The 71733-nt window shown below is 29.7% G+C and overlaps 1 protein-coding gene across 8 annotated transcripts; it reads left to right on the top strand.

Annotated features, from left to right (window-relative positions):
• The first annotated feature begins 11197 nt into the window (after positions 1-11197).
• Positions 11198-47027, top strand: LOC147803232 (uncharacterized). Of its 8 annotated transcripts, none has more exons than XM_087150605.1 (9): positions 11198-11929; positions 13015-13219; positions 15450-15668; positions 16915-17126; positions 20708-20946; positions 26552-26630; positions 33922-34101; positions 38702-38764; positions 46458-47027. In XM_087150605.1, the coding sequence occupies exons 2-4, from the start codon at positions 13118-13120 to the stop codon at positions 16918-16920; spliced, it is 327 nt and encodes a 108-aa protein (XP_087006731.1). In that variant the 5' UTR covers positions 11198-11929; positions 13015-13117; the 3' UTR covers positions 16921-17126; positions 20708-20946; positions 26552-26630; positions 33922-34101; positions 38702-38764; positions 46458-47027. The 8 variants fall into 8 exon arrangements, with proteins under 8 accessions (XP_087006731.1, XP_087006732.1, XP_087006729.1 ...); XM_087150606.1 differs by lacking the exon at positions 38702-38764 and adding an exon at positions 27154-27270 and having other exon boundaries at positions 46458-46859; XM_087150607.1 differs by lacking the exons at positions 15450-15668; positions 16915-17126; positions 20708-20946 and having other exon boundaries at positions 11788-11929.
• Positions 47028-71733: the final 24706 nt, after the last annotated feature.

Raw genomic sequence — 71733 nt, 5'->3', positions numbered from 1 at the left:
CATCACAATTTTGATCCTCTGCGGAAGGGATGGCACCCCCGCTTCGGTAGCCCGACGACTACGTGCGAAGTCGAGCACTTTACGGTAGCACAGTTTAACGAGGACCAATACCGCACACCCTCGGTCCTTACGCAGACTGATCCAAGTGGCCACCCACTCGCACACTGACCGCAGCCAGTGATGCTTGACTTCGGTGATCTGCTGGGAACCGTGTATTAACGATCAGTCCACTGCGGGACACACACACGCACACACACACACACACATATATATATATATATATATATATATATATATATATATATATACACACACACACGCTGTCTTTAAACGCACATTTCTTTCAAGGCATAAAGAAATACAATTATGAAGTTTTTTTTTTTATTTCTTTGCGAATTTAAAAAAAACCATTTGTGAATAGAGTGCAAAAGTTATAAAATTTAGTCTACCCACTTGAACTCAAAGAAGAACGAAGAAAACTTTTTAGAAAGCTTTATTTCTATTTTTTTTTAATTTTTAAAAAAAAATTTTTTTAAATTTTTAAGCAAAAAAAAATCTTGCCACTATCTTTTTATTTATCTTGATAATTTGGGGTAGATTTACTTAGTAGAGTGGTATGACACGTTTTAGCAATAAATAAATTTAAAAAAAAATATTATTTATTTTTGAAATTTGAGGTCAGGTTTACTTCTCTGTACGTAATCGCAAGTTAACGCACGAAATTAAAGGCAGTACGACTGCCAAATGTTTCTACCAACGCAAACATTGGCAACATTCCATTTTTTATGCATATCTTCATTTATCTCTGTGGACCCCACTTTAATAATCAGAATTTTATGAAATTTTATTTGAGGGGTAGTTTTTGCGCACTAAAATCGAATGCAAATGATATTTTTATCAGAAAATGCGCATTTTTTCATCAAAATAAGCAACGATGATTACAGTTAACTGTTGTATACAATTTAAAAGATTTTTTTGAGTTATCGTCATAATACTTTGCAGAATGACAATACAGCCACCCTTCAAAAATTTTCAAAATCATTTTTTTTATTGCTGATTTTGAATAAAAATATGTACGCACACATTTACTGTATTTGCATAAGGTATAGAATCGTAATTTTTTGTAGTCGTATACTTTGATTTCAATAATCAAAATTACTTGTTACGATTACCTGGAATCACATATTTTGATCCTTTATAATGTTAATTACACGCAATCATTCTTTTATTGTTATTCTTTGGACGCACAATAACTGTTGTAACTAAAATTATGGGGAATTGTAATCTAGATTTCAAGTAATTTATTGCTGTAATCTACCATTGTAATCACGATTACATCTGTAATCAAAAATATGATAAGGTGATTACGAGTAATTGATTGGTAAAATTCTAATAATGAAATCAATATATTTACATTTCGTAGATACATTTTATCTCTACCCTGGCTACTGGGACAGAAGTGTAGTTTGACAGCTATATTTTATGTTGTACTTTGGGTGATTATTCTTATTCTGACAACCCCTAAATGTTTAGATTCGTCACGTGACTTAGATATCGTCAATAAAGCTACTTTAAAATTCCATCTTTTTTGATAAATTATAACTATTATTATTGAAATTAAACTTCAAAATTAATTATATCTGCATAGTTATTATTGTTATAACTATTTAAGTCCCGCAGTGGACTGATCGTTAAGACACGGTTCCCAGCAGATCACCGAAGTCAAGCATCACTGACTACGGTCAGTGTGTGGGTGGGTGACCACTTGGATCAGTCTTCGTAGAGACCGAGGGTGAGCGGTATTGGTCCTCGTTAAACTGTGCTACCGTAAAGTGCTCGATTTCGCGCGCAGGTCTATCTTACCTTTATAAAATTTGGGATCGTCGGGCTACCGAAGCGGGGGTGCCATCCCCTCCGCAGAGGATCAAAATTGTGATGGCATGTCTTCGGATCATCCTCCGGGATGTTTCCCAGACCGTCGCCAATAGCCCATTGTGCAGCTCTAGTGCGACGTAAATTAACAACAACAACAATATAACTATTTAAATTGATTATTTTCTAAAATTTTCGAATCTTTAAATTATTTTTTAAAGTGAGTAAGTACATTTAACATTTTACTAGAGTTGAATTTTTTTTAATCCAATATGCATTAAATCTTAAATGAAATGCTCTGTTAGCAAATGCTTTTTCTGTTCAAATGATAACTTTATTTGATCCTTATTTTGATCTTTTTTGAAGTTTATAATTTAAAACTTTTGTGAAAATTGTAGTTAAAATTTGTAGTTATCGTTAAAAACTAAGCAGAAATTTGAGTTCAAAAATTGATCTTTCATGTAATTTCCGGCAAGTCAATAGTTACTGTGTATCTGTTTAGAATTTTTGCAAAATTAATGCAAATTTATATAAACTGATCTTCTAATCTAAGCAAATCTGTAAGAATATTCCTCAATAATTTAGTTTCATAAAAAAAGATATCTACGCATGCCAACTATTACGCTTTTTGCAAAATATTTTCTAGAGCGGTGAACATCTAAAAACCAAAATTTTCAACATTTAATCAACATAAAATCAGCATTTTAAGCGCTGCATATGAATTTCTCATTTACATGTATTTTTGCGGAAAATAAGATTAAAAAAATAAATAAAAAATAATGCATTCAAACATAAATAAAACTACCACTAGAATAAATTTTTACAAAAAACGTAGGAACATAGTAGCCCTGTTCATATAATGACCTTTCATAGTTTTCTTGTCCGGTAATTAGAAGGCATCCGAAAATCATATTTCTATCTGTTTAATTAATAAATAATTAAATTTTAGTTTAAGCTTTTTTTCTATCAGTGTAGTATCAAAACTTAACATATCTTTCTTACAGTTTCCTAAATTTAGTTTTTTTTAAGCCCCACTTATTTTCTGTTTGGAATTTTCGCAATCTTTATAAAATCCGAAATTTAGATATTAATGTATTTAGACGTTGAAGAGTCGAAAAGAAATAACATATGAATTTTAGTTGAATCAAATTTATATTAGAAGCTATGAAATATTTGAGGTCTACTTTTTTCTTAGTACTCTGAGATCCACTTTTCTTCGAAGAAGAAAAAGATCTCGAAGTAAGTATCTAATTTTTTACGTTAAAAAAGTGAAGGTAAATTTCGCCTTTTCATAAGCTTCTTACAGACGCGATTCAGTAGATCAGCTTGCGAAGGTACAGAGGGCGCACTGTTCTACCCTAAAGTGCTCGACTTCAAATATAGGCTATCAAAAAGAGAGTCGTCTTTTCTGCATAGGATCAAAATTGTGGTTATTTTTCCTAGAATGTTGGCCATTGTGAAGCAACTAAATAAAGTTTTTTTTTTAACATTTAAACTAGGATAGTTGGTATGCGTTTCTACAAAAAATTTTCATAAAAGTCTTAAATGAGATTGCATTTAAATCGTGAATTTTCACTTCAATTGTGAAATTCCAGAATTGAAAACAGTTGAAATAATGGGACAGCTTAAAAGAGACTACAATGAATACGTTTCTGAAAGGAGTGGGAAAATGGAATTGCGGAAGGCAAACTTTTAAACTGACCTCGCATTTTTATCACTTCTTACAGGAAAAAAGCTTGTAGAACTGTTTCATCGTAATGTTTGATTTCAGTGGTTTGTTTCAGCGCAACCAAATTTATTCCCCTAAGTTAATTAAAAAAAGATAATGAAAATGAATAAAAAGTTTCATTTGTAATAATTTTCTTAATTCCAATATATTCACCAATGAATTCCTTTGAATATTTAGGTATATAATATGTTTAGGTAAACTCATACAAGAAGTTTAAATTTACTCTTTTCTGCAACGGTTTTTCGTAATTTAAATAGAATAATCTCTAAAGCACCTTGCTTGGAAATTTCGATTAAAGTATAAAAATCCAATCAGGACTATAAATATAATTTCTATAAATTTGATTTTAGTTTTTATTTCTATGAAATCCTCATATAAATGAAGTGAACAACATGAGACGAGCCTTTTTAAATCCAGTAGCCCATAGTCAAGCACACGTGATTTCAATTTGGAAAGTTTTATTTAAATTTTCATAATGGCTGTTGAAGTTTCGTTTAATGTCTCACAGACGTTGACATTCAATGTTCTGATTTATTACTATTCTATCCGGTTTAATTAAGCATGAAAATATCTGCACGTTTTTGGCTTTTTTGACAGAATATCGCTGATGAATAACTGAGCTCTGGGGCTTTGTTTATGTATGTTGATGGAATGGAAAAGAATGGGATGCTTATTGCTTTTTTGGGGTGTAGATTTGGGATTTGCTAAGTAGTATTTTGGGTTCGAATCCCAATCGATACGAATTCCGCATCCGGATTGCACCGACCACAGTGCTTACGTAAAATATCCTCAGTGGTAGACGGATCATGGGTTAGAGTCCCCTTTCCGTCAGGCAAACCTTGGGAAGTTCTCATGGTCTTCCTCTCCATGTACCGCAAATGAGGGTTAGCTCCACCATGCATGTTTTGGGTCAGTATGGCAGTTTCTTTTTCTTTCTTTTGTGAACATTTTAATTCAGTAGTTGATTTTAGATGAATTTTTAAATGAAATTAGGTTTAACGTTTAAAAAAAAACGAATTATAGATTTGTCAAGTATATTTTTCGAGTTTAGGCAAAGTGCTTCTTCTTTCTTCGTTCGCTAAGGAAAAATAGGAAATAAAATTTCAATTATTTCACAGAGTTCAATATTCATATCTTTTTACTTAATTTTTCAACTCTAGAAAAAAAAATTAAAATAACATGTTTTTGATATTTTTTTAAAGAAACTTTATTATTTTTCAGACAAATTTACTTTTTCATGATAAATTTTTCTCTCAAATCGATGAAGATAGTTTTGTTTTAATTTGATCAAACAAAGAGTTCTGAATTTTCTGGAATTGAGAATTTTATAAATTTCTGAAGATATTTAACCTCTATATAATAAACGTCGTAGAGTTGTACAAAACTAATGCTTTATGGAGAATTCATTATAAGTCTAACTCTTTAATATTTATAATCATCACTAATAAATACCATTGTTAAAGCTGTTAGCTAAATAAACTAAATAACGAATAAGTTAATTAAGTTATATCTAGTAACTAAAAACATACAATAAAAATGCAGTGAATCAAATTCCTATTTAAGTTAGTACTATTTGTAATCTGAAATTGTTTTTACAAAAGAAATTTTAAAAAAAATCGGGTAATTCAAGCAATAAGTAATATTAAAAAATAATGATAAATAAGAATTCATAATATTGTAGACAGAAAAAATAATTATTGAATGGATAAACCAGAAAAAAAAGAATTATAGTGAAAATCTTCTTGAATTAAATTCAGTGTTTCGTTGATAAGTAAGTAATATACCTCTAGGAAGTAGAATCATTAACGATGATTTTACTACTATTCAAATTGTGCCTTCAATTCACAAAATTAGCTTTTATTATTTTAAGGGAAAAACATTCTTAAGGTGTACTTCTAATATATAAGTAGCCTTGTACTTTTGAACCCAATCCAGAAAGAAAGGAAACTCCTGGATCCTTCGTGGGGGACGTTTTGTTGAAATTAACTCACATTTGAGTTACAGAGTGGAAAACCACGAAAACCTCTCACGATTAGCCTGACTGCTAGGGGACTCTAACCCATGATCCGTCTACCACTGAGGGTATTTCACTTCAGCGCTGTGGTTCGTGTGAGCCGGATGCGTATCGACTAGCCCTCGCTGGTATTCGAATCACCTCATTTTGAGTCGAGCACTCTATCCTCTCAGCCCTCACGGCTTATGTGCGACAATTTTGTTTTATAATCATCGTTGAACAGCTGACCCAATTTTGATTTACGACTACTAATTTTCTACTCCATAGAGTTGTAATTTTATCCCTCGTCTCGAAGACACGGGAACTGCGGGATAAAATATTGGGAGGAATTCGCTTTAATGTAGGACTCATTGATGGAACTAATCCCAAATTTACTTTAGAAAAACTACCACGGTTAGCCCGATGGCAAAGGGACTCTAACCCACGAATCGTCTATCACTGAAGATACTCTAAGTTAGTACTGTGGTCGGTGCCAGCTGGGTGAAGAATTCCGATATCGCTTGGATTCAAACTCGTTTTACTTCATTGGAAAGCGACGACGCATCGGGTTCATGAGGCAGCAATTGATGATTTCTCATATTCCTGATAATGTCTGTCGAGTACTTTCAATCAAGTTTTAAAGCGTTTGTACAGCAAGGAATGTAGTCAAGGTTGTACTGCAAGGAATGTGCCTTCAACTATAATCAAAACTGATGGAATGTTTTAGAGACCTATCAAACCTCAAAATGAACCAAAACTGGAGAGGATCGAAGCAATTTTATAACAAACTGTAAAAAAAAACGGCGAAGTAAATTCTGTAAAGTAACAAATTTCGTAGGGTTAAGTAACAAGCCTTGAAAATAGAAGCCTATTTCTGAAACATGTCGACTTTTATTTTCAGTCTGTATATTTTCTGAAGAGAATGAAGTTTTTTTAATCAAATATCTTTCCATTTTAGTTTATTTAATCATAATAAAGTTGTATTTATAGTTATTATAATGCATTATCTATAATATTTGTAGAAATGAATTTTATGAAGAAGATGACTGCTTTCTGTCTGTCAGGATTCAGGTAAATGTTCGATTATAAATTTATTTATTTATTATTCATTAAATTCTTCAATAAATGTATTTATACAAATGGAATGCAGTAAAAGAAAGTAGCTCTACGAAGGAGGATTTAGAAGGGAAGAAATTTAATTTCTAAAAACCTTTATAAAGTATTAAAGAAGCTAGTATATTATTTTTCAGATAAGAATATATATTTTTCATAGATGATAACAAAGGACAATTCTTTCTGTGTGTTATACATAAAATAATATGAAGAGTATTTAAAGATAAGGCAATTTGCGGCATCACGATGAGGATAAAGTAAAAGTTCTTGTAAAAAGAGTTGTAAAAATGTATTAAAATTATTTTTTTTAATGTGATGACGTTTTACTGAATATTTTTTAAAATCATTTTCCTTTCAATGTTGGTTTATGTTCTTGGTTATGTTATGTATATAAGGGACATTCAAATGAAACCCGGTCATTAGTGTAAAGTAACGGGAACGATTTTATTAACTCACAAATGTACTTATACATAGTACACATACTCAAAAATAGTCGCCAAAACTGTTAGCACACATTCATCCCATTGCGACACTAGCTGGTCTATTACATCTTTGAAGAAGCTAGTAGGCTGCTGTCGGATCCAGGCCTGAACCCAGTCACACACGTCGCCGTCCATTGTTAATCGATATCCTTGAATAGCTTGTTTTAGAGGTCCAAAAACATGAAAGACGCACGGTGAAAGGTTTGGACAGTATTGTGAATGTTCCAGCGTTTCCCACCGAAACTCGTTGCTCCTGCTTACTCGCCTGCATGTTCCGTAGTGGACGATAACTTGCATGACCACCTTCTCTTCGACGTGCAACCACACTCTCACTATGCAACCTCAAACGTTGCTCATACGTCAGTCTCTCTACCAATAGATGGTGCAGCCATACACGCAGTTACGTGGCTCCCCATGACGTCTAATGCAAAGTTAGACGCATTGACCAGGTTTCATTTGAAAGACTCTCATATATGGTGGAAAATACAATTATATTGTGGAATTTTAGTGTTGGATTGGCTTAAATTAGTTATTATTTTTTTTCTTTCATTGATTTACTTCTGTACTTATTAGAAACGAAGAGAAATCAAGCTTAGAAACGGTTTACTTATTTTAGTAAGAGTCAGAAATATTTTCTGAGTGTAATATGAAAATACAGAATTTCAGTTAAACAAGCTTACTAACCAGAGTTTCCTTTTTTTTAAAAAAAAATTTGATTATCTATCTTTGCCATAAACATCTGAAATTTATTTATATACTCGTAGTTACTTATTAGATTGTAATAGTTATCCGCAATTACACATAACAGTAAAAAATGAAATAAGTATAATAAAATGTCCAAATATGTATAGAATAAGGCTAAGAATGAAATTCAAGAATCTTCAAATCCATGAATGAGCAAATTAATAAATGAACGAGTCAGTGGATAATAAATCATTAAATTGAAGAAAAAAAACAGTGAATCGATGTATCAAAAATAAATTACCATATTAAAAAACGGATCAAGTGAAATAAAAAAAAATTGAATGCATCTAATTATCAGTCAGGGGATGAAAGCAAGAAAAGATGAATTAAATTATTAGTAGGAAAATGAAACCGTCGAATTACTGAATTAGAGTATTAAAGAAAAAATGAATCAATGAGAAGCGAATCAGTAATCAGTGATTCTTTGAACTTTTAGTCGATTGAACTCTTAGTCGCACTATTTTATTGATTCAGTAATGTGTTGATTCTCTTTCATTTTCGTTTACATATTTATCGATTCAATAATTCACTCACCTGTTAAATCACGCATTCGATGATTAAGTCTCTGATTAATCGATTGTTGATACATGCATTCTCTTATTTATCAATTCATTAAGTCAAATATTTGCTAATTTATTGAATAGCTGATAATCATTGGTTGACGACTTTATTAATTCTCTGTTTCATAAATTTGCTCATTCATTGCGTCTATGATTGATTCACAAATTTATTGCTTCAGAGATACGAATTAGTGTTTCGTTTATTTTTCTACGCTAAAATTATTAATAAATTTTTATCAACAATTATGAATATAAATTCACAAAATGCGATAGTTCTTAAGTATGAGTTTTATTTTTCAAAAAAAAATTTATTTTATTTTTTTCAAAAAATAATATTTAAATAAAAACATAATGAGAAGCAATCTAGCAAGCTGGAGATTATATTTAAAAAGAAAAAATGAAGAATTGCTATTATCTAAATCAGCGTTCGTGAATTCAATAATATCATGAACCACCAAGTTGAGAATACAGTCAAACCTCGCTATAGTGAACACGGTTTATAGTGAATTCCCGGATAAAGTGAACGAAATGTTCGCTCCCCTGCCTTGCTGCACACGTATAATGTTATTTTTTGTAGATATAGTGAACCAAAGACAGAAGAGAATTTGGATAGTATGCACTTTTTTTCATCTTATTTTCTTCATTTTTTCGCAATAATTTTGAAATGTCTACCTCAAAACAAATACATATACCGATTTTTAAAAACCATCTATAGCATGGAATGTAGCAATATGCATTTTTTCTTGTGTGCTTCATTATTGAATGGGTTCAGCATTCAAAGAAGCCGCCCTCTTCCAATGTCTGGCCCAGTGGCCCCCATCCCCCCCCCAAGCTTTTGGGTGCATTATTGGGCAAATTCTGAATTCCCCCCCCCCAAAAAAAACTATTCGTTTTATTTAGAGTAAAAATTCCTCCCCCCCCCCAAGCTTTAAGTGGGCGCATCGTGCGCAAACCTTCCCCCCTGATGGGGGCCCCTGGTCTGGCCACAAGTGATTCAAGTCAAAGCCGATGAATTTGCTAAGCGTTTGGGTGAGATTACTTTTAAGTGCTCGAATGGCTGGTTTGACAGGTTTAATAAAAAGCGGAATAACATAAATTCTAGAAAAATTATCGGAGAGTCGGGAAGTGTTTCAATATTCGCGATATTGAGAATTGCTCATCAACTAAAGATAACTAAAAAAATTTTTGTACGCAAGACGTATTATTTTTCAGTCATTTTTGTATTTCGTTCTATGTGTCAATAATTTAAATAATGCGTAATAAAAGGGGGGGGGTTTGGAACCATTAGTTAAAATCGTTTGCGGAATGGTTATAGAGAAGTCCCGGTTATAGTGAACCGAAATTTCTGTCCTTTGAACGCTCACTATAGCGAGGTTCGTCTGTACAAACTTTAATTATTTCATTTTTTTTAATGTAGTGACAGTTATGCAGTTCATCCAGATAAGAGTTTTCGCTCACATCCCAAATGATAACATTGGTTTTCATAAATGAAATATCGTATTTTCGATACTCTGCCCGAACAACATAATGCGGTGATTGTACACTTCATCCCACTGTGTCCGCATATTTCACTTTCCTCCACCCCCGTAATTATAATAATATACAGTTATGAGTTATAGATATTCATTAATTGCGGCTTGAAAAAAAATAGTGGCATTGTTGGCAGTCACATTGTTACCATAGCGACGAAGAAAGTGACAGTGACCTTGAATCGCCAATTTTAACTACAAGAGAGGACCCAAAATCGGATATAAAAAAAATTACAAGAGAGGGCTAGGATAGCCTAGTTCGTAGGATACTGGGCCCATGTCGAAGAGATCGCCGGCCGATGACTCCCCGTGTAGTAAATAGTGACTGATGCCCGTTAAATCTGTCAGGTCACAAAGTCCTCCATGTTCCCATTACAAATCAAAAACTCTGGGGGTACTGATCCAGGAGCTCCCTTGTTTTCTAGAATGTGATCAAAATTACAAGGATACAGAATTGAACATTGGTAATCGAAACCCAGAATTAGGTCAGCTGTTCAACGACGATCATAAAATAAAAATGATAGTATTGAGCCGTGGTGGCTCAGGGGATAGAGAGCTCGCCTCCCGATCAGGTAAACCTGGTAGGATACAATTGCTGGTCGATACGAATTCCGCACCCGGCTCTCACCATCCACAGTGCTGATGTGAAATATCCTCAGTGGTAGACGAATCATGGGTTAAAGTCCCCTTGCCGTCAGGCTAACCGAAATAAGTTTTCGTGGTTTTCCTCTCCATGTTACGCAAATGTGGGATAGTTGCACCAAAGAGTTCTCTACGAAAGCAAATTTCTCTCAATACTTGATCCAGGAAGATAATCAAAGGTAATTTTTTAGCAACTAATATTTTTCTGGAAATCGGCGATAATTTTATTTCAGTCAAAATTGTCTACGAGTTGTTTAGGAAAATTGGTGTTATATTCGAACATTTGACTTCAGTGATCTGCCTGGGAACCACTGCGGGACATATATATACCAGGAAATAGGAATATTTGGAATAAAATCCAGGGTAAAAGGATTCGACCAGCAACCTCTACACTAAAGCTATTTATTCTTATTTCTGCTCCCTTTCAAGATGTTTACTTAATAGGTTGCTGCGCGCTTTTATCTTACCCCTTATAAAATTTGAATTCCAAGGAAAACTAAAAACGTCATAGAAAACAAGTAAGCTAAAAGCGTAAATATTTTCGCACAAACTTTGGAAATTGGTTCTAAACCAATACTTTATTTTTACCATTTAAATTTGCTATTAGTTTGGATTTTTAAATTAAAGAATTCAATTAAAATAGAAATGCATTTTTTTTAAAAATAGTATCTACCTATTTCAGGGTACACAATCTTTTTTAAATTCACGGCTACGTGTATTGTTGGTTGACTAATGAAAGGTCGCATACTCGAGTATTTAGGCATGTTGGCGACATTTATTGTAATTTTTATATAAATAATATTGTTTTTGGCGCTAAATTCTTTACATGCGTTGACATAGTTACATATTTGCATATCATTTGACTGTTTCTTTTGCTTGATCTGTTGAATGTGCCTTCTGAATGAATCAATTTAACTTAATTGTAATCGCCCTGTTAATGTTAATTTGTGTGGAAGTTCTGTTATTTGTTCTGTTGAATACGCCTTTTGAATGAATCGTAACTGGTGTGATAGCCCTTGTGTCTGTTCTGCTAGATGTTCCTTGTGGATGAATTGTTAAAGTTGAATTATTATTGCCCCAATGAATTTAATTAATTTGCATGTTTATGCAATTATGTAACCACGTCAATTAAGTCCAACGAAATTAGTTTTAAGCGTTTTCAATTTATTATTAAATTTAATATATTATTATTTCGAGTAGCCGTTTTAATTTAAAACGTCATACTTACTGTTTGATTACTTTTAAGGAAGAGTCTGTAGTAAAAGGTATGTGTACAAAAATTGTATATGGATATCATCAGATCGAAAAAATTATGGATTTTTGTTTTTTTTTTAGGTGGATTCTGCACTTTTTATTTTTGAGCTAGTTTTAGTTTCAAATTTATTATAAATGTTCTCCTTTCTTTTGAAGTGATAAATAAGTAATTTGTTATTCTGTAACAAAGTAAACAAGAAATTTACTAAGGTAGAAATTATTAATATAAGAGATAAAAATTTAAATAATTCATTAAGTAGCTTAAGACAGTGGTTAATATTCAAGGACCTTGATCTTTTATTTATTTATTTTCTTAATAAATTTGCGTTTATTGTGTAATACTTAAATTTTGTTCATCTGAAATGTTCTGAGCATTGTTATTTCTCAGAATTCCGATTGCTATTTTTAATAGAAATTTTATCTTTAATTCTTTGTTTTGTAACTTTCATGCTAAGATATTAAGTTTGCAATGTTCATTCTAAACCAGTGTTTCTTAACCTTTTTGGTATAATGGACCCTTTTTCAATGGACCCCTGTGAAAAAAATTATTGCAAAAACCATCAATTATTTTTACTTTACTTTATTTTCAATTGAAATAAAATTCGAAGGCTACTTTGTGTTTTTAAAAATGTTAAACTTTTATATGGTTTGCGATTGTGGCTCCTCATATTGTGGAGGATATCTGGCATATCTAAGAGAAAAGAGCGAAGGGACGGCTCATAAAAAATGAGGGGTTGATAGAGGATTATTAAAATAGCAAATCGGATGTAATCAAGGGATTGCCCCGGATGGTTCACATGCAATTTCATATGCGCTATCACACATGCAATTCTAGGTTGTTTTTTTGTTGGTTTTTTTTTTTTAAATCACAATTTTTGGTTTAAAACTTGTGTTTTCAATCAAAATTATTTCCTGCTTGAATTATGGAACACACTGTAGTAAAACAGTATTACTCTTGTAATAGCAACAAAATCTGCATAAACGTGTAGCTGACTAGAAGCATATCTGCTATACTTTAAATTCCAGAGATTTTAAATTTTCTCTCCTTTTTAATTGTGTTTAGTTCTGAAAACTAAAGCTCTTTTGTTATTTGCAGTGATAGGGAGCGAACGGATTGGAGTTCATCAAGCGGTGGCTGTGATTGAGGTCCTGGACTCAAAGCTCTCCTGGTAATATAGGGATGACCGCTAGCACGTTCTATGGGTGTTGTACCTGACCTCTTGCAGCAGCATGCTTCGAACACGTCTGATCATCAGTCTTCACCACAGCATAGGCTTCAAGACTCAACAATATCAGATGAGGTATTACTTGTGATTTTTATAACTGTTGTGTTACTAAAATTGTAGTAAGACTTAATTATTGTGAACAAGTTTTTTTTTTTTTTTTTACACTTTTAGCTTTTTAAGATAACTGTGTGTGAAACCATCACAGTGAAAGCTATCAAAAACCTTAAGAATTGCTTTTATGTATTGGTATAACATTAATATTGATATTTTAAATAGCTAAACTTATGAAAAAAAGTGTATTGAAAAATTCCTCTTTTGTTACAGTTAAGAATTCAAATTATATAAAACAAAATTTTCACCATTATTATGCACTATTATCTAAAATAACCAGTGTATATAAATAAACTTTAAGTATTGGTTATAGTATAATAAACAAAAGTTCTTCTGAAAACTCTTTTTATAAAATTACTGACTAAAATTTATATTTTAACACAGATTTTTTAAATTAAAGTAAGAGTTAATTTTGAACTATAATCTCAATTTAAACATAATTGTTAACTATATTACTATATTTAAGTGTGTATATATTTTAAACTTTAAAATGCATGCATGAGTTAATATTTAATATAATATATATATGGTAACTAATAAAGCTCTTGCTGTCTTTGCTTTGCTATTGAGTGAAAAGTAAATTGGTGTGTAAAGTGGACAAAAATCCTGTCGGTTCAGAGTAGGAATATTGGTTGTTATAAAAGCAGGTACACCATACACTGCTTATCACTAGCTGCATGAAAACTCCGAATATGTCAAGTGTCAGGGGGTAGTGCTGTGAATAAGCACACTGTATGGCATTGGTTTCAAAAATTAAGGTCTATTTAGAAGAAATTTGGGTCCATTAACAAACCCTTAACAAAATATTTTAACTTAAAAGTGGACCCTTCGCAGATTTGTTTATCTTCATTATTGTTTTGCTAATCGAATGAACCTTTCCCAGGAAGCGGGGAGGGGGGGAGAAAGACAAATGCAAAGGAACTAAGTATAGACTAAATACCAAATATTTGTGTGTTGCATTTCTAATTTAGTAGCAGCAATAGCTGTTTATTTTTGAAAATTTAATTTGTTTTTATTATTATTTTACAGTGTTGAGCATAATCTTGTATCCATTTACAATTTAAAAACTCACTGTAAAGGATTTTTGCAATAACAGGACCCTATTTGCACAAATTCATAAAAGCAGGACCCTGGTTGAAAGAATGTGACTTAACGTTTATTTTTTATTCACAAATTACGATTAATTTTTTCACAATTTTACAAAAACGAACCTTTTACAAAATGTCTGGACAGACCCCTGGAAACATCTAGTTGATTTGTTACTTGATACATTTATTGCACTTAAAATATTCTTATTTGTTTTTAAAGCATAATATTTTTTTTTCCTTCTGTTTCCCCATTTCTTTAATGTCACCCCTGCAAAATATTAGTTAGAATTAAGAAATTCGTTTTTCCTATTGTGACTTGTATAACTGGTTCATTCAATATATATTTTAAGTAAGATATTCTAGTGACTGAAACATTAATAATTTTTAAAGTTAATTATCAGAAAATATACCCACATGTGCTATTAATATGTGGTTTTTTTTTTTTTAAATAAAATATTCGCTTAAATTTTATGTGTTTCTAGAGAGAGTTTGAGAGAGTTATGCTTTTTAAGTAGGAATTATGATAATTTTGTTTGTTTGCTTTTAGAATTTATAAATAACATATTTTAAATGGAACAACATAATATAATATTCTAGTTTTAAGTCTCATTAAAATTTTTGTGTATGGTTATCTTTTTTAATAGTAATTAGTTATGTTATTGGAAAGAGAAATTACCAAGTTTTTAGCATTCACTATAACATATGTAACTACATATACATTCATTACATAACTTTTGTTGAAAATATTTAGTTTTTATTTTAACTGAAATGAAAAGTAATATTACTTATGTATAAATTTGACTTTCGCTTTAAATATTCTAAAGAAATCAGTATAATAAAAGTATCTTAATTTTCATTGCAGATATATCAGGAAATAAGTGTTAAAAATTTTTTTTATATGTTATTGCAATTGCACTAAATGTTAAAATAAAATCACCACTTTTTTTAAAATAAGTATTGGCTTTGTTTGTTGTGCTAATTTTAAATAATACAGCATGAATTAATATTTATAGTTTCTTGATGCTTGCTTTTTATATTGCTTTATTGTCTGTTGACCTCTTAGTTTTATTTTTTTAATTGAATAACTTTATTCTTTTATGTAACAGTATAGGCAAGCTGTTGAAAAGGCCCCTCCTCAACTACAACTCAAACAGCGCTCTTTTCTCACATTTGGGTTTGGTGATGGTACTGGTCCCTTTCCATCTCCAAGGAGAGAGAGCCATGTTAGTGACAATGTTACACCAACATCGCGCGAGTCATCTGATGACACTCCAGAAATAAGAAAGCACGATTCAACTCTGATATTCTATGTGCTGCCTTATGGAGTGAGAATCGAGCACTTTTTTAAAAATATTTTCTCTGTCTCTTTTTTGATACGCGATTATTTAGCAAAGTAAATTATGTAAATATTATTCCTGAAACCTAAATTCTGTTACAGGGTTCCTATAAAGTGCTTATTAGTTCTTATTTCACTCCTCATAATGTGTTCATTTCCTTTTGAAAACAAAATCCTTTTTCTCAAACATCAAAAGTTTATATCCAAATTACCTGATTTAGTTTTAGTGCTAGATTAGTGATAAAATTAGGTGTGAGTTTTTTTAAAAAAAACGTGATACATTTAGAACAAGCCTGAATACATTATAGCCCTTTATATTGACTTACGTTTGTATGTACTTGCATATTTTAACTGCTGGCTTTTTTACAAAGAAAAAGACTATAATTGTTTTAAAAATTTTTGGATGGCATTGTTTTGTATATTTTAAAAACTAGGCTTTTAACCATTGATATTTTTCATATAGATTTTATGAGTTTATCTTCGTTAATAATTTCATTATTATTTTCATTAATAGTTATCAAATTAAATTGTTATTTTAAAATATGATTGTTTTTTCAACCTTCTTAAATAAATGAGTTCACTTACAACTAAATAATTTCACTTCAAACAGCGGATCTTGCCTTTTCAAGGTAATTCACCAGGCGATGATCGTTTCTGCTACTCGCAAAAGAAATCAAAATAAATAAATAAAAAACTGTAAAAACATGCCATTTGTTTGAAAGTCAAGCATTCAATAGTGAAATATTTTTTTTAATAATGGTGTTTATTTTTAGTGTGAAAAGTAAACAGTAAACCTTACATTATTAATAAATTATCACTCATTATTATTGCAACACGATGTTTAAATGTTTTATTGTGTATCCTTCTAAGTTTTCTCGGGGGGTAACGAGCAAGGACATTAAATTTTTAATATGGCATAATAAAATTATAAATTATTTTGTAGAAAAAAATTAATTTGTAATTTGCTGATATTAATTGGAATTAAAGCAGGTTAACATTTATTAAAATAGATTAAAAGCTGGTTTAAACTCATTGCATTGTGTAATTTACTTATTTATTTGTTTGTGCTACTAACTGTGACTTAAGCATTAGGTGTAATTTTTACATTGCTGATAGCAATATTTTATCACACTGTTGCTTGGAATTATAATTTTTTATATTAATTTCTTTTTGAACTTAATTTTGTAGCTAAAATTTATTTTATTGTTTTTTTAATATAAACTGTTGTTACTTAGGAGTAAATCTACTGATTGGTACAGAGAATAGACTCATGCTTCTTGACCGTAGTGGTCAAGGTAAGGTGTACCAGTTAATATTGAGGAGAAAATTTCGGCAAATGGAAGTCCTAGATGGCCAAAATATTTTTGTCACAGTGTCTGGCGAAAAATGTTGAGTACGCGTATATTACCTCTCATAGCTGAGGAGCAAAATATTAAGAACTGATGGAGTGAGTATTAGCTAGTGTATTATCAGTTTAACCCATATTCAAGTTCAGGATTCTTTTTTATATATTCCTTAAAGTTATATTTTAGTTATTAATGAATTATTTTTTATTAGCTTATAGGGAAACTGAAATAGCTTTTAATGCATGTTTTTTGATTCAGCTTTTGATTTTAATCAATGTAATTAATTTTTATTTGATTTCATTTATTTTTTATTATTAACGGTCACCAAATATACTTTTAAGCTTATTATGTGTAAATCATTAACAATGATCAATTAATCATTAACAAATTAAACAATGACCTAGTTTGGATGGGTGATCTAGTTTTTCCACTGATGTAGTTTCTGACGCATCAGCTAGGTTAACTGTGACTGTATTGTAACGTGCTGTTTTAGTTTATGTTTGAGCTTGTGTTTGTTTATCTTTGGTATAACGCTTCTTTGCTATGCTTTCGTTATGTTTTAAATAATAAACGTTGTTAAGTTTAATAACGTTGTGTTTCTTTTTAAAATAGAGTTGTTATAGTTCTAGTTTTTTGTTTTTTAACACCCTTCATGGATAAATGTAAATGAAAAAGAACATATTATTTTAACGATGAATGGGAATATCTATATTGTTTCGTTGATTACAAAGGGAAGTGTATTCGTTTGTTGTGTAATAATAGTGTTGCGATTCTCAAGAAAAGTAATGTTGAATGACATTCTAAGACTGTTCATACCAATTTTGATACTGACTATCCAATGAACTCTGAAATTAGAAGAAAAAAAATTATTTCTTTAAAATCTTCAATAACTAACCAGCAAAGTTTTTTTACTAAACCACTGCAACAACATAAAGCAGCAATGATCGCGTCATATAAAATATCGCATTTGCTAGCTAAGAATAAAGAACCATTTACAGATGGAGAATTAGTGAAAGAAGCCATGGTAGAAGCTGCTGATTCACTTTTTGAAGAATTTAGAAATAAAAAGGAAATAGTTTCAGCTATAAACACGTTGCAATTATCAGCACGAACTGTTACTAGAAGAATTGAAGTAATTGCGGAGAATTTGGAGGCAGAATTAGCAAATTATATGGAAAATTGTATTTTCTTTTCGCTACAGATGGATGAATCGACAGACGTGACAAATATATCACAATTAGCAATTTGCGTGAAGATGGTATTTTCTGATTTTACAAAAGAAGAATTCCTTAAAGTTCTGCCATAAAAGGGAAGCACCAGAGGAGAAGATATCTTTTCTACTTTTAAAAAGTATATAACACACGTTAAATTACCTGTACAAAAGTTATTGTCAATTACAACAGACAGGACACCAGCGATGACTGGTAAGAAAAAAGGATTTATTGCCTATGTAGACAGGATTCCTTATTCCCGAAATTTATTTCTTATCATTGCCTCATACATCAGGAAATGTTATGCGCAAAAACAATCGGTTTTCAACCCGTATTTAGGATAGTAACAAAAATTATTAATTCCATAAGATCGGGAGCTATGCAACACAGATTGTTTAAATTACTTTTAGAAGATGAGGACGTTCAGTTCACAGATCTTCTTTTACATACTGAAGTGAGGTGGCTGAGCAGAGGTAAAATACTTGAGCGGTTTATCATGCTTTTGCCACAAATAAAGGAATTTATTGAATCAAGAGGCGAATTTTACGAGCAATTGGAAAATAAGGATTGGCTAATCGACCTCGGATTTCTGACTGATATAACGGCAAAGTTGAATGAATTAAATTTAAAAATGCAAGAGAAAAATCAGCATATCGCTGACATGATTAGTGCAGTAAATGCATTCTAATGCAAGTTAGTGTTGTTGAAATCCCATCTATTGAAAAAATCATTATCACATTTCCCAAATATAAAATATACTGTTGAGAGTTTAAATTTGAATAATGAAAATTTTACTGCTACATCATATTTAGAAATTATAGATAAGCTAATAGAAGAGTTTTCTTCTAGATTTGAAGATTTTGCAGCATTAGAACCCGTTCTAAAATTTTTCATAAATCCATTCAATGTTACTGAAGATGATGTCCTTGAAATAGTCTCAGTGTATTTCGAGCTTCATAATATCGAAGACCTAGAATTAGAAATAATAAACTTGCAAAGTGATATTATTTTAAAAGCGCATAGTAATGATAAAATGTTTTGGAACTCAGTCGATGAAAATAGGTATCCTATTTTAAGGAAATGTGCGCTAAAAATGTATTCATATTGTGCAACAACATACAATTGCGAGTCTTTGTTCTCAAATATGAAATATTTTAAATCAAAATACCGAACAAAGCTTAATGACTGACATTTAGATAATTGTTTAAGGACCGGGAACTCTAAATATATCCCCAATTATGAGAAATTAGCTGAAAATATGGACACCCAAGTTTCACACTGAATTATATGTATCATTATGTATGACACCAACAAAATAAAGTTATAAAAATCTGTTTTTTTAATGCCTATTTATACCTGTTGATTATCTGTAAAATATGCGCCCTCGGTGATTTTAAAATTTAGTATTGCGCCCTTAAGGACAAACAGGTTGCCGACCCCTGCCTTAAAAGATATTTCATGTTAAAAGTACTTTAAAGTATTATGTACGTATTCAATTAAGCAGGAAATAAAAAATTAGTTCATGTTAAACAGGGTGCGTAGCATTTTTAAAAAATGCTTAAAGTTGCTTATTTTTTTGTTTGCGTTTTTTAAACACCCTTAAAGGTGGGTTTTTTTTTACTTCGGGTTTGTAAAAAGTGCATAATTTTCTATATTTTAAAATGAGGGTTTTCTTATGCCTTGTCGATTCTCGTTCTAAATTACAAAAAAAAGCACGATTTTCAAATTTTTCTCTGCAATATTTATCAGAAACTAGTTACTTTATCTTGATTGCGTAATTTTTTCAAAAATTTTCTTGAATTTTATTGTTTGTGAATTTTATTATGATGATTTTGAATTTTTTAAATTAATTTTGATTCTTTTGAATTTTATTATGTTTATAAAGTAAGAACCTTAAACAATAGAAAAAAAATATTTTTATTACTGCACAGATCCTAATTAGAATGCTTAAAAAGTATATAAAAGGTACTTATTTTTTGTTAAAAAATCTGGCTAAGCACCCTGTCAAAAAATTATGTTAAGCATGTTCACATTAACGAGGTACCACTGTGTTTTTTGCTTTAAAAAAACAGCTTGCAGTGTTTATATTTAGACTATTCATTTTAATGACTCACACAGTTATAAATTCTTGAAAAGTGTCTTCTTTAAACAGAAGTATGATTTCTTTGTTTAGTGATGTTAATATTTAAAACTTTATTTTGAATTTTATATTTACATCAATTCTAATATGTGTAATCTTAAACGATTAATCTTAATCTTAAACCATTTCAAAGCATAACAAATATTATTTATAAACCTGTTAGTAGGTTTTTCCTTAGACTACTTATCACAGCATTGTAATGATGATTAATTCTAATTAAGAGTCCAGTTCTTACCAGTATTTGATTTCTTTATTTTATAATTTTAAGAACTTTATGAGTAATATATCACTACTATACCAAAGAGTGACTGTTTTTATAATTTTTTTCCAGTCGAATTTGAAAGAATAAAGTTCCTTGTGATCGCCTTGAAAGAAAGCATGGAAGCACCAATACCGTATCACAAATTTATGGCCTTCAAGTCTTTTGTAGACTTAGCTCACCGGCCTGCTCTAATAGATATGACGATTGAAGAGGGTGTTTGGCTCAAATAAGTGTGCGGTTCTACTGAAGATTTTCATGCTGTAGATTTGGATTCTGGTGCTGTCTATGATATTTATATACCCGCTCATGTGAGTAAATTATTTTGATATCCTTCTGAGTTTTAATGAATTTTTTTGTAACTATTGTTTGAGTTTTCTGTGGGTCTCTAAACTATGATCTGGTGATAGATCTTCATATCTATTATTTAGTTCTCAAGCATGTGGTTATCAAGATGTCATTGAATTGTGTTTTTGTTTTTTTTGTCTTTGTTTTCTTAGTAGTTTACCTTATTCTTTTTCTGATGTAACTAGAGTAAAAGAATAGTTAAGTGAGTAAAGTTTGTATTCTTTTTGTTAGAGTACTAGACTACATGCTATTTTTACTAGACTAATAGTTTTAATATAATATTTAGCCACAGGAATCTGTTTCTGTGTTCTTGAAGATCACTTTAGTTCATATCTTGACATTTTGTGGCTGATTGTCATGATGTACATAATAACGTGGAAGATATTTATTATAAATTATACGAAATTAGTCTTAAAAACTTACAATAAGTGGCATACTGCAACACAAATATCCCTCACTCCATGGTTTGTTTGAAAATTTGTGCATAGTTTAAAATTACAGAGTTATAAGAGATAAGCTGACACGCATGCTCTACAACTTTAAAGCTTAGAAAAATATCAGTACCAGAGTTTCAAATGAGTTTGAAAACTTTATTGCCTGTAATATAATAACAAATTTTCAAAGTGAAGACCTTTGCATTTAATGCAGAGTTGTATGCAGGTCACTGAATTTTATATGTATGCATGGTGCAGTTTACCTAATATTTTGCCCCATTCCTTATACAAGTATCTTTTTAGACGTGCCAAAATTTTGAGGTGTCACACAAATTCTTATCACCAAGATAAATCATAGAAAAAATTCATTGGAGTTAATTTCCTCGGATTTGATGACAATTTTCAATCTGTAAGAGATTCAAGGAAATGTAAATTTTATGCATAAAGTTTTGTATTTTATTTTTGCTGATAGTTTACACTTGAATAAATAAATTTTTATTTTACATAAAATTAACTTTTTTTAAATCTTTTATTTAGTTTACTTCAAAGCTCTTTTCTTTAAATTAAATGATAGTTTTACATTTTAGAAGCCTTATAGTCACTGTTAAACATTTTCTGCATCTATTTCCACTTCATTAAGCACCTTGATGATTTCTTAATTGAATAATAATATTTCCGTTGATCTTTTTCTTGCGCTCCTTTTGGATAGTTTCGCAATCGGGTATGTTTTAAATATGAATACATTATTTAGCTTTTAGTTTATGCTTCATGCGCTCTAATCCTAATTTTTGATGCAGATGAAAATATCATTGCTGCTTGCTTTTTATATATTTCTTCTCACGTTCCTGAACTGGCCACCGCATTCTCCACATTTGACATGCTTGTATTTCTTCATGTGGGGTCAAATATAAAACAAGTAACCTGTACAATCAATAGTCTTGAAGCATCTAAAGATCTGGTTGCCAGTGAAAATGTGCTGACTGTTTTTGCTAATGAACACCAATTCATGCGCCACTTCTTTGAATCTTGTTGATACTCGCTCTATTAAGTAATTCTATAATTTGATTGTAGACTGGTTGCAAGCTATTAGGAACTGTTAATAAATCTGTTAATATTAGGAACTGTTAATAAATCTGTTAATATTAGGAACTGTTAATAAATCTTTTATCTAACTTGTTTTTCAATTACTTGGGAGTAATACTGCATTACATGCTAGCACTTTTAACACTGCATTTGAGCATATATTGTACATTCCTATACAAAATCAGTTTATTTAGGTCACCTCTAGCTGCCTTCACATTTTTGACGTATAGTTTTGAACCACCCTGTAATCTTATGACTTCCCCTAAATAAACTGATAATTTTCTGATCAAATACTAGTTTTATTATCAAAAAGTTATTCTTGATAGAGAACTTTGCGAATTAGCTAAAAATAAGCTTTAGTACTTATATTTAAAGAGCTGACTCAGTTATTCAATAATTTAATCAACTTGGGGTGTAAATATGTATCCTTTGACTAAAAAGTAATGAAATGTGGATTTTGAAGTAGAATAAGAATGGAAACTTCATTAAGTGTTGCAATTTATTTTGCCACATTTTTCTACTACAACCCTAATCTATACAATTGTAAAGCTATTTGTTGTAAAACTCTTTAAGTATAAACCTCTAATATAGATAGTTCAGCTTTGACCTTTTTCTGGGAGAAGGGGTGGCTGTGGGATGTGTTTTATTGTTTTATGCAACACTTTCTCATAAGGGTAGAAAATGTTTTCTACATTTCCCACTTACTTTCAAATATCAATTATAAATTTGGGTTTACATCTACTGTTTTCTTTCCTGCTTTTTTTGTAGTTAATTTAAATTTTGTAAATTTTTTTGTTTAAAAAAATATTTTAAAGTTATTTTTCAAAGATAATTTCTTTATTGCTATTTTAATTTAACGAATAGCAATTTTGATTATGCATAAAAATATAAAGTAATCATAACCGTCAAAGTAAATTATCTCAAATTGAAATAAATATCGATGTAAAATATTTTAAATAAACTCAAATAAATAATATTTTTTGAGTTTCTATTCTATTTTTGGTATAAATATGGTGCTTATTGGATTTTTAAAATTTTGAATATAATTGTTGCAGACAAGAAGAAATTATTTTTCTATGAATTTTAATAAAGATATTTATTTTGTAGGAAAAATTCATGTATATATTTATAGTTTTTAGCTATAACTTCATTCATGATTTCAAAGATTGCGGATTTTGAAATTGTAATTTATAATTCTGTATTTTTTATGCTTTTTTTGTAATGAAATCATAAATGGTATTTTTTTTTCTTCCTAATCTTTTTTCTTTTGTGACAATTTTCGTGTTCCTCCCCTCTCATTATGCTAGATTCAATTTAATTTTAAGTTAGTTTTTATGAAGTCTAATAATATCTCGTTGGTTTATCTTCATTAGATCGAACTAAATTTTAAAATACATTAAAATTTCATAAGTTAAATTTCATTCATAAAATACATTAAAGGTTACTAACATTAAAATTTCATAAATATTTTACCTGAATTTAAAAAAAAAAATTCTATTATAGTTTCTACATAGTTTCTGTAAGATGCATTCATTTATGAAATTTGGTACAAAAAGAAAATGACATGATGTTTTGAATATGAATATTTTATATGTATCATTTGCAACTGAAGCACAATAATTGAAATATTCATGTATTACTTGTTGGGGAGCTATTTTAAAAGAAAATTCTTTGGAAATCAAAGCACATATTTGATTCGAACTAAGAGATTGGAGGAATAAGGTTCTGAGTGATATGTTATAAATAAATTTAGAAACTGGCTAAAGCATTTTTTGAGTTAGTAATTTAAATTATGATATATGCTATTTAGAAAATAAAATTAAATTAAAAATGTTGTATTAATTTTTGTCAATGATTAACCAAGTTATTGTAGTTAATAGTTTTTTTATGTATCACACAATTTATTTAATATAATATTGTAAATAAGATTAAGGGAATTTATTTGATTAAATAATTTTCAATAGTAACGACCATTCTTACAGAAAAGAACAGATCAATCGAATTAGCCAGGAATTATAGTAGAATTATCTTCGTTTCCCCCTCTTGTTTTTATTGTTATTATCATTAATAGTGAAAACATAAAACTGGCAAATAAAGTGGTAAAAACTATTTATCATTGATTGAAGTGACGTATTTTCATAAGTTGAAAAGATTTAACAATTCTAAAGATAAAAAATACATTCAAATAGTTATATTTGTAGTTAAATTGTCTTTTCGTGCATCAAAAATTATTTAAATTTCTTCTATTTTTACTCAGACTTATTGTAGAACAGAGACAAATTGTTTAAAATTTGTTTTAATATAAATATGTTAAAAAACAGCTTGTAAAATTTTTTTGATAGAAATTAAAGGTGAAATGCTTAATAAACGTACTAAAATTGCAAATATTAATTGTAATGTATTAAATAGTTATTATTATAGGTACTGATAATTATAGCTATTAAAACTTTTGTATGTTATTGTAAACTAAGACTTGATTCTTTAAATTTTGCTTTTGCAGAAATTGTTGTGAATGAGGGATTGATATAACAGCAAAAAAGAAAAAGCTGTTTCTATTATTTTTTCCATTCATTAATTTTTTTAAACATAAATGTACCTGTAGACATTGAAATATTATTTATTGAGATTCTGCATTGATAAACTTCAAAACAAAAAGATTGACAAAGTGTTACATGGTGCAAATGAATGAATGCTTGAAGGTGCATAAGTTATAATAACATAGGATAGGCTGATAATTTATTATAGAAAACGATATGTGAAATGTTATTTGTTTAATTTTTTATGCTGAATCTAATAAAACCACTGAAAAAGGATTTCTGCACTTATAAAGTGATACAAAAGCACAAGAGTCCCTCTCTGGTTGCCCTTGTATTATCCCTAAATACGATAGTCAAAGAAGTAGTGAACGGTGTTTAAGAAAAACAGTGAGAGTATAAAATTGTTTCATTCTCGTCACCATTTTTTTACGAACAGAGACTACCTTTTCAAATTTCCACCCCCAGTCGCAGAAAGATACCCCTACAGACCTAGATGTCTTGTCGATCCCTCTTGAAAAGGTTAGTAAATAAGTATGATATAATAAGCAGTTAATGTTGTAGTAAACAATACACAAAAATCGTAAGGAAGTTTGGAATTGAAGTAGCTCCCTGATTAAGTGTTTTCATGATTTGTATTTCATTGCAATTATGTTAAATAATCTGAAATGTTTGCTAGTGTGCATGTATGCATAGAGAATAATAAATGTCAGTTAATATATACTTTTTAAAATTCTGGTTTTAATATACGAAGTTCCTATGTTTAATCCCTGTATTCTTGGGTTATTTAAGGTTTTATCAAACTTCATAAAATATAATTAAAATCTGTTTTATAATCAAAAATTGCATTCATAATGTTTTTTCTTCAAAAATTGTCTTTAAAAGCCTTAAAATACTAACATTAAGCACTAAATTTTGAAGCATTCTGCTGCAGTGGTAACAAAGAACTTTTTTTAATAGGAAATTGAAACTAATTTGGAATACATGTGATTTTTCATATGAAATATATATTAAAATGAACTAATTTGGTTTTTTAAATGTGTGTGACAATTAAAAAGAATTGTTAGTATCATTGAAACATTTATTGGGTCCTGAATTAGAAAGGCATTTATACAAGTATTTTTTTTTATTATTATTATTCTATTTTTATATACTTGCTGCATCTTACACATTGGTATTGTATTATTGTTTTATTTTATATTATTTATTTATTTTTTGCTGATGGGCCTTTTTTTACACAATATATTTTCTGCTAGATTGTGCAGAATCTTTTTTTTTCTGTGTATGATTTTTTATAGATATAATTAATTGTTTTGTAATTTTATGTCAGAATTTCTCTTGTTTTAAGTACCTTTATTTATTTATTTATTTATTTATTTATTTATATATATATATATATATATATATATATATATATATATATATATATATATAGTCTGCTCCTTTGTTTAGTTTATTTTAATCATTGTCCAAAGCATTTCAAAAGTTTTTAATGTTCTTGTTTATATTTCTTTTAGTCTCAGGGCTCCATTACACCTCACACTATAGTCACTCTTCCCAATTCCAAAGGCTTGCAACTTCTTCTTTGTTATGATAGTGAGTATAATTTCAATGCTTAAAATTTGTAACTGAACATAAATTGTTTTACATTTGATTCCAGCTATTTACTGCTCATTTTAAGAATTTATTAAATTTTTTTAAGAAAAAAGTATCTTCTAACTGTATAAATTGTTATTGTTAGAGATTTAAAATTACTGATTATAGTTTTATTGTAATTATTGCTAATCATATGTTGCATTATCAGTTTAAAAATGTACCCGAACAACTAGTTCTCCATTATTTCGAAGACTTCCTGTTTTCTATAATTTTTGTGTAGGTTAATTTGGTTAAAAATGATGGTTTTCTTAATTTTGATAATTTTTCACACAATGCGACAAAATGTGCTATGTCGAGCAGATACTAAAAAGTAACTGAATATTTAATATGTGTTTGAGTTTAATCTGTGCATTTTACATCACACATATTAAAGTTTAGTATTTCTTTCAAATATTTCATTGTACATTAAATTGTTCTGCAGAGTCTTCATTATTATAAAATCAGAACTTTTTGAAATTTGCAGTTTCATTTCTTTGAATGTATTGAACCTGCTGTCAGCACAGTTTCAGCTGAAACTGAAGAAATGCAAGGCACTGCATTCCTTTAGGAAAACTTTGGAAAGATCCCACCACTAAATTCTGTATGCATGCCACATTTGTTGTATTTCGGACAACCTGTATAGAATAAGTTGTTTGGGATGAATTATGAAAGTTTTTACTTTTTTTAACAATTTTGTATATATCTATACGTATATTGAACCATTAATATTAACATTAAATGTACTTATACAAATATACTTATTACAAATATATGTAAATGTTCTTATTCTTGTTTTTTATAAAGAGACAATTTTTATGTTCAGACTATTTTTTAAAAAAGGTCAATTTTTATTAAAACATATTTATTAACATACTCTTTCTTAAATATTTAATTAAAATAATGAATTTCATGAAAAATTAAATAAACTGATAAAATTAAAATAAAACTTTTTTAATCTGCAATTTATTAAAAAGATTAAATTGTTGAGCTGTTTGTTTTGGATACAGCTAAAAAACATATATAAGAAAATAAACATAATTTGATAGACATATTTTACAAAATTGGATATTGCTCAAAATCAGTGTTAAACATTTTACAAAATAGGTGTTTAAGCACAATGATTCTTTTCAATATTAAGGATGGAACCGAAAATTCTGACATAAAACTAAACCAATTTGGATTACACTCAATTAATTTTAAACATTAACAGTGATGGAACATGTGCCAAGAAATGTAAAAAGTGGTGTTCAGTAAGAAAGAAAAAAAGTAACTTAAAGGGAATAAAAATTATTTTTATTTATTTCTTTTAATTTATTATTTACTTTTAATGTTTATTAGTTTTTTATTTTAAATATATATCATTGATAATGTTAATATATTGTAGTAGTTATAAATGAAAAGTTAAATTGAGAATTTGTTTAATGCTTTAAGTTTCCATCATATTTTGGTATTATAGGCACATGTCTTATCACTGCACTAGGAATAATCCTTATGTATTAAGATTTTGGACTGCTAGGTTAGGTTGACTAGGATCGTTTGAAAAGTTGCAAATGTAACTTTTCAGATGATCTCAGTGAGTTAAAAAATAAAATCAAATATATTTTTTGAAAACCTTTTAATTTCTCAAAGCTTGAAGTCTGAGGTTCGGAAAATCACTCAACTATTTTGAGAATTTGTAAAAGTCTGTTGAATAATTACTTACAATTAAAATTACATATGTAGAGATTTATGCATTATGAAATTATTTTAGTTCCAGGTAATTCTTTTGAAAAATAATTATAACAGTAGTATAAAAATCGGAATTAAATGCTTGTCTTCTTTGACACTCACATTAAGTTGTTTAAATGCCTATTTTCTTTGAAATATGTTGTCCATTTTTTTTTGTTGAAAATATCCATTTCGAGCTTTTTCTTCTTTGTTAGCAAAATTCCACCTGACTGTTTATCAGAAAAATTTAGATTTCTCAAGATCCTTCTCTTTATTTCTATTTAAGAATTACAACTTTTTTAAGAGTTGAACAGAAAAAAAGCTTTCTGTTCCAAACATCCTTAAAAATGTTAGTAGTTTGTAATTAAACATCTTCTTTGCTTTCTAGCAATAAAAACATACAAATACAAAGTATTACATAAATTAGTTTGATTCTTAAATGTTTTAAGATGTTTAAAAAATTGTTGGAATGGAAAATTTACTCAGAACATTCAAGAAGGTGTTGATAGTTTTTATTGTTTTACAAAATTTTTTAAATAATTATATTTTAAATTGGTATTAACTATATTTAGTAATTGTAACGAGATCAGTGCTTGTTTTCACTTTAACTTTTTTGTTATATTTAAAGAACTCAACATACTTATCTTTCAAAACTTAAGGCATCTCCATTTTTTTTAAAAAATTGCTATGTATTTTTCTTTTTCTTATCTTTTACTGTATTTTGAAATATTTTTTAAGATAATGATTTTTAGCAGAATTTTTTCCATCCTATTTTTTGAGTAGTTTAGGTACTGAAATTATTTATTATGAGTAAAAATAATTTGTTTATTTTTATTTCTAGATGGAGGAGTTTATGTAAATTCTTGTGAGAAAGTTAATATGCTAATTATTAAGTGCTAACCATTAATTAAGTTATGAATCAAACACAAAAATGTATTTTCTCTGCATTAACACATATGTGTTTTTTTGCATCTTTGGATTCTTAACCTTTCAAATATAGGAGGTAACTGGAATCTGGCAGGGTTGCCACTCCACAGGAAGAACAGGGAAAACCTGGAAAATACAGGAAATTTAAAAATCACCTAAAATAGCAGGGAATTTTTATTTTTTCTTTATAAACTGGGAAAATGCAGGGAATTTTTTTTCTTATTTTTGGGTCATTCCATGTCAGTTCATCCAGCCATGGCACCCACCATCTCAGATTTTGATGAAAATTTGTACACTTATAGAATTTTTGATGCTGATTTCAAAAATATCAATTATATTTAAATCAGTTAAGGGGTTTAAAAGTTATAAGCATTTATATTTTTGCCAAAATGGCACATTTGCCGCCATTTTGATTCATACATCAAAGGCTATTAATGATTGTAACTCACCTTATATTTGTCATAGAGCAATAATTTTTTTAAACACATTTGTTTGCAAATAATTATCTTACTTATTTAGTAAATGGATCTGTTTTGCAGTTTTTTGATCAACAGAGTTGAGTAACTTCAGGAGCTGATTTCTGGCAACTCGCCCCCTTCAATTTCAAAAATATTTTAGGCAAAGATAGTTGAAAGTGCAAACTAGCATCTGATATAAAAATTTTGATGGGTGGTTCACTCACTTTTTTTAAAAAATTATTTTTCTTATGAATTATATGCATTAAAAGTACTGGTAGTTTGAAGATTTATAGTCCTTAATTGTAATTGTAACTTGAGTATAATAAAATTATGTAAAAAAATTTGAATGGTAGATTATGATGTAAAACAAAGTGATCATTTATTAAATTATATTTTTTCTTCTTTCTTTGAGCCCCCCCCCCTTCAGAAAAGAAAAGAAGAAAGGAAAAAATTTGAGAATGAACAAGACAAACGCAATTTCTGCATCACAAACACAATTTCTGGCCAGGGATTGCTGAAATTTTCAATTTAGCTTTATATGTTTTAGCTTGATCTGCACTTATGACATGAAGGGAGACTTTCTTGGTCTTATTGGAAGGAGAATTAAATAAGTCGCAAGGTTTTTTGTTTTTTTTTTATGTATATATATAAATATTTCATTCTGATACTAGATGTGCTCCTCATGTATGAGGCATATAGTTGAACTTTCCTTAAAATTTAAAATGCTCTTTAATAAAATAAGTTCTATGTTCTCAAAAGAAAGTTTCAAAATCTTCTGTGAGTTTAAACTGCATTTAAAATCTTTCAAAGATAATCCAGTACTACATAATACTTGGGTTTCCATAATAAAACTCTTCTTTAAATACCAAATTGAGACAAATAAAATTTTTGAAAACTTATTTCTATTCTGTTCTAAATTAATGGAAATACCATTTTATTGGTTTGAAAGAAAATAAATTTTACATGAGACTCAATTCTGATTGGAACAAACAGAAATGTTCTGGCAAATGATACATTCTGATTAGTCAAATTTCTTTTTTGGGAAGGTAGGGATGGAGTGTGTCAATAGTTTTTAGTATTTTTTTTTCTATTCAGACGTTTTTTTTTTTTTTTTTTTTAAATTTGGTTGTATCTAATTATAATAAAAGTCTTACAGAATAAAAAAGGCCTGCAAGTGTTAGTGATGAAATAAGAGCATACAAATTATCAGATAGTTGGTGATTTAAAATCATTTCAATATAATTAAAATAAATAGAAAATAAATATTTTGAGCTTTATCAACGTTTTAACTGAAATGTTTTAGGAGTATCTCATTACCATAACAATCATTGTGAGCAGGGTTGGGGTTTTGGACGTCCTAAACTGGTTTTGGACAGGACACGTGGGTTTTACTGTCTTAAACTGTCCTAAACTGGATAAAACTGTCTTAAAGTGTTCTAACCCTTGAACTTTGGTAGAAAGTAAAAAATCTATAGGTGTAACCATTGTACACATTATAATTACATGAATCAATAAATATTTGATATTTTTTATACAATTTATTTTAACTTATTAAAGGAAAATAATATATAATAGGAAAAGGTTTATAATTTTTGAAGCTCCACAATTCATTGAACAACAAAAATCAATACCTAACCCTTTAAATATAAATATGCTTTTAATGCTGATAAATAATGTTTTTGCATAAGGATAAATAATGCAATATTAAATAATAATTTTTTAAAAAAATACTAAATTTGTTTAAAAATTAACCTTTTATTTTTTACAATATTTTTTTAAAAATTTTTTATAATTTCTGCATTACAGGATGATAAAAAAGACATCTATTTAAAAAAAATTGTTTTTAAGTATGAAGATATTAGTTTAAATTGGAAGTACAAAATAACTGCAAAATGTATTAACAGTTTTGAAGGGCATAACATCAGTTTCAGTTACTGACATTGGTGATGTATCACCACTATGCTAAAAGAATCGAGCATGAATGAAATAAAAGTATTCTTGAATAGTACTTATAGATAAATGAACCTGTTTATGAGGAACCAAGCACTTAGTCCCTAATAGCTTACCCTGTATGGCAAAGGTCAAACTTCAGTTATGTACTATTGAAGGAGAGGACCAATTGAACTTGATTACTGATTAATCTTCCTTTGTTTATTGTTTAAATTGAAGAGTCAAACAATATTAATAAAACATTATATTTTTAAAGACAAATATTCTCTAGTAGATTTATTATCAATATGTTATTAGTTCTATGTTTATTTTACCTTCTAAATATTGTACAGATAAAATTGTGACATAATTTGAGTAAAAGGGTTTTGGACAAAGGGGTTTTGGACAGGATGGTTTAAACCGTGAATTAATCCATTCTGTTCTAAACCTTGCCAACCCTGGTTGTGACAAATAAAAGGATAAAATTAACTATAAATATTCAGAATTTGGTCTTGAATTACATTTTAGAATCAAACAAAATGTTTGAATTAAAATAAAGTGTACAATGATTTTCTCACTGATATTATTCAACATCATAAATTCTGATTTTCTCCTTCCATAAAGATCAAAGTTAGTTCAAGTTTTTATTATTGGTATTACCCTCTACTCTTTTAGAGAAACTTTTATTTATCTTTTTTTAGATTCTGATCACTCATTTATCAAAGCTATATGATTCTGGATAATTTTATTTACAAAAAAGGTGAAATTATGTTCATTCTCAAATTTTTTCGTTTTCTTTTTTGAAGGGGAGGGGGCTCAAATAAAGAAGAAAAAAATTATTTAATAAATTATTACTTTATTTTACATATTTTTCTACCATTCTCATTTATTATACTCTAGTTACAATTACAATTAAGGACTACGAATCATCAAACTACCAATACTTTTAACGCATAATAATTCATAAGAAAAATATTTTTTTTTTAAAAGTAAGTGAACCGCCCATCAAACTTTTTATATCAGATGTTAGTTTGCACTTTCAACTATCTTTGCCTGAAATATTTTTTAAATTGAAGGGGGCGAGTTGTCAGAAATCAGCTCCTGAAGTTACTCAACTCCGTTGATCAAAAAACTGCAAAACAGACCCATTTACTAAATAATTAAGATAATTATTTGCAAACAAATGTGTTTAAATGACAGATTATTTTATTCTGAACAAAATAAAAAAAATTTATTGCTCTATGACAGTTATAAGGTGAGTTACAATCATTAATACCCTTTGATGTATGAATCAAAATGGCGGCAAATGTGCCATTTTGGCAGAAATATAAATGCTTATAACTTTTAAACCCCTTAACTGATTTAAATGTAATTGATATTTTTGAAATCAGAATCAAAAATTCTATAAGTGCACAAATTTTCATCAAAATCTGAGACGATGGGTGCCATTTTTGTAAAATCCTATATGATTTGACGTGGAATGACCCTTTTATCTTTTAAAAAATGGTGACCACTCAAAGTGTAATCTATGGGATATTTAACCATGATATTTCAGCTGTACTAAACTATTTCATATACTATAGCATTATTTAGGTATGCTCAGCTGTTTTGCCAGCAATTAAAACTAATAAATATAGTTTACCTAATATAGCTCACACAAGAGTGCAGTAATTGTTGTTTCCTTTTAATATATTGCATATATGTACAGGGAAAATACGGGGAATTTTTTTTCCTTCCAGATTTGAGTGGCAACCTTGTCCGGAAAATAGGGTCCCCATAATTTGGCCAGGAGAGCGTTCCAAAGTTTGGACCCCTTAATGTTAATTTCACTTTTTGTGTTTTTAATCAATTTTCAAAAATACTAAGGAAATTTTTAAAAAAATTGCACCCACTCATAAAACCTGTTTACTCAAACATAATTTCATGCAAAAAAAAAAAATTTAATAGTTTAATATTTTTCTTATTTAATTGTAGATGAAAATTTTTTATACCATATATTAATCTATTTTTTTCAAGAAAAATAAAATAGAGATCAAATTATTAAAGTAAAAATTTTGATATCAATATTTTTAAGTAGTAGTTCTATTAAGCAATTTTCATAGAATCTTAAAAACAATTACAATTTACTAATGTTCTAAATTCAGAAAAAACATTCTGAAAATACTTATTTTGATATTCTCTGTAAGTTTTTATGATTCTGTTACAAATTAATGTTGTACCTAAATTTTCAGGCATGAGTTTGAATCATTCAAAAGCAATGAAAATGAATTATCTGCATCTTCAGAGGTAGTTGGTGTGATAGTGACTAGCAAGAGGCAAATTCGATTGCAAAGATGATGCTGGAAATCAGTATGACTTTATATCCCGTTACTTTGCACCCTGGTTGGGAGTAACTGAGGACCCAGTTACTGGTATTTATCTTATCTTAATTATTTGACGTTAAATTTACAGTTATGCAAAATGAAATAAAAAGTTGAGATTTTGAAATTTTTGCTTTTTTGATGATATATAGCCAGGCTTCAGTTGATCTATTTTTCTTTTAAAATAAATAATCTCAAGAAACAGAAGCTAGAAAATATATTTCATATTGAAAAACAAAAAACTTCATTACCTTTAAATATGAAATAAGAAAAGTTGAAATTATTTTAGTACTCTTGTTACCAGCCTTTAGATAAATCAGATAAAGTCCCATATCTATCTGTTTTGTCTCTTGTCGACCGTAAATTTTTTTAGTCTTTCACTATTATTTATGAATTTCTTTTTTGGACACTTAGCATTTATTCCTTTTATGAGTTAGTCACAACACACTAAATTAAATGTTTGAGAAAGTAAGAGAGTAGATGACAGGGCGACATATAAGGTTGGTTTTTTCTGTAATAGTGCAAATTATTCAATTTTTCACTAATTTTGGCTGCTGAGGGCCATTGTTTTCATTTCCGGTCATTGTTATTTTTAGTTGTATAACATATATTATTGCTTCTATTACTACTTGGATTTATTATAAAATGTGTAATCACAGAAGCTATTAAAGTTTTTTCATTTCATTTTTTATGTCTTTTGTTTGTTTGTTCCGTTTTTGTATGAGTATGCAATGCTATTTAACTTTAACCCAGTGTAATTGATTTTTCCAAATTCCTTTTTTGAAATAATACAACTGTAAATGTTACAAATATGCCGATGACAAGTATTGGTTGCATTTACTGTATTTTGTATTTACTATCTGTATAATGATTTGCAACCACAAACCAACAAAGGGGAAGGTTTTGTTAAATGTTGGTTGTCATAAAGATGGAAGCATAGGAATTTTATCTAGAGAAACATATTATGGGTAATTTTTTAAACAGTTTGGGTGCTGAAGGATTAAAAAGAATTCTTTTTGAAGTGAAGGATCTGAGGTCTGGTTATTTAAAGATAATAATTTTTAATATTTTATTTATTTGCTTGATCTTTTTATAAGAGAATTTATCTTTTCATCATAAATTTAAGAGTCCTATTTTTTTCCTGAATTTTTTTTTTAACCCTTGTTGAACAGCCTACTCAATTTTGGGTTTAGGACTACTAATGTTCAACTCCGTAGCCTTGTAATTTTGAACCCAACCCAGAAGACAAGGGAACTCCTGGATCAAATATTGGGAAAAATTTGCTTTTCTGGAGGACTTTTTGATGGAGCTAACCCATATTTGCGTTACATGGAGAGTAAAACCTCCCACGTTTAACCTGATGGAAAGGGGACTATATCCCATGATTCATCTGCCACTCAGTATATTTCGCGTCAGCATTGTGGTCGGTGCAAGCCGAATGCGGAATTTGAATCGACCAGCCATTGCCAGGATTCGATCCTGGTGTACCTCATTGGAAGGCCAATGCTCTATCCCCTCCCTGAGCCATCATAGCTTGCATAAAAAATTTTGAGATATTTTTTGTGAAATATGAATATAAACTTCTATTTTGCATCTTTGGTATGTTTTATTACTAAAGAATTAAAATGATGTTGCTAGAAAAATAATATTAACTGAAAGGCAAATAATTAGTTTTCTTTTCAAAAAGATGCATGATTTTAGTTTCGTTAATTCTTTTTTTTTTAACCCTGAAGTTTTACTTTCTTTTAGAATAAGAATCATTTTTACTTTTATTCACTTTATCAATTGTTCTAGAGTTGGCTCCAGTTCCAACTTGTTCTGATTGATACTTTATTGCAATCATGGTTAGAAAGTAAGGAAATATAATCACTGGTACAATGAACAAGTAACTTCAGGGATGAGATTCTTCCGCGGAAATTTTTTTGAACAAGTTAAAATATTTTATGAGGAATTTAATTTTCCTAAGAGCGAAAGCATTGAAGTCCTCATTCCTTACTCTGAAGTTTCTCAAAAAATCATTTTCTTGGGATAAAACTGGTTGACCTTTATACAGAGATGAGAATTTTTCGCTTTTGCCTTTCGAATTTCAGCCTTTTTATCAAAAACTCGGATTCTTTAAAAGTTTCGTTTTTTTTTTAAAAATAAATATCCCGCTTTTTTTTTTTTTTTTTTTAAATTCAATCGTTAAAATAAAATAATCATATTTATTTACGATTTTCAAAGATAAACAAAAAATTCAAACTACATCCTAGCTGCTAACCCACCCTTCCGTATTTTTACTTATTTTAGCTATTTTCTCTTCACAGAAAATAAGATTTTCCGTATTTTTATTCGTCCGCCGGATAGCTCGTATTTTTACAATTCAGACGTCATGACCCTGTTGTCTGGCGTGAAAGCAAACAAAAACAAAAAAAAATGGAATAATAGAGGTGGATTTGGGGTGAAAATATTTAATTGCTCATTCACTTAATCTTGTAAATTTTTATTTATTATGTCTAAACAAAAACAATACAAACAAGCCTTTTCGAAATCCCAAGTCCAGTCTCTCGCGATTTTAATATCAATCATCGATTTCGTATTTACCTGATTTAAAAGTTGCGCTATGCGATTCTTATTTATGCTATTCAAACATCGCACATTATGATTCTTAGTTACGAGATTTAAAAATCCAATATCGCGTTTTGCATTTATGCATTTTTAAAATCGCTATTTTATTATCAAACATCGATTTTCGTATTTGCCTGATTTAAAAGTTGAACGTTGCGAGTCTTATTCAGGCGATTTAAATATCGTACATTGTGATTCTTATTTACGAGATTTAAAAATCCAATATAGCGATTTGTATTTACGCTCTTTTAAAACCCTATGTAGCGATTCGTATTCATGCGAGCTTAAAATCCTATGTCGTGACTCGTTTTTGCGGTTGTAATATCAAACATCGATTTTCGTATTTATACGAAATCCAATCCAATAAAGTAATTTGTATTTACGCTTCTTAAAACCCTATGTAGCGATTGGTATTCATGCGAGCTTAGAATTCTATGTTGTGATACGTTTTTGCGGTTGTAAAATCAAACATTGATTTTCGTACTTAAACGTGTTTTAAAAATTAGACATTGTGATTTGTATTTGCGCGGTTTGAAAATTATGCATCGTGATTCGTGTTTACGTGCTCTAAAAATTACGCATCATGATTTGTATTTCTGCATACTTTAAAATTCTATATAGAGTTTCATATTCACGTGATTTAAAAGCCTCATATCGGGATTCATATTGTCTCAATTTAAAAATAAGGCATGTGATTAATATTTATATATTCATACAATTTTAAAATTAATCATCAGGATTTATAATCACATGGTTTACAAGTTTAAAGATCTCACTCTTTTTGTCAAATTTTTGTGTATATATATATATATATATATATATATATATATATATATATATATATATATATATATATATATATATATATATATATATATATATTCATTCTTGGATTTCCTCTTTACTTTCTGACTACTCTCATCCTTGTAAAATATATTACTACCTAATTCATACACAGTTTCAATGGTCTACTTGCTTGTCTCTATTTGAATTTTTATTTTAAATTAATAGTGTGAATGTTAAATAGTGTTTTCATCATAGATAGGATAATATAGTGTTTTCATCATAGAAAAAAATGGGTGAGAATTTCTCACCCTTTCTCAAAAACAGGGTGAGATTTCTAAAAACTAAAAAAACACAAAAACTCTTGAAAAAAAAATCATTTCTTTAATTATAATACATTTTTAACGTCTTCTATTTTTAAAGCATTGAATCTTTGAATATTACATGAAGAAACCTAACCTATGGTAAACACGTGGTTGCAGAGAAATGTGTTCTGAAAAGAGTTCTGTGGTTGTGTTTTGTTGTTCGAAAAGGTTCTGAACAATACTGGTAAATAGGGAAGCTAAATAACGGGGCAGATGTTGAAAATAATGAAAGATCCAGGAAGATAAGTGAAACGGATTTTATTCTAAATGGCGTAATTCTGAGCTTCTTCCAAAATGCCAGAAATTCGCGAATTTTGAAATTGATGTAGAGAATGCTTGAATTTCTCGCGGTAATAATTTTTTAATGCGAGAAAAGAAAAAAATATGCGAGATTCTCGCTTTGTAGTGGAAACACTGTAATGATATAATATAGAATATGGAATTGTCAAATGGAACTTCATTCCTAACAATGAAGAAATATTCTATTTTGCACTATATGCTATTTTTTATTATTTCAAATCATATAACTAAAACAGCTTACCATTCGTTAACAATGATTGCTGGTCAGGGAGGCCATTGATTATTTATTTTATGATGGTTGGATTTATGATGATGGTCTCAGGCCATCATTAGTTTTGAGCCCTGTTGTAATTTTTTCAATTAAATATATCTTTCTGTTAATCTTAAGTTGTTGACAATAACTTAGAATGTTAAAGATTTTAACCTTTTTGCCTTGTATAAGTGGAAACTCTGTTGCTTTGTCTCCAGTTCAAGTTCAGATTAATTTAAATTCTATGGTATTAATTGTTTTAATTAAAAATTAAAAATAAATTAATCATATTTTCATGTTTTAATCAAATGTTTTGGCCTTTTATTAAAATTAAATTTCTTTTCAGGTTCTGCTCATTCAGTGCTTGCTCCATATTGGTCTAAAACTCTACAACATAATTCTTTTTGTGGTATGTAAAATATGTATTTGTAGAATTTTTTTTCTTTAGTCTAATTATTGGGGTGCACCACCTGCGATCCGCTGACTGTTGATGTGCGGCCTGCAAGAGCTTCTGAACGCAATAAAAAGTTTCTTTTAATTTGGTTTTTGCTTAAACATTATGATTTTTCTTTAATTAAAATATTTAATTCAAATTTATATTACTCAATAAAATGCATATACTTTTTGATCTTTCATTCTTTAAGCTTCTTTTTGGTTAGAATTTGTATTTCCCCCTCCAATATTTATGTATGCATATTTATTTGATACATTAATTATTGTGAAAAATAGAAAAAGTTTTTTTTTTAAAAAAGTATTAGTTTTTTTTTTTTTAGTTTTAAATAAATTAAAATCGTTAAAAGTATTTAATTTTCTGCAAATATGTTATTAAGTTTACTGATAAAACTATTTAGTGCTTCATAATGCTTAGATTAAAATCATTATATTTGCATCTGACATGACTAAATATGCGTGCGGCCCTTTGTTATCTACCTGCCGTGCAAGTGGTCCTTCACTTAAAAAGGTTGGGCACCCCTACCTTATTTTCCTGTTAAAGAAAAAAAGATTTGTGGAGTAAAATTTCTTTATATGTAACATAACTTTTATAAGAGTAAGCTAAGTAAGCAAGATCCAAGCTAGAGTACATCATGAATGTGCAAAAATAGTGTTTTATCCCTGTTAGGATGTTTGTATGTTATTTATAAAAGTTTAACCCTGTTCATAATTGTTACTTCAAAAAATATAGAATTTATCCAGTACTGATTCATTGAATTTTTTTTTTTATTCACCTTGTATGAAAATAGTTATTCAGCTAGCATACATATTGGAATGTGTGATTTTTCATTCCTAAATGCTTTGCATTTTTGCTACAGGTACAGTTTTTCATTTTTTATAGAGGCAAACTTTGGGAAATTACAAAAATTCATAAAAGATTACATTTATTTTAAAGCTAAGAAGGTCAAATTTTATAAATTTGTCAAAAATTGCCCTTATCATTCTTTGTCATGAATCATGTATAATTTTGAAAAATATAGTTTTTGAGAGTTGTTTTAAAGTTAATAATGACGTGCCTCTAAAAAATCAGAAAAAAATAAAATGTGGTAAATTTTTTTCCTATAAATGTGAACAAAGTCTGAATTTATTTCAATTTTTCAGATTTAGAATTATTATTTTATTTTTATTTAGTATTTCAGTGTCTTAATTCGTAAATAATGTTTAGGTCATAACATACTTTTAAAATTAGGCATTTAAAAAACTTAAAATAAGTAACTTTGGGCATAAATAGTTTGAAAACGAACAATTTAGTATCATGGATGATAATTATTGCGAAAAAATGATAATGATGCATTCATGTTAGAAATCTAACATCTTAAATATACTAAGGAATAAAGGACAAAAAAAATGCCAGAATGTATTTTAAGTTTAACATTGAAATGTGCATGTTTTTTTACACATGCATCCTTTACTGATATATTTTGCTTAAAAACCCTGAAGGTATTTGCTTGATAAAATGTTGACTATGATGCACAGAACAAACCATTAGAAATTAATTTCCTATGTGAAGTTTTTACCCTATCTGCTAGGTATGTCTTTTTTCCCCCTTACTTTGTGTTTTATACTCTCTTTTTTCATGGGTCAATGTAAATTTTTCATGATCTTACAAAAATAGATATACTTTATTTGCATAGAAGTACATGATAAAGTAACTCTCTTTGGTAATTTGGCACTGAAACAATTTTCTTTCATTTTAAATTTAATCAAGTAATGCTTTGTAAAATAAAAACATGCGTAACAGTTAAAATGCCTCTTGGCATACTTTGTTTTTTTGTTAGTCCAAGGCAAGGAATTTGGTTTTGTTACATTAACAGTGTTTTTTAAAGCTCTTTCACAAAGAAGATTAAAAAGTTGACCACCGCCTTACAATTTAAGAGAATTTATAATTATATGCACTTGTGAAGACAAAATTCAGGTGTGGTTGGAAGTTGTATGGTATAATTGACTAATTGAAGATAGTGATGAAAAACAGGATAATGAAAGTTGAAGATGTAAACTGGATCATAAATTATAATAAAACTTGTATTTAGTAGTTATTTGTAGAGCTCAAGATTCAAAATTTATATTCTATCAATAAGACTTTAAGCTAAATAAATTTTGCATAATATAATATTAATAAGGGCAGGCTATAGGGAATAAATCTCCCATGACCTACCTAATCAAAAGCCAAATTTAAAAGTAGTTGAATTGTTCCCCACAGACAGTTAGAATCATGAGAAGAGATCCAGAGTTGGTGGTTTATCAAAAAATAACATAGCTGAAAATAAAGCCAACCCCCCATGATCAATATTAGGTTTGAAAAATACCTTGGTAATCCCAAATTGCCAACAAGACTGTGAGAATTAGTATAACCGTGTAATTTAAACATATTTGAAGTAAGAAATTTAGGAATGAAGAGTTATAAATAAAAAAAAAAAATTTGATTAGGCGCAACGGTGAATTAATGAATCTACATTAGTATTGAAATAAAAAGTTAGTCGTTACATTGATCAATGAGAAAAGAATAAAATATTTTATATTCGCCATTATAAAAATTAACTAATTGATTTAATTTAATTATAATTTGATTAAGAATGAGTTACTGCCCTGGATTCTCTTCTAACACTACAGGATCAAAATAACATCTGGATCCTCTCTGACAGCCTCAGCTCCATACAATACTTAACGCATTGGAGGAAGGTGAGAGACAAAACAGGTGCTTCAATCCTACACAAAATCAAAATCCTCTCACGATTGCGTGAAGTCCACCTCCAATGGATCCCTTCTCACGTTGGGGTTCTGGGCAATGACATCGCCGACACTCTGGCTAAGGAGGGGACGAAAGAAAATCTGATAAGTCCAAATTCCCTCACCTTCATGAAGCTGGCATCAAAAAAGAAAAAAGAAGACCTCGCTTCCTGGCTCGTACCCCCCAAACATCACTGGTACCAGAGCACCAGTCCAGGAGGTGCACTCAACATTCGGTGCAACCGCAAGGACCAGACTGCACTTACCAGGCTTATCAGCGGCCACCTTAAGTCCCTTTCTTTTGAGGGTAGTATTAAAATCTACCCTAACTGCCCCAGGTGCCACAATATGCAGGCTTCCCCCCAACATATCCTGGACTGTCTTGGTCTGGACAAAAGGGACATTCTTAATAACACACTTATGGTGGCCGATTTCCTCAGGGCCATGAATTTCATGGACATTGTTTAGCCCTGCTAATTTTGGGGATAAGAAAGAAGAAGAAGAAGAAGAATGAGTAAAAAAACAAGTTTAAGAAATTAAAGAAATTTTAAAAGTTATGAAATATGTGATGCCCATTGTGGCCTCACAACACTATCTTGCTCTAGTGAGTTATCCTGACTTAGAATGAGAGAAAAATTTGAATATTTTAAAAGTTATTCAGCTTTTTTAAAACTTAGTGAGATTTTTATGAATGAAAATTATTTGAATCAAAGACTTATTTTTAGCCCAGATAATGTAGCATTGTTCAAATATTAAAATATAAAACCGTTTTCACAAAAATGTGTCTTTACTTCTTATTGATGTTTTACATCGTTTTCAGAACTAGCATAGATAATAATATTGGCTAAAGATAGGTCAAACATGACCAGGGCTCCCGTGGGCCTATTACAATTATTTTATAAAATTCTACTTTTAAGTGAAACTTTTCTATGTTTCCATTCTCATTCAATGTTTTTGCTCACGAAATCTAATTTTTGACGTAGCAAAAACAAAAAATAAAAAAAACTAAGTTCTCTGATAAAAAATCGCATGGTATAAATAAAATATGAGATGAATTTCCATTGAAATTTACCTAATATACCTGGAAAAGTTAGGGAATTTTTTATGAAATTCAGTAGGAACTAGGATGATCTAACAGTTGTTGCAAACTCACAGCAGTTATAAAAATAGCTTGTTATTCAGAAAAAAAGAGCTTTATTTCATTTGACAACAGAGTCTTTTAAAAATACCCTAAAACTTAATCAGGGCTGATTGTGCTCCGGAAAAAATCCGGATTTCCGGATACTTCTCTAACCATGATTCGGAAGTTTCCGGAGATCGAAGATTCAGATGTTTCAAAAAATCATTAATCACAAAAGTTTTCGGAAATCAAATTTTCAAAGGTGGAACTTAAAAACGCAGTTTATTTTATTTGTTTGTAAGGAGAGCTACTTTATAAGCTTATATTCAAGATTAATATTCATTTTTTATCAGTAAATAGTTATTATAATCATAAACTCAAGAAGGAAAAACATATTTGTAAATTTCAATTACTTCTCTAAGTCATCATAGGTATGTGTAAAATTTTAAATATATTTTATGTAAGCTAAATTAAGTATAACTTAAGTAAACTAAGTACAAAAACACCTTGTTTAAATTTTTTTCTAATGTTTCGATTTAAACTTTTTTTTACTCGAGAAATTTTCCGGAATTTTGACTTGGGCTCACAATTACCCCTGTGGTCAATGACTATTTAAGATGAATACAAAAAATTATTTATCCCTGATGGTTACAAATTATTGTAGCGATTTTAAAAAAATAAAATGATACAAAATGCAAAGGTATTAAAAATACTTAAGTACATTTTTAATGAATTTCCATGTAACATTAAATAAAATATTAAAATTCAAAATTATTACACAAAAAACGGCCAAAATTTTAGCATCTAAATTTGTGTATACAATTCAATGTACTAAATTTAAATTAAGATTGTAAAATAAATAAAAAATTACATTGTATTATTCTATTTTCATTTCTGTCATTAGGAATCTCAAGCTGTCATTACAATTCTTATACAAATTTTAAGATGTATGCGCTTAAGATGTATTTTCATCTGTTTACAAATTTTAAGATGAATGGTAATAGTATAGTTTAAGATGTATGGACATTTTTTTTTATTTTACCCTGCAGCATAGCTGCCAACTCTACTGGATCTATCAGCAGACTACTGGATTTTGCCATTTTCTTCTGGCTTTTCTCCTGATTTTTGTACATTTTAGATCTATAATTGAGTTTTCAAAAAATTGCCCATTAAAATAGAGATTTTACTCAATTTATTGCTGGGTTGAATATTTTAAAAAGTATTACTAATACATAATGAAATGGACCTCGCAGGAATCAGTTTAAAGCTTTTCTTTTTCTTTGCTCTAAAAATTTGTTTCTTTTTTTCAGAATTCCCTTTTTAAATTAAATCTTTTAACTATCAATAATTATTTACTTGTCTACTACTATTTAAAATTATGAGTTAACATAAAAAAAATTTCGAATTCATTTAATGCCAATCATGAAGAAAAAATATTGCAGACCATTTATAGACATTATGGTAATAAAGTTTTTGTATTTTGATGACAATAAAAATCCCTAAAATTCTCTATATGTAAAATATTTAGTATATTATGCAGCAGTTACTGTGAAATTTATAATATTTCTTATCCATCTTGATTGCTGTTCTGCAGGAAACAAAATATTGTTTCTGTTGTAAAAACTTTTATATATTTTGTACAAAGACTTATCTAATATAAACTAATCAAGAACAAAAGTTTTCAATAATGTTAAAATCAACTCATAAAGGGTCAGGATGGTAATGGCAGCAATAAAAATAGTTCAACTTACTTTATTCAATATACCTAAGCAGGATTGCTAAATATTTCCATACAAATATTCTTTTTTCGTTCTAAATCAGCTGCCACTGAGAATAAGTGTTAAATGAGTTACTAGTGGCCATGAAACTGTTGAAAAGGCTAGGAAGTCAAACTCAGTGCAAAAATATTTTTAAAATGCAGTGAAACATAAGGAAGAGACTTAAAATTTTTAATATTTGTGGTAATCATAGTTTTTTTTTTCCTTCATGATCAATTTTAATTTTTATTTAAAGAATGGATAGAGCATGAAAGACCTTTTAGTATTTATATTTATCCTGATTAAAGGAAGGTAGCATGTAGCTCTGTAAAGTGCATGCAAATGACGAATAAATACAAACAGAAATTAGATGAAAATACTTCCTTCTGTGTCTTCTGTTAACAGGACATTAAATAGCACAATTCCAGAAAAGCCATTCCCAATTTTTATTTTGGCTATGAAGCCCTAAATGATTAAATAGTCCGGTAATAATTAGGGTCAAAAACTTTATTTGTATTTTAAATTTTTAATATTTAAAAGGAGAAATAAATTTTTTTCATTGTTTTATATTTAATAATCTTAATTTAGGTTTTACTCGTATGTTTAACAATTGAATATGCACTGTCTTAGAGATGAATCTAGTCTAATTGAAATTTTGTTTTTATATTGCTATTAAAAACTGTTTTTAAATGTTGAAAATAGTTATTAGGGAAACATATTTCTTTATTAAAAAAAATTCTGTTATTTTATTTTGATTTGAAAAGCGCAATGTTAAATACTATTGCAAATTCTTATAAATACATGTTTTTTTCATACTTTTATAAAATTGTTGTTAGAAAAATTATATATTTTTTTAAAAATTTTCATTTCCCATTTTTTGGCATATTACTTTAAATATAATTACAGATTTCAAAAACTGTTCAAAAAGTCTCAACTGTCAGAACTCTTTCACGGAACCCCTAACATCTTTTGGAAACCGTTGTTCTAGAGTGTGATCCATATATATATATATTTGAATTCGCAAACTATTTTTAATGTATTTTAAGATATTTTAATTGAACTCCAGCCATCTGAATCCATGAATTGTATCATTAAGAATGAGCCATAATTACGTTATTAAATAATATTAATTAATTGAAATAACTTTCATCTTGAATCGAAACAAAGATATCTCACTTGTACAATAGCCATCCTTGTACATGAAAATATTCATTTTTATTTTATTTTATTTATTTATTTATTTCAAACGATTGACTGTGAGCAATTTTGGTTATGGATAACTTGAGCTGAGATCCTAAAGTATTTGAACTCAGTTAAAACTTTTTATAGTACTGCCCTGATATCTTGTGTCCGGTCATTCTAGACTAGCTCTCTGTCAATTTACATAAAGGAAAGTCTAGGATTTCAATATTGAACAAAATTAGTCATGAAATGTCATGATTTTAACTATTTAAAAGAAAAAAATCATGGAAAGTTCATAGATTTAGGTGGCCAAAAAATTATATTTTTTAAAACGGAATCCCCCTTCCCCAATTTCACAGATTTCCTATGATCCAAATATCTGAATTAGTAACAAAATCCCCTCTCACAGTCAGATTTCAATAAGATATAAAATGTTTTTTTTCCTTTCCTGTTCTTTATTAAATTATGGTGTTCTTTCAAAAAATGAAAGAAAGAACAACATTTCTAGAAGGAATTATCTTTTAAACTCCAGTGATTCAGAAGGGCTTAAGGATTTTGAACTATAATTTCTTTTTAATAAAAAATAATTAGGAAAGAATGAAATTATTACTTGAGAGTGGTTATAAATGACATATTTTTCGACTCTTGCGCAGTGATACTGAGATTTTTTGGTTTAGGTATTGTTACAGAAATCCACCTATTAAATTTTAGACCTATTAAAATTTTTTTAAATGATTTAAGTCTTAAAGAAATATTCAATGCTAATAGTTTTAAATTTAGTGTTTTCAATGTAAAGTTTAACTTTTTTTCTCTTATAATTTTAGCTTCGTCTGGGCTGCTGGATAATGCAAATGGAGAATGACATTCTGGTAGAATACGAGGGCCCGTAAGTTCAATCCTGGCAGAAAACAAAACAACTGATGTGTATATGCTGTTAGATTCTCTTTAAATCTGCCGGAGCTGAAAGTCCTCTTGTTGTTGTGCAGAAGTTTGAAGAAAGGCGTATCTCTGTGTGATTCATCCCTGCTGTATGTTTGTGTGGTTACTGTTGCTGACAATTTTATAAAATCTTTCAATAAAGCAGATTCATCAGTTTATTGCTCTGATATATAGTTGCACATAAATAAAAAATTGCAATTGAAGGGAAAAGAACTGCATGAAATAAATTACTGTAAAGTTTTGGAATTCTTTTTATTAGAAAATAATAATAAAAATGATAACACATAGTCCAACTGTTGCTTTTTGCAATAAAAATTATTTTACTTAATGACAAATATGTATTCTTAAGGATTATATGTTTATATTAAACAATGACAGTAAGAATATATTGCTTTTATAGTTGAGTGAAGTTTATATTGTGTTTTGTTTTAAAATAAAATAATTAAATTGTGAAATAATGTTTGTCATGACTTGGTTTGATTGATTTTTTTTATTCTTAACTACTGCATTGGGTAATTTATACAGCAACTTTATAATAAATCTTCAAAATTTTAGAAAATGGGGTAGGCAGATATGTGTTCATTAATAAAACTTAATAAGATATAATGTTGGAAAATTTTTTATAGTCATGATAGTAATGTTTAAGTATTTTGAAATTAGATGAAGTTAAAATTCGGTTTTTTTAAAATTTGCAACATATCGGAAACAATTTAATTTTAACATCATTGTTAAACATTAACTCCAGCTTATGAGCATTTATACTGCTAGCATTGTATTTTTCACTTAATTTTGAATTATTTAGTTCAAATTTAAGATAAGAAGTGAATATTTTTATGATGTTTAAAATAAGATAATAGTAAACATTTCTTTGGCTTAATATTTAAAATTTAGCTGAACATTTATTTACATTATTGTTAAAGCAAAAAATTTAAACCAACGTAGAGTAGAATCTTGTTTGTTTAAGTTTTCATCAGTAAGGTTCTTTGCAAAGCAAGTTTTTAAATGCATAATATAGTTTTTTTTATGACTAATTGATCAATACCAGAAAATTGACTCTAGCATCTGCTTAATTTTTTAAAATTTATTTTCTGAAAAGCTCTGTTTAAAATGTTTACATATTACACCTGCTTTTTTCTAAACCTATTTATGTCATAACGCATAATCTATAATCAGCGAAATAAAAGCAATGGAATTGTTTCAAACAAAAATCTGAATTTTTTTTTAATTTGAATTTTCAAACAAAAATCTGAATTTTTTTATAGCAACGTTCTCAAAAGAGTAATGGATTGTAGTCAAATTTTGATCATTCATGCTGAAAGCAACTTTTAAAAAAGAATCTAAAAAATGTTATTATATTTTCGTCTCATTCTTGTATGCAAGTATATGTTAGTACAAATTTAATTTAGATAAAACATAATATTTACTGACAATTTTGAAATTAAATTGTTATGTAAATTTTTTGCAAAAATTGTTGGTTTAGTACACAACACCTTTAAATAATTATCAAATTGATGAAAATTTCTGAAGTGCCCATAAAAGTTATTTTTACATTATAAAAAAATATTTACAATTTTCATAGTATTAGTTGCTTTCCTGGTTTCTCTCCGTGGAAAAATTTCTAGGTTGCGTTTGGGTTTTGTTTCAGGTGTTTTGTTAAATAAAATTTCAGATACTGAAAGAATAAAGCTACGTAAGTATTTCTACATTTAATTTCTGTAAAAGAAGAAGGGACAGAAAATGTGTAAATTTGTTGAAGTAAGTAATTTGAATATTTTTAAATTTTATTCTTTATTGTGTCAATTATTACAAGAAATGACCACTTAAAAATTGAACAATTTTATTTTAATATTATAAGAAGAAAAAAATTTTAAGTTTAAATTTCCACTCAGTTCAAATGTAAATATATAACTTTATAATTATGTAGTGTGGTTTTTATTACATAATTTCAGAATATAAATAATTAATGTTAATTGTGAGATTAAAAATGGCTTAGGTTACAGCTTTTATAAACAAGTTTTACAAGCTAACAAATTCAATTAAAATTTTGATAAGAAAGGCTCATTTCTAAAAAAAAAATTAGGAATACATTTTTAAATTAATGATTTTAAAATTATTAATGATTCAAAATTCATCAAAAGACCCATTGAATGAAGAAAAGGAAAAAAATAGCAATAAAAGTTGCAATATAGTATTTCCTAATTAAATTTGAAATATTTAAAAAAATCAGCTGAACATAAGATATACTTTGGAGTAAGAAGGAGGAAAATGGATGGTTAGATTACAATGGTCTACAATTATTTTATTTATTATTTCTGTATCGCTAAGAAAATAATTCATGGAATGACATTATAAAACTAGTGTTCTATGCTTTACTGCTTCACAGCAATACAGAAAATTAAGTAAAATTATATCTCCCAATTATTCTACTACCCAAGGGCGCCGGGTAGTAGAATAATTCGTACTTGTAGGGGGTGCAAGAGGGTGTGCTTGCACCCCCTAGCTTTTTTTTTTTTTTTTAAACACTTAAAGAGATACAGAAAAACAATTTTGTTATAAAAATGTTTTATTAAAAATATTTTTATTGAAAAGCAAATAATTAAGTAATTATTGATACGTGACAGTTAAAAAAAATTTTAATCAAACAAGAATTGAAATCGTCTTGTTTGCTGTCCAAACTTGTTTATAACTTTTTCAACAAATTCTGAGTCATCTTTGATTCTTTTCTTATGCACACTGAACATGCATAAACTTGGCAGATATCTAAGCTATAATTTTAAATTTCATTTAATGAAATATAAATAATATTATATTTTCTATTAGTTATTTAGTTTAACAAAGGTGTATAACACAAACTGACTTATCACAACTGTAAAACTTCATCAACACAATAAATACCAATGTTAAGCGTGTACAAACACGTTAGTATACGAAACTACTGTTTGTAGTTATTTGTGTTTCAAACTCAGTAGCTAAGCCAGCGCCATCAATACAGTTTTTCGCGGCAAAATTTGCAAGTACAAGAAATTCGTACTTTTATTTTAAATATCTTGTTAACAATGAAGAAATGTATCTTGAAAAAAATTAACAGAATAAAGTATATGTAATAACAAAACAAAATGTAATAACAGAATATTTTAATTTTTTTTGGGGGGGAGGGGGGATAGTTTGTTAGAGGGTTGCATCCCCTTTTATATTATTCTGCCGGATCCCTTGCTACTACCTCTTACTTACTCCAAAAAATAAAAAGCGACGCAAGATAATATCAGAAAATATATATTCTAATATTATATAGCATCAAAACTAATGAAAAATAATATTATGGCGAACGCTAGATAATATTAGTTGGCATAGAATCTAATATTATAAGGCAGAGCAAACAGCGACCTCTTGTATCTTTCTAATATTAGAAGTTGTACAAGATAACGTTAGATTTTACCGATTTTTCTGATATTATCTAATATTGGGTGCTACTTGGGTTGTGATGTCAAACTTTTATCGTTGGCTTCAATTCTAGAAGTCACAGTTTTTCGCGATAAGCTTACAGCCTCAAAATTATTTTTCATATCTGGACATAAAACATCACTAACTTGGAGCATACATTGTTTAACAAACTCCCCATCACCTAGAGATTTATTATTTTTAGCAACATTGTATGTTACAATACAACTTGCATGCGTAGCTGCTTCTTGGACAGAGTTCATCATCGAAAAAATTTTGTCCGCCTGATAATTCTCTAAGAAGACTTTCCGTATTTTGTCGTCTTTCTTATTCAGATATTGCTTCGTAAATGGCATTCTTCTGCTTGACTGTAATATGCCGGTCAATGTTGTATTCGTTAAAAACTGCTACTTCTTCATTGCAGACAAGAGATACTGGTTTATCTTTTGCAACTGTAGAAAAATATTTCCAAGCTCACTCATCATTGAACTCACAGCACTCTGAATCAACTTTGCGTTTTTTCACAGCCATTTTGGAGTTAAAAATGTTTGCAAATAACTCAAACATGCACTATTGTTTATATATTTAATAATTTCACCATTATTAACAATAACGTTATATGTGTTCAATCTTTCCACATGTAATTAAGAGTGTTAGAACTCGTGCCGGGAGTTGTTGTAGTTAATTTACGTCGCACTAGCGCTGTACGATGGGCTATTGGCGACGGTCTGGGAAACACCCCAGAGGATAATCCGAAGACATGCCATCACAATTTTGATCCTCTGCAGAGGGGATGGCACCCCCGCTTCGGTCGCTCGACGACCTGAACGCGAAGTCGAGCACTATACGGTAGAGCAATTTAACGAGTTAGCATACTGCACACCGTCGGTCCCTACGCAGACTGATCCAAGTGGTCACCCACCCGCACACTGACCGTAGCCAGTGATGCTTGACTCGTGCCGGGAGAAAAATCCACTCGTTGGAGCTTTAACTACGCAGTGTGCCACATCTGAAGTGCGATTCACATATATTAGATTCCGTATGTTTGCTCTTCGATAAAGACAAAAATAATTTAAAAAAATTTCTTATTTTTTTAAGTTTATTTTAAATTATATTATTTTTTTAATGTGTTTTTCGATATTCAGGAAGGTCCTGAATATTCCCCGAAGAGAATTTTTATGGGCCAATTAGGTCAAAGTGGGCCCCTAAAGGTATATTACGAAGATGAAAGGAGAGAGCTTTTGAAATGAAACTGCGGTAGGCTTCACGTGTCACCGTTGACTGGATGGTAGGCCACCAGACAAGCAAGTTCGCTGCTGAAGTGAGGGGCCCTGGGATCGAATCCCAGGGACGGAGAAATTTTCTAAAAATTTTCTTTTTTTTCCTGTTTATTTCAAATTATATTATTTTTTTAATGTGTTTTTCGATATTTAGGAGGGTCCTGAATATTCCCCGAAGAGAATTCTTATAGGCCAATTAGGAGGGTCAAAGTGGGCCCCTCAAGGTATATTACGAAGATGAGAGGAGAGAGTTTTTGAAGTGAAACTGCGGTAGGCTTCTCGCATCACCGTGGACTGGAAGAAAGGCCACCGGACCAGCAAGTTCGCTGCTGGAGGGAGGGGTCCAGGGTGCAAATCCCAAGGACGGACAATTTTTCAATAAATTTTCTTTCTTTTTTTTGTTTATTTTAAATTGTATTATTACACTTTATTCGCTTTAAAATATTGAAAAAAAGTTAAAAAAATAATATAAATTTAAATAAATAAATAAATCAAAATTATCCGAAATTTTTCCGTTTATTAGCTATTATTCGCTATTTCTAATAGAAAAAATAGTTTTTTTTTATAAACAGAACACTTGATTCACGATAAAATATCAAAAAATATATTTAAAAAAGTAATATATAAAAAAAGAAAAAATTTGAATGTCGACAGACGCAGGGTTTCGAACCCATGGCCCCCGAAACAACAAATCTAACTTGCCACACAGCTTTACCAACTGCGCCATGCTTCACATGCCTACTCCGCGAATATTTAGTTTAAAACACCTCCCCTCGATAAGTAAACAAAACTTATTTTGGCCCATTGTGGGCCCACTAACTGGTCTATAAAAAAAATCCTTCGGTACAATTGCTCGATAAATTAAATTCTAACTATGAGCGGAGTTTGAAATTTATAGGTTTATATAATGGTGAGTTACGGGGTGTGATGTGTGCGGGCCTAATGATATGACTTCTGTCCCGTTTTCAGCCTTTATTCGCTCTTTAACAAAGAAATATTTCTCTTTTCACATATAGAAAACATTATTCGCTTTAAAATATTGAAAAGAAGTTAAAAAAAATAATATAAATTAAAATAAATAAATAAAGAAAATATTATCCGAAATTTATCCGATTATTAGCTATTATTCGCTATTTTCCAAAGAAAAAATAGTTTTTTTTTATATACGGAACACTTGATTCATGTTAAAATATCAGAAAGTATATTTAAAAAAATAATATAAAGAAAAGAAAAAATTTGAATGTCGCCCCACGCAGGGTTTCGAACCCATGGCCCCCGGAACAACAAATCTAACTTGCCACATAGCTTTACCAACTGCGCCATGATTCACATGCCTGCCCTCGAATATTTAGCTTAAAACTCCTCCTCCCGGTTAGTAAACAAAACTTATTTTGGAAGATTGTGGGCCGACTAATTGGTATATAAAAAAATCCTTCGGTACAATTGTTCGATACATTAAATTCTAATTTTGGGCGGAGTTTGAAATTTATAGGTTAATATTATAGGGAGTTACGGGGTGTGATGTGTACGTGCCACCTGATATGACTTCTGTCCCGTTTTTAGCCTTTATTCGCTCTTTAACAAAGAAAAATATTTCTTTTCACATATAGAAGTCTTTATTCGCTCTAAAATATTGAAAAGAATTATAAAAAAAAACAATATAAATTAAAATAAATAAATAAATAAAATTTATCCGATTATTAGCTATTATTCGCTATTTCCCAAAGAAAAAATAGTTTTTTTTTATATACAGAACACTTGATTCACATTAAAATATCAAAAAATATATTAAAAAAAATAATATATAAAAAAAGAAAAAATTTGAATGTCGACCGCATCAGGGTTTCGAACCCATGAACCCCGGGACAACATATCTAACTTCCCACACAGCTTTACCAACTGCGCTATGATTCACATGCCTGCCCGCGAATATTTAGCTTAAAACGCTTCCTCCCGGTTAGTAAACAAAACTTATTTTGGCCGATTGTGGGCCCACTAACTGGTATATAAAAAAATCCTTCTGTACAATTGATCCACACATTAAATTCTAATTATGGGCGGAGTTTGTTATTTATAGGTTAATATTACAGGGAGTTACGGGGTGTGATGTGTGCGTGCCTGCTGATATGATTTCTGTCCCTTTTTCAGCCATTATTCACTCTTTAGCAAGGAAAAATATTTCCTTTCACATATAGAACACTATATTCGCATTAATATATTGAAAAGAAGTTAAAAAAAAATATAAATTAAAATAAATAAATAAATGAAAATTTTCCGAAATTTTCCGATTATTAGCTATTATTCGCTATTTCCCAAAGAAAAAATAGTTTTTTTTTTATATACGGAACACTTGACTCACGCTCAAATATCAAAAAATATATTAAAAAAATAATATAAAGAAAAGAAAAAATTTGAATGTCGACCCACGCAGGGTTTCGAACCCATGACCCCCGGGACAACACATCTAACTTGCCACTCAGCTTTACCAACTGCGCCATGATTCACATGCATGCCCGCGAATATTTAGCTTAAAACACCTCCTCCCGGTTAGTGAACAAAACTTATTTTGGCAGATTGTGGGCCCACTAATTGGTATATAAAAAAATATTTCGATACAATTGATCCATACATTAAATTCTAATTATGGGCGGAGTTTGTTATTTATAGGTTAATATTACAGGGAGTTACGGGGTGTGATGTGCGCGTGCCTCCTGATATAACTTCTGTCCCGTTTTCAGCCTTTATTCGCTGTTTAACAAAGAAAAATATTTCTTTCCACGCATAGAAGACTTTATTCGCTTTAAAATATTGAAAAGAAGTTAAAAATATAATATAAATTAAAATAAATAAATAAATAAAAGTTATCCGAAATTTATCCGATTATTAGCTATTATTCGCTATTTCCCAAAGAAAAAATAGTTTTTTTTGATGTACAAAACACTTGATTCCCGTTAAAATATCACAAAATATATTTAAAAAAATAATATATAAAAAAAGAAAAAATTTGAATGACGACCGCAACAGGGCTTCGAACCCATGGCCCCCGGGACAACAAATCTAACTTCCCACACAGCTTTACCAACTGCGCCATGATTCACATGCCTGCCCGCGAATATTTAACTTAAAACGCCTCCTCCCGGTTAGTAAACAAAACTTATTTTGGCCGATTGTGGGCCCACTAACTGGTATATAAAAAAATCCTTCGGTACAATTGATCCATACATTAAATTCTAATTATGTTCGGAGTTTGTTATTTATAGGTTAATATTACAGGGAGTTACGGGGTGTGATGTGTGCGTGCCTCCTGATATGACTTCTGTCCCGTTTTCAGCCTTTATTCGCTCTTTTACAAAGAAAAACATTTCTTTTCACATATAGAAGACTTTATTCGCTCTAAAATATTGAAAAGAAGTTAAAAAAATAATATAAATTAAAATAAATAAATAAATAAATATTATCCGAAATTTATCCGATTATTAGCTATTATTCGCTATTTTCCAAAGAAAAAATAGTTATTTTTACATACAGAACACTTGATTCATGTTAAAATATCACAAAATATATTTAAAAAAATAATATAAAGAAAAGAAAAAACTTGAATGTCGACCCACGCAGGGTTTCGAACCCCTGGCCCCCGGGACAACAAATCTAACTTGCCACACAGCTTTACCAACTGCGCCATGATTCATACGCCTACGCCACGAATATTTAGCTTAAAACACCTCCTCCCGATTAGTAAAAAAAACATATTTTGGCAGATTGTGGGCCCACTATTTAGTATATAAAAAAATCCTTTGGTACAATTGTTCGATACATTAAATTTTAATTTTGGGGGGAGTTTGAAATTTATAGGTTAATATTATGGGGAGTTACGGGGTGTGATGTGTGCGTGCCTCCTGATATGACTTCTGTCCCGTTTTCTGCCTTTATTCGCTCTTTAACAAAGAAAAATATTTCTTTTCACATATAGAAGACTTTATTCGCTTTAAAATATTGAAAAGAAGTTAAAAAAATAATGTAAATTAAAGTAAATAAATAAATATATCCGAAATTTTTCCGATTATTAGCTATTATTCGCTGTTTCCCCCAAAAAATATAGTTTTTTTCTTATGTACAGAACACTTGATTCACATTAAAATATCAAAAAATATATTAAAAAAAATAATATATAAAAAAAGAAAAGATTGGAATGTCGACCGTTGCAGGGTTTCGAACCCTTAGCCCCCGGGACACCAAATCTAACTTGCCACACAGCTTTACCAACTGCGCCATGATTCACGTGCCTGTCCGCGAATATTTAGCTTAAAACGCCTCCTCCCGGTCAGTTAACAAAAGTTATTTTAGCAGATTGTGGGCCCACTAAATGGTATATAAAAAAATCCTTCGATACAAATGTTCGATACATTAAATTTTAATTTTGGGCGGAGTTTGAAATTTATGGTTAATATTATAGGGAGTTACGGGGTGTGATGTGTGCGTGCCTCCTGATATGACTTCTGTCCCGTTTTCTGCCTTTATTCGCTCTTTAACAAAGAAAAATATTTCTTTTCACATATAGAAGACTTTATTCGCTTTAAAATATTGAAAAGAAGTTAAAAAAGTAATATAAATTAAAATAAATAAATAAATAAAAATTATCCGAAATTTATCCGTTTATTAGCTATTATTCGCTATTTCCCAAAGAAAAAATAGTTTTTTTTTTATATACAGAACACTTGATTCAGGTGGAAATATCAAAAAATATATTAAAAAAAATAATATAAAGAAAAGAAAAAATTATTACCATGATTACAGATCACGGAAGCGAGCAGGAAAAAGAGTCGTTGAATAGAACTAGTGATCCTTCTACGACTGCTGATTCTTCTACAATTAACGTCGCAGGTTGCAAAGTTTAACTTCTTCCGCGTGGAGGGACTCCACGCACTATTTTTTTTGTTTTGTTTAAGCTCAAATTTTATTTTATAACCGTCGTTGAACAGTCAACCCAGTTTTATAGATTTACGACTACTAATGTTCAACTCCGTAGCCTTGTAATTTTTAGCCTAATCCAGAAGACAAGGGAACTCCTGGATCAAGCATTGGGAGAAATTTCCCTTCGTGATGGAGCTATCCAGCATTTGCGGTACATGGTGAGGAAGACCACGAGAACCTCCCACTGTTAGTCTGACGGCAAAGTGACTAACCCATGATCGACGGATCATGGGTTAGTACTGAGGATATTTCACGTCAGCATTGCGGTCGGTGCAAGCAGTTTGCGGGATTCGAACCCGGTTCGTCTCATTGGAAGGCGAACGCTCTATCGCCCTGCGCAATCGCGGCTCTTTAAGCATAAATTAGTGAATTCTCCAAAACATAAACGCGTTTTTTGATAATGCTCGTGCACATTTTCAGGGGATAAAGCGTTTGCCTTCCAATATTGTGAACCTGGTTCGAATCTCAACTGTGACTAGTCTATACAAATTCCGCACCTGGCTCTCTCCGATTACAGTGCTGACGTAAAATGTCCTCAGTGGTAGATAGATCATTGGCCCCCTTGTTTACAGGCTAACCGTGGGAACTTTTCTTCTCCATGTTACGCCAATGAGGGTTAGTTGTATCAAGAAATCCTCTACGAAGGTAAATTTCTCCAAATACGTGATACAGGAGTTCCCTTGGGTTCAAAATTATGGGCAATAGTGTATCCTACCAGAGGAAATAATTATAGGCTTATTAGGGGTACACAATATTGCCCTAAAGGTTACTACGTAAGTATATATACGAGTGTGTTAACTAGCGCTAAAATGATGAAATTCGAAGCCAATATTGTTATGACATCACCTGCTGGATGGAATTTCTCTGAGAGGACAGGCATCCACAATCAGCAAGAGGATTTAACACACATCAGATTGAACTGTCCCATTGCTGTGTTAGAAGCTGAGCAAAGTGAGCGCAACTACACTGCTTGACAATTGCTAAGGACGGATCACAAATTGCAATGTAACATAGCATTAAGCGAGACATGAGGCCTAGTAGGATAAAATATAGTTGCCACACTGTTCAGACATTAGAATAAAGAATATTCACTGTTCTGGAAAGTACAAAAGCTATGAAACATCTGAAGGAAAAAAAATGTTCATTTGATGCTGCGTACGGAAAAATGCATCTAAATGTCAGCAGGCAACTTGAAGAAAGGTGTCAGTACGGGATATGTCCACCGTGGATAGTGATGCAACATTCTACACGTCGTATCATACTTTGCACAACATTATCCAGCAGCTGTTGAGGCAATTTATCCCATTCCTCTGGCAATGCACGGATGAGGGTGTTCTTGTTTGTCGAAGGATAGTTTCGACCAGAAAATTGCCTCCCCAAACATTTTCAATGGGGTTTAGATCTGGAGAACGTTCTGGCCATACGAGTCGTTGAATACCCTCGCTGTCTAGACAATCCTAAACAGCGAGTGCGTTGTCGTCCATAAAAACAAATATATCACTGACAGCACCACGTAAAAGACGAACATGAGGAAGTAGAACTTCATCAATGTATCGTTGGCCCGTCATAGTCCCATTCGCAACCACATGTAGGCGCGTGCGGCCATTGATCATGATGCCGGCTCACACCATGACACTGCATGTCGGATATCGGTCCCTATCCCGGATATTTTCTGGACGATAACCAGTACCATTCTCGCGCCAGATCAGTTGGCGTCTACAATCCGATGACAGACTGAACCTACTCTCATCTGAGAATAGTACGCATGCCCAGTCCAATTGTGATGCTCACGACACCATTGCAAACGGGCAGTACGGTGCTGTCTGGTCAATGGGACACGCACAACGGGTCTGCGGGCGTTTAGTCCTCCTCCCCTCAAACGACTGGCAATAATTTTTCGGGAGATCTGCTTTCCTGTGGCAGCAAGAAACTGATTTGCCACCTGCTGAGCTGTAGTGCGCCTGTTCCTTTTTTGGTATTTTATACCATAATATTTTAATTGGATCACGTATTATATTACACGGTCATAGTGTACCCTACCACAGGAAATAATTATACAACTTGAAGGGGGTACACTATGTATAATTAAAATAGTGCATTAAAAGAAATAAATTCGAAGACACTTTTCAATATTAACAAACGGCCCGATATCGGCCCTTAATATTAACCTATAATATTTTAATTAGGCCACGTATTATGCTACCTAGGAATAGTGTACCCTACCAAAGGAAATAATTATATACCCACTAGGGAGTACACAATTTGGCCCTGTATTTTACTGTGTATGTTTATCTAAAATAAATGTTCTGAAAAGCTTAAAATGAGGAAATTCGCCTTCTAAAGAGCTTTAAAAATTCAAAGACATTTTTCAATGTTAACTAACGCAAGGCGCGATATCAGACCTTAATATTGATATTTAATATTGTAATTGGACCACGTATTATATTACAGGGTAATAGTGTACCATACCGTAGGAAATAATTATAGGTCAATTAGGGGGTGCACAATGAGGCCCTGTATTTTATTATGTATGCGTATCTAAAATAAGTGTTCTGAAGAGCTTAAAGTGAGGAAAATCGCCTTCTTAAACTCTTTAAAATTAGGAATAGCGAAGTCATTTTTCAATGTTAACGTAAAGCCCGATATCGGATTTTATTATTGACCCATAATATTTTAATTGGACCACGTATTATATTACGGGATAATAGTGTACCCTACCAAATAATTATAGACCCCTTATGGGATACACTATGTATATTTTAAATAGTGCATTAAATTGGAAGACACTTTTCAATGTTAACAAACGTCACGATATCTGCCCTTAATATTGACCTATAATATTTTAATTGGGAGACGTATTATATTACCTAGGTATAGTGTACCCTACCAGAGGCCTTGAACCTTGTTAAACAAACATACAGCTTGTTTTGAGAACTAATAAAACTGAGTGCAATTTTATTCTCTCAAACAATAAAGTCTATGTACACTAGTATTATACTGAATCTGGCAATTCCAAAAGAACATTCGCCATGTCTTATTGTTTCGATGAGCAAAGGATTGAAGTCATATTTTTCAATAACTTCTTTTATTTCCAGGGAATACAGACATTAACACAGAGGAAGAACAAAAATAGAAAATAACAAAAGTCATCTTCCCAAGTCAAGTCCGTGGAGCCTCCTACAGCTCTGTTCATTGGTGCTCCAGTACCACACAGTTGACCCTGAGTGTGGACATAAATACCTATACGATGCAGGTGTTCTCATAGACAATCATGACCTGATTTTTCAATAACCCTTTTCTGCTATGCCATTGTCACCAGTAAAACTACATTAGATGAACATATACCCAAAATACAGAAACTTATTTTTAGATCACATTACATTTTACTTTTAAAAAACAGTGTTATAATATAATTAGAGCGAAAAATAATTATTTGTATAATATTGCTTGAATTGAGATTAATATTTACAAGAAAAAGCGAAATTTATATAAACTAGTAATAAAACATTAATATAAAAGAGTGAAGTAGAACTTTATATTTTTAAAGGATGCAAGTTAAAATAAAAAATTTAAATTACTAGAATATATGCGAAATAAAATGCGCGATGTTACCTCTCCCTCGAAATTAATCTTCTCAAGACGTTGCATCTTTGTTGACGGCCTCTTATTAATATTACTTTTAATACAACCTTGCATAACTTTAACCTAATTTAAGAAGAAAAATCACATAAAAATTATTTTTAACAAAGCATATATATATATAAAGTACCTATTTTTTTGTTGGTAAAAAGCATATTTAATATTTGAAAATTTTTTTACTTGATATAAATCACATATATTTGAAGTACAAAATAAGTTTAATTGTTGAGCTCATGAATAGTTTAATACGCTTTACTATTTTTTTACTTTCTTAGCGAAATTAAAAAAATTACAGCAATTTTTAATGTAGTAACTTAACTAAATAATTAAGTTTACTTTTTTTTTTTAACATGATGCTGTTTTTATGTAACATTCATTATTCCAGCAATTAAAACCCAAAGTAAATATTTTTTTGTTTCGAATAAATCAGTGTTTGTCATTATCTCCTGTAAATGTTTTTTTAAGGGTAGTAAAAAAGATGAACTATTAAGCTTTTTTGGTAGAAAAAAAATAATGCTCATACATTGGTCCTATATTCTATGCTATTTTATTATGATTGCATTATACTGTCTTTAAAGAATAGTTTCTTTTTAGACGCATGAAAATAACTAAACTTTTTGCTCAAAATTCTGTAAGAGGTTTTCAGTGAGAAAAACATTTTAAAATATTGAGGCCCAAATACCTTTATGAACTTACCTTTGAATTCCGTAATTTAAAGGAGAAAAAGACTGAAATTTAAACAAAATATATGCAATAATTTATTAATTCAATAATGTTAAATTTTTTACTTCTGAACGAAAGAAATATACGAAGCGCAGAAAACAAAGCAGATTTTAAGTATACGATTTTTCAAAAATTGAATAATTCATAATATAAAGGATTTGAATTCTGAAAAGTTTGGTGTTACTAAATTTTCTTTATATACCTGAATAAATCCATTCAAAATTTACTTTTCAAAGGAATTTTTTCTGAAATTAAACAAATTAACTGTATTTATGGTTTTGTTTACGTTTACAACAAAATATTATAAATTTTTAGCCGCAGTTACAGAAATCAAAACTAAACTTAAGGAAACAGAACTAACTAAAGAAACCGGTAAAGATAATTTTTTATTACATCATCATACCTGTAAATGACCACTAAATACATCAGTTAAGACCAACATTTTTAAGCTTTTTAATATATTTTCCTTGAATCACGAGAAGTTGATTATAATTTTTCATTTAAATCAGTTTTTTGATTTCCTAACGGGTTTTGTATTTTGATTATTAAAGAAACTAACAAAAGCAACTTTTCAATAACAGTTAAAAGCAACTTTTTCAAAACTGCAGGTCTTCAATTTCGACGATAATGCCTTCAAATTTTTTCTTCTTGAGCTTAATTAAGTCACTGGCAGAAAAGAATAAAAAATAAATGTCTATCTGATAGATGCAGGTTAATCCAAAGAAAGTCGTTTAAGTGCACACGTTTTATCGCTGGGCTTAATGATAAACGTGAAGAAATAGAATGAAGATACGTGGTTAATGCTATTTTCTTCTGTTTGAACCTAATAATCTGAGGAAAAAATAACTCGTTCACTAAAACTGCTTTTGATTTGCAGGTTGCTGAGATTTTTTCTATGACATTGAAATTCTAAAATGAAAACTTGTTTAAGTGTAACTAGGAACAATAAAAGCATAAAAAAGTTTTATAATTGAATAAAAATTGATGATTTAAATGTCATTCAAAATAATTAAATTAATTATTTTATATTAAAAAGCTGGGACTATAAAAGATTTTGGTAAATATGATTTTTACTAACAAAGAAATAAAAATTAGGAGATCTCGCAGTTTAATTGTGTTTACATTCCTGAAGTGCGCAATCTGCGTGAACATAAGATTTTACAATAACTCGCTAGTTAAAAATTTCAACGTAACCATTGAAAAGAAATCGCCAAATGAACGGTAATTTATTGCGATTTTATATCATTAGGGATATAAAAAACTAATTACTTCTAAATCTGATAACTTTTGTAAAAAGATTCAAAATGTGATCAAATGTGTTCAATACTCGGAGTTATGGATACGTCTTAATGTTATTTTTAACATGCTTATTAATAACTAAACATATCAAATGAATTGCAGGCCATATCGCTGGTTCAAAACTAAAATGACACTTCTGCTCTCCCTTCTTATGTTATTTCAATGAGAAGTGAATGTGTCGTTTTAGTTTTGAACCAGCGATATGGATGTTACATGAACTAAAATGGTAGGCGGTTGTTTCTATAAGCAGTAACAAAAATGATTTAACTTTTTGTATCAGTTACGTTGCAGCTAATTTGCCCCTCATTAAGGTTCAAGTTACCGAATTATGGTTGAAATGATTTTCTTGAAGTATATGCATAACGTCTTTTACTTTACCTAGGCTGAACTAGATCAGTCATTTCTTAAATTGCTGTCTTGCTTTACTAGTGCATACATAATTATATATAATATTTAATTATATATAACATTTAATATATATATTATTTAACTATATATAATATTTAATTATATATATTACAGTCAAACCCCGCTATAGTGAACACGGTTTATAGTGAACTCCTGGATATAGCGAACGAAATGTTCGGTCCCGTGCCTTGCTATACACGTATAATGTTATTTTTTGTGGATATAGTGAGCCAAAAAAGTGAGGAAGTTGGATATAATGAACCTTTTTCTGTCTTCGACTGATTTTATTCTTCATTTTATTGTAATAATTTTGAAATTTCTACTTCAAAATAAATACATATACCGATGTTTAAAACCATCTATAGAGGGGAATGTAGCAATAAGCATTTTTTCTTGTTTGCTTCTTTTATTTCACTTTCCAATCCCTAAACAACCCAAGCAGATGTTTCCAGGCAGATGATGCACCTGCAAGGTGTCAGTGGGATCAATATGCATTTTCTATCAGAGGGAATGCGCAATTATTCATTATTGGTCAAAGGGTTGGACACTAATATGTGTTGATAAGGCTCTCTTTTCAACTCCTTTTTGCTCTCAGTTTAGTTAAAAATAAGCCTGCAAACAAGTGTCTCAAGTTTAACTATGGTGACCAGTAAACGTAATACGTTCTGCATTGATGATAAAATGGGCATAATCAGAAAAATTGAAAATGGATGCAATAAAGCTGATATTTGCAGGGAATATTAACTATTCAAATCTGCAGTTTGTAGCATATGGAAAAATACGAAATTAATAATTTCTGCTCATGAAAAAAATTTAGAAGGTAAAGAAAAGTTGAGAAAAGCAGATCTAAAGGATGTTGAAGAAGCATTTCTGAAGTGGTTCACCATTCGAAGAAGTCGCAATTTTCCAGTATTTGGACAAATGTCGATGAATTTTCTAAGCGATTTTATGAGACTTCTTTTATGTGCTCGAATGGCAGGTTAGACGGGTTTAAAAAGTGGAATAACAGAAATTCAGGAAAAATTATCTGAGAGTCGGAAAGTGTTTCCATATCTGATGCTGAGGATTGCTCATCAGCTAAGAATTACTAATTTTTTTTTTTTTTGCACGTAAGACGAGGAGTAATGAAAAAGAACACATTTTTTGCTACAACATAATATTTTTCAGTCATTTATTTGAATAATGCGTAATAACAGGGAGGAGTTTGGGAACCATTAGTTAAATTGCCTGCGTAACGGATATAGTGAACTCCCGGTTATAGTGAACCAAAATGTCGGTCCCTTGAAGGTTCACTATAGCGGGGTTTGACTGTATCTAGATTTATGGAGAACCGAAATTTATTTATAAATGAACAACTAAGCATAAATCTGAACTTTCAAAGTGTAATCAAATTTTAGAATTTTGTTTTATTCAGCTCAATTGTTATCAATGAACTGGTAAATTGAAAATTCGATTTACGAAGAACGATTAAAAAATCGATTAAGCAGAAAGACATTGCAATCCATTTAAAGCCGCAATTTTGCTAAAAATTTCAGACATGAAAACAATATATTAGACGCTTTATAAATCTTATTCAATAGTGTATAAAATATGTTAAAAGAAGAAAAAAAACATTGTTTCTTTGTACATTCTTTGAAGGAATATGCTAAAATCTGCCATAACGCCAGCAGGGGATAGACATAATCGTTCTTAAACTTCAATAGATAATTTTCTCCCTTTTTACTAACTGAGTTGTTTATTTTCATAAATTTTAATTTAAAAATTCCTATCTGACAATTAGTTTTTCGCTAATCGTGACAAAATCGAATATTCAGTTGAACAAAAACTGGTTTAAAAAAAAAATTCAACTGTCTAATTCGCTTTGTGAATTTCAATCCATACTTTAGGTAAAATACTGCATTTTGTGAAATTTAATTTATTCTATAATTAAAAATCCCTGATTGTGTAGCCCACAAATAAACCACTAATATGGTTCGGCATTATATTTCAAACACAATCAATTTTCCTAATTTACGCTCAAAATTATGATGTTATCTGAAATTAGTTTTGTTTCTAAAGCTACAAATGTTTCTAATACTACAAACTTAAAAACGTTATATATAACAGGGGTTCACGTAACTGTTGCGATAAAATTCTAAGGAAGTTAAGGTTCATAGATTAAAAATGCATAGGAACTCAAGCCTAGAAATGTCATCGTATGCAGTTAGGGGCGACACACAAAGAAATATTTCAATAATAGGGAAATTTCCCTAGTGGTGGATAATGACATGTAATTTTAATCCTGATGATCCCATCAAAACATTTTGCTGATTTGTGTTGGTTTCAATGTGATTCACATGATGAATTCACATGATGATTGATGATGATGACTAAGATGATTTCATGGTCACCATCATTCAACATTTTCCATTATGCGTTAATGTTACACAGATCATGGGTCTCCTTGCCGTTAGGCTACCTAGGGAGGTTTTCGTGGTTTTCCTCTCCATGCAACGCAAATACTGGCTAGTTCGCTCAAAAAAGTCCTCCACGAAGGCAAATTTCTCCTAATACTCGATTCAGGAATTCCCTTGTCTTCTAGTTTGGGGTCAAAATGACAAGGCTTTGGATTTGAACGTTAGTAGTCCTAAACATATATGGCAGTACTTTTACTTTCGTTACTTGTACCGCCGGAACAAGTAAAAAGTACGTACTTTTACTTGTACTTCGTTACTTTTTAAATTTAGTACTTTTACTTGTACTTTCGTTACTTTTTCAGGGAAAAAGTACAAGTATTTGTAACGGAAATATCGAATGAAATCGTTACTTTTTTCTAAAACTCGCTAAGCTTTCTAAAAAAAAAAAAAAAAAAAAAAAAAGTAAAAAAATTACATTAAAAAAAATGCTTATGTTTTTTTAATTTATAAAATTAATGTGCAATATATATGCATTCACAGCTAATTTCCTGTTTAAATATCCTCTGTTTCAACTTATACTGCACATTCAATTATTTTTTACTAGCTCAAAGATCACAAAGTTATCCCGTGTTTGCTTTGTTTATGACTGTGCTTTTTAAAACGCGTTTCTTAAGAGTAAAACAATTTTAAATCAATGGTAATTTAAATAAATAAGAATAAGAAACTAAAAATTAAAATCAATAGATAAAATTTCTTTTTCGTGCAAATCCATAAAAAGTTTGAAAAAATTATATTTGATTTTAAAATTATATTATACGATTATATTATAAAATTATATAATAATATTCTTCCGAATTTAAAAATAAATTAATATCCATAACTTTCAAAATTAAAAATAATGAAATAAGTAACAACAATTTTACAAAAACATTAAAGAACATAAGAATATTATTCAATAAAATTTTAGGTTACTTTGAATTTTCGATTTCCTAGAAATGTACTTTTAAATCGTTACTTTTTTTGTTCAGTACTTGTACTTTTACTTGTACTTTTTACTCGTTACTTTTTAAAATAAGAACTTTTTACTTTTTACTCGTTACTTTTTTTAAAAATACTTGTACTTTTACTCGTTACTTTTTAAAAGTAACGTTGCCATATATGGTCCTAAACCCAAAAAATTGGGTTGGCTGTTCAACGACGGTTATAAAATAAAATAATATAAACTATGAGTGGGCCGGGATAGCCTTATTGGTAGGATATTAGGCCCATGTCCAAGAGGTCGTGGGTACGATCCCCACCGGCCGAAGAGTGTCCGTGTAGTAAATGATGACTGATGCACGTTGAATATGTCTAGTCACAAAGTCCTCCATGTTCCCATAACAAATCATACCTCTGGATGTACTGATTCAGGAGTTTCCTTATCTTCTGAATTGGCTCAAAATTGCAAGGCTACGGAGTTGAACATTAGTAGTAAACTCAAAATTGGGTCTGCTGTTCATTGACGGTTATAAAATAAACTAATAATTGGGCCGAGATAATGTGGTTGGTAGGGAGTTGGACTCGTATTCGGATAAATGGGAGTTCAAATATAGCCGGCCGAAAAATATCCGTGTATAAAGTGGTGATTGGGGCACGTTAAATCTATCGGTGTCATAAAGTCCTCCAAGTTCCCATAACAAATCAAAACCTCTGGATACTGATCCAGGATTTCCGTTGTCTTCTAGATTATGTTCAAAATTACAAGGCTACGGGGTTTAATATTGGCAATCGTTAACTTGAAATTGGGTGACGGTTATAGAAAAAAAATATAATAAAATTAAAATAATATTCGAATTGTATTTTTTCAAACTTCCTCCATATGTTCAACACGTCTTCATGATTTCAAGTTTCTAACTCTTATAGATTTTGAGCAGCAAATCAAAATGTAATGTTTAAAAAAAAAGATTGAAAAAAAATCGCAAAAAAATGCATTTAAAATTGAAAATAACTTATATTGAGAATTTCGAAAAACAATGAATAAATAAACTTTGTTAAACATGTAATGGCTCATCCAGCTTACAAAATTTTTATTCTGTGCTTCAAATGTGCTTATGAGCTTAAAATGTGTTCCTCCTTCAAAATATATGTGTAATTAAAAAATCTCATCACAATCAATATATTTAACAATCGAGTAATATTATCAAATTTTTTAATAATTTAATTTTAATACTCAACAATAAAAAATGACTGTTTACTTTGTTGTTGTTGTAGTTTATTTACGTCGCAACCCCCTAGAGCTGCACATTGAGCTATTGGCGACGATCTGGAAAGCATCCTTGTGGATGTTCCGAAGACATACCATCACAATTTTGATCCTCTGTGGAAGGGATGGCACCCCGCTTCGGTAGCTCGACGACCAGCATTACGGTAGAACAGTTTAACGAGGACCCATACCCCACACCCTCAGTCCCTACGCAGACTGATCCAAGTGGTCACCCACCCGCACACTGACCGCAGCCAGTGATGCTTGATCTGCTGGGAACCGTGTCTTAACGATCAGTCCACTGCGGCACCTTTTAATTTTACCTTTTTTTCATGTACTTTTTAATTACTTGTAATTTTGTTATTGCCTAATAATGGCAAAGTGCCATTTTTTTTCTCAAGAACTCCATTTTGCTCCCCAAACTTTAATTTCGTCATGCATGTTTCTTACTTTAATTTCAGGATGAATGGGTAAAGGGCGCCTCAGACGCCCACTTCCACTACAACGAACCCAACCAAAGCCGGATTTACGTATAAGCTAAATACCTCATATCCGATTTTTTCTTTTTAAAGTTTTATTTGGAGCCCTCTGAATCTAATCGAAGTGTTTACAAATATAAAATAATTGTTTATTCTTCACTTTTCTAACCAAAAGAGCACTTTTTCCACTGATGAAAATATCAACGTATCATTCACAGAATCGTGAAATAACCGCCTCACTGATTACCTTCTTTCAATTGCCTCTTTTGTCCTTACTTCGGAAGTATCAACACCCTTTTGGTCATAAATTGCTTGGAACAAAAAAGGCTGTAAATATGATGTGAGTCTTATTAATATTTCTTTTGTTGACTCTCGAGATTTCCGTTGTGTCTGTCGTCTAATTCAAGTTTTTCTTTCTTACATAATTAAGATATTTTTTTAATTTATTATAAAAGTTTTTTGTCCCTTTTAACTATCTTAATTTTTTTCAATTAGCCTAATTGTTTTATTTATCTTAATTGATTTTATTTTATTATTTTTCCTATTAAACGTACTTGAACCATTGTATCAAAATTTTACTTGAATATTAAGAAGACTTATAAATTCATCACCTTTGGAAGTAAGCAAATTTTTTAATTAAATCAACTTATGGGTGTAGTTAGGAAAAACATGGAAGGCATGCGCAGTTTTTTATTGATAATTTTTTTAAACGTAATATAATTTCAAAGTTCAAATTATCTAGTAGCTTACAATATATGCCCCCTGTTTACATCAATATTTTTTTACTCAAATTACAAACTTTGGCAAATTAAAAACTATGTTTTATAAATAATTTTTATGAGCAAAAGGTGACCTTCCATCATGAGGATAGACTTCGTTCTGAAGGAAGAGTTTTTAAGCCAACAAAGCAATAACTACAATACCTGGCCATATTATTCGACCGCACTGTAAGATTTCATGTAAAATCTTAACTATCAGGGTGATACTATACAGCTTTTTAGGCGACTGAAACCGGTTTATACTTGCTTTCGTTCGTGTATCCATTGGTGAAATTAGACGATATATAATATTAATTAGACGATGTATAATACAAATATAGAATATTTATTATATTCGGTTCGGTTTTTATTCGGGAGATTTTTTATATACTTCCTATTTGTATTTATTTTTAACGAATTGCATTACAATGTTAACCATTTAATACTCAAAGGTAAATAAGTTAAACCGGTTTCAGCAGCATAAAAACACTAAAGTATCACCTGACGATTTTACATAGAATCTTAGAGTGCTTCCAATAATTTGGCTAGGTATTGTAAATCCTTCTTTTTATTTATTTAGTTTTTTAATATTTTGTGATTTTTTGTTCAGTTATTTCAATGATGGGCCACTTGTCATTTCACTCTTTGACAGGGCTATCTATCTGTCAAAGATTTCAGGGCTATTTCTGATTCGTTAGATTTTAATAAAGGTTATATTTTTTCATTGAACAAATATTAAACATAAGCAGCTCTTTTAAAACATTTCATTCTATAATAAAAGTAATTAATAATAATTATTTTGTGTCAATTAATTAACAATAATTATTTAGGGATCCCCCTAAATTCGGTTTTATATCCAAAAGTTAAATTTTGGGTCCTTGTGCTGTATCCAATCTAGTTTTAAATTTGTGTATATAAATAAGCTGAAAATGAATAAAATAAGCTAAATTATGGTTTATTTCGAAATGAACTTATAAGAGCTTTTTTAAGCGTTAAAAATAGTAATTTGGAAAGCATTCTTTTAATAAAAGAATTTAGTTACTTTAATTTTATTTGAAAGGTGCGATATAAAGTATTAACGTAACAATTTATAAATGCTTGTTCTTTTCATAATTTGTTCATTATTGGAAATATATATTTTTTTAAAAATTTCATTTCTATTTAATAAATATATTTCTTGTATGTATTTAACATTTTAAAATAAAGTTGCAAATTGCAACAATGTAATGTAAATTGCTTGAAAGTTAACTCTAATGCTTAAAATAACATAATCACAAACCAATTTAACTTAAAGAGAAAAAAACATTTTAAAAAAAAATTGTTATTGTTGGTAACATACAACAATATTTTTTACTGAAAAAATTATAAGAAAAATTTGGAAGCCCTTACAAGCTCGAGTTGAGGGTTCTGGGAACGAATACCTTTCTGTAAATCAGTTCCTGTTAACAAATAATAATAAAATAAATTGTTTTTAAAAACTACATTATATAGGTAGACTAAAAGGGTGAAAGTTTTAAATTTGCCTAACATTTTAAATGAAAAACGGTAAGTGTATCACATTAAAAACAAAAAAAGAAATAAAAGAAAAACGACGATGAATTGCTTGAGGTGATAGAAGCTTATGGCAAAAAAGATTTCATACATCATGGTGGCCAAAATTATTTTAAATCGAATTCAGAGCATTATTTGTGGTACAACTGAAACACATTTTAGGAAGTTTTACTTCAGAAATTCCCTGGGAACTGGAGGGTAAGATATTATCTTGACAAAGGAAAAAAATTATTTGCTAATTAGTTTTCTTTTTCCCTTTTTTTTTGTGAAACCGCAGTCTCATCCTTGGTGACTATTTTTAATTCCATTTTGCATCGAATTTTGTTCCATTTCAAAACGGGGTCTACATTTCTTTATAAAAGGGTAATTACAATAACGCCTCTTTTATTAGCAGATGTTTTACTTATCATATTTTACTGCTGTAGTCAGGAGTCTATAAACAGATGCTTAAAAAAATCATTTTCATTCTCGAACAAAAATTTTCTTTTCATTTTTTCTTTCTATGAAACAGTTTTAAAACGATTTTATAACTCTAAAGAACATATTTTTCTTTGACATTACATTTAGAAATAATTATATTTAAATCACAGTTTTTTAAAGTGCTTGCTTAAAAAGAGAATTTAAAGTAATTAAAAAAGAACTCAAATAGTAATGATATTCCTAACTTTTAAAGTATTAAAATTTAATTACATTTATTTAAAACTTACACAACATACACTCTTAGTTCTTCGAAATCAGAAGGGAAGGTAAAAAATCTTCGAATTATCAAAATTTGGAATTTAGAATGAATACTTGGATGACGCTGAGTTATTTAAAAAGAAATAAAATTCTTTAAAATTGTTTATTTTTAATGATTACCTGCCATTGTATCATATTAAATTAATTGTTAATCTGATAAATAAGGTGGGTACACTAAATCAGAAACGAATCGACAATTTTGAGAGCAATGGATGATTGCTTTTCTGGGGCCATTTCTTTACAAAAAATGTTCACACGCTGTTGAAATGTTTACTTTTTAAATTATACTTTTTAAATTATAAATTAATGATTAATTTATACATACTTTAAGTATTAATTCTTTGTCAAAATTAAAATTAACAGAAGCGTTTATCTACCTACATCTATGATAAAGTACAGCAACAAAAAAGTATCCCCCTGAATAAGTTTTGTTCTCATGATAGAATTTTCGCGTATTAAAAACCGAACTTAATGGTGTAAAGGAGTAAACTTAAATGTGCTAATTAATTAGTGTTAACTATTAAGTTAACGAAATCAGTTTAACTCAACCTTTCGAACTCAACCTAACGAAATCAACCTTTAACTGAATATTTTGGAATATTAATTGTTTATTTCATGCAGTAGATGGAGTAAAAAGAGTTTCTATAAAAAAAAAAATGCACATTTTTTTCGTTTCTAGGGAGGCTTCTTGGTTTGCACAAGTCTTGACCAACCTGATTCTCTGGTTAGTGTAAGATAGTGTAAATAATTATAAATTAATCAAATATCATTTTGAGCCGCGATGGCTCAGGGGATAGAGCAGGGGTTTCCAACTTACATGAGGCCAGGGGCTACAATTAAAAACACCAGTCAAATGGAGGGCCGCAACTTTATCAAAATTTTATGCTTTAGCAAGCGCAAGAGAAACGGCATATGCAGAGAAGATGATTAATCATGGGAAAATTTGGTAAAAATTCCTGTTTCTTCTTTAAAGCATTGATCAAAATACTTCTGGATTCTCCTCTACAGTTTTGATACTTTTTTTTTTCATGCAGCGTGGAATAATGTCTCTTCATGTCTTTAGGCACTGATATCATTTGCATGCAGCATTGAAACGTTATTTTGACCCATTAAATCACTGACCAACGATCACTGAGAGCTCGATTTTCACTCTTGCGTTTCTTTCCTATAGTCCCGCAGCGGACTGATCGTTAAGACACGTTTCCCAGCAGATCACCGAAGTCTAGCATCACTGGCTGC

Source organism: Parasteatoda tepidariorum, chromosome 9, assembly GCF_982258835.1.
Source record: "Parasteatoda tepidariorum strain Cologne lab strain chromosome 9, Ptep-v5.0, whole genome shotgun sequence".
In the NCBI taxonomy this organism is placed as follows: domain Eukaryota; kingdom Metazoa; phylum Arthropoda; class Arachnida; order Araneae; family Theridiidae; genus Parasteatoda; species Parasteatoda tepidariorum.
This window is presented reverse-complemented; position numbering and strand designations above follow the sequence as displayed.

Excerpts from the sequence above, each read along its gene's own strand:
- LOC147803232 (XM_087150603.1), top strand. The coding sequence starts at position 13,118 with ATGGGTGTTGTACCTGACCTCTTGCAGCAGCATGCTTCGAACACGTCT. Across the intron at positions 13,220-15,449 it reads ACTCAACAATATCAGATGAG|TATAGGCAAGCTGTTGAAAA; the intron begins GTATTACTTGTG and ends TTTATGTAACAG.